The sequence below is a fragment of the Lactuca sativa genome, chromosome 5 (genome assembly GCF_002870075.4).
Source record: "Lactuca sativa cultivar Salinas chromosome 5, Lsat_Salinas_v11, whole genome shotgun sequence".
NCBI lineage: Eukaryota > Viridiplantae > Streptophyta > Magnoliopsida > Asterales > Asteraceae > Lactuca > Lactuca sativa.
In genome coordinates, this window is record NC_056627.2 from 235,332,330 (window position 1) to 235,404,418 (window position 72,089).

General features: G+C 34.2%; 1 protein-coding gene and 1 long non-coding RNA gene across 2 annotated transcripts; one reads left to right on the forward strand and one right to left on the reverse strand.

The window, feature by feature from the left end:
* The first annotated feature begins 22,447 nt into the window (after window positions 1-22,447).
* Window positions 22,448-37,513, forward strand: LOC111887184 (phospholipase D alpha 1). The gene is made up of 3 exons (XM_023883339.3): window positions 22,448-22,730; window positions 34,824-36,717; window positions 36,797-37,513. The coding sequence occupies exons 1-3, from the start codon at window positions 22,650-22,652 to the stop codon at window positions 37,228-37,230; spliced, it is 2,409 nt and encodes an 802-aa protein (XP_023739107.1). The 5' UTR covers window positions 22,448-22,649; the 3' UTR covers window positions 37,231-37,513.
* LOC111887185 (uncharacterized) lies at window positions 29,255-31,127 on the reverse strand. The gene is made up of 2 exons (XR_002848694.3): window positions 30,528-31,127; window positions 29,255-29,718 (listed from the first exon to the last, which is right to left on the reverse strand). It is a non-coding gene; the product is annotated as an uncharacterized LOC111887185 (long non-coding RNA).
* Window positions 37,514-72,089: the final 34,576 nt, after the last annotated feature.

The following is a 72,089-nucleotide window of genomic DNA, read 5'->3' on the forward strand; positions in this document are numbered from 1 at the left end:
TGTACATGCAACCCTAATAACCTTGGATCTATGTTTGTCTAATTATCATGCAAAGTTGAATTCCAAGGTTATAATCCTATCTAGCATACATGGGGAACATTTTTATCTTGAATGAAAGATAGAATAACATACCTTGTTGTTGATTATGGCCCTTGAAACCTTGTGAGCCTAGCACCCCAAGTGTGATGCCTCAAATGCTTCACACAACACCAAATGCAAAGAAGTAAACTTTGAGAGAATCTTACACTTGCTAAATCGGCTCTAGCCCTCTTGTTTCTTAGTGTAGCCGATTTTGGGGAGAACACCTTTGTTTATATAGTGTGTTGCATTAGGTAAACCCTAATGTAACATGACTCTTCATTTCATGATCCATGGGTTAACTCCATGGAGCATCCACGGAGCATCCTATGGGTGGAACCCAACTTGATAATCCATGGAGCCTCTTAGCCCACTATATAAGATATGGAAGATTTACATAATCTACCCATATATTTAATTAGGTATCTTTTGATCACTTAATTAATTCTAAATTAATTCTTGATCAAACTAATTAAATAATATTATTAATATATTAGAACTTATAATATATTAATAAACCATAAGTGTTATTTCTCTCATTTTAGTTTATCCAATTGCATGGTGCCATGCAACCCAAATGGACCATGCCGGGTCGGGTCAAGTACATACCAGAAATATTTATGAACTCAGACACCTTATCCAACAGATATTCAGAAGACGACCTTTAGAACTCGTTATGGGCATTACGAGTTTGTGGTGATGCCTTTCGGGCTCACCAACGCACCGACAACGTTCATGGATCTCATGAACTGGGTGTGCAGTCCTATGTTGTATCAGTCGGTGATCATGTTCATTGATGACATCTTTGTATATTCGAGGTTGAAAGATCATCATGAGGAGCATCTGCAAGATGTTCTTGGGGTATTGAGGTAGGAGAGGATGTATGCCAAATTCTCCAAGTGTGATTTCTGGTTACGAGAGGTCCAGTTCTCGGGACACCTCATTAATCAGAATAGGATATTGGTCGATCCGGCCAAGATTGAGGCAGTTATGCGATGTGAGGTGTCGAGATCCCCATCCGAGATCAGGAGTTTTCTAGGATTGGCCGGCTACTATCAGAGATTTATCAATGATTTCTCTAAGATTGCGGTTCCTCTCACCAGATTGACCCGAAAGGACGTTACTTTGGTTTGGGGGCCTAAGCCGCAGTCATCATTCGAGACTCTTCGCCAGAGGTTGTGCAAATCTCCTATGTTAGCCCTTCCGAAGGGAGTGGAGGACTTCATAGTCTATTATGATGCGTCTATTTCAAGGATGGGTGTAGTGTTGATGCAGACGGTTCACATGATAGCATATGTGTCAAGGCAGCTGAAGCCTCATGAGACGAGGTATCCCACCCATGATTTGGAGTTGGGGGCGGTGGTGTTCGCCCTCAAGATTTGGCGCCACTATCTTTATGGTGTCTGGTGTACCATATACACGGACCATAAGAGTCTGAAGTACCTCCTGGATCAGCCCAACCTAAATATGAGGCATAGGAGATGTTTGGATCTAGTGAAGGACTACGACTGTGAGATCTTATATCACCCCGACAAAGCTAATGTGGTAGTCGATGCCTTGAGTCGTAGAGCGGAGAGCGCTTCGATCCGAGATGTGTGTATGAGAATGATGGTGATGACTCCAGTCTTAGATACCATCCGAGAGGCTCAGGTAGAGGCTATGAGACCGAAGAACCGCAAGAGAGAGCGTGTGGTCGGTCAGGTTTCCGAGTTTCAGTCAGATAGTCGGGGACTTATGACTTTCCGAGGTCGGATTTGGGTGCCATATACAGGTGGAGCTCGGCGTATATTGATGGAGGAGGCGCATAGATCGATATTTTTGATCCATCCTGGGGCCTATAAGATGTGTTTGGGTCTGAAGAGGGATTATTGGTGGCCCTGTATGAAGAGGGATGTCGCTTGGGTAGTCGAGAGAGGCTTGACCTATCGTCGGGTCAAGGCAGAACACTAACAATCCCATGGTTAGCTGCAGCCTTTAGAGATTCCCTGGTGGAAGTGGGAATAGATCAGCATGGATTTCATCACCAAGCTACCGAGGACCGCGCATGGGGTAGACGCGATATGGGTGATTGTAGATCGGTTAATGAAGAGTGCTCACTTCCTCGCTATCAGTGAGAGCTCTTCTACAGAGAAATTGGCTGAGATCTACGTTCGAGAGGTAGTGGCACGACATGGGGTGCCAACATTGATAGTGTCAGATCGGTATGTGCTTTTAACTTCCAGGTTCTGGAAGAAGTTTCGTGAGGAGTTGGGTACCCAACTGCACTTCAGTACAGCTTACCACCCACAGACAGAGGGGCAGAGTGAGCAGACGATTCAGACACTTAAGGATATGTTGTATGCATGTGTTATGAACTTCGGAGGAAGTTGGGACATCTATTTGCCCTTGGCTGAATTTTCATACGACAACATCCACCATTCCAGAATTGGCATGCCTCCCTTTGAGCTTCTATACGGGAGGAGGTGTCGGACTCCCATCTGTTGAGGAGAGGTAGGGCAGCGAGTGATGGGTGGCACTGAGATAGTGCTGAAGACGAGCGAGAAGATTCAGCAGGTCAGATAGAGGTTGCTGATAGCCCAGAGTCTCCGGAAGAGTTATGCAGACCGGAGACGATCCGAGCTAGAGTTCAAGGTTGGAGATTTTGTCCTCCTGAAGGTATCCCCATGGAAGGGATAATCCGATTTAGGAAACAGGGCAAGCTGGGCCCTAGATACATCAATCCTTTCAGAGTGACCACCAGAGTGGGTAAGGTAGCTTATTGGTTGGAGCTACCTGTAGAGTTGATCCAGATTCATAACACTTTCAATGTGTCTCGGTTGAGGAAGTGTGTAGCCGATAAGATGGCGGTGGTACCATTAGAGGACATTCAGGTTGATGCGAGCTTGAATTACATCGAGAGACCAGTTGCAATCTTGGATCAAAAAGTGAAGATTCTGAGGAACAAACAGGTGTCGCTGCTTCAGGTCCAGTGGCATCATCGAAAAGGGTCCGAATGGACTTGGGAGTCGGAGTCCGAGATGCGAGATCAGTATCCAGAGTTGTTTTCGTGGCATGAATTCAAGGGCAAAGTCTGATTCTAGTGGGGGAGAATTGTAACATCCCAAATCCCAGGTATTACATTTATTTATTTATTTTTGAGAATTAATGAGTGACTCGGCAAGTTGTGTGTTCGACTCGCCAAGTAGAGTTGGATTTGAGCACGCGGGTTAAATAACCGACTCGACGAGTCAGAGATGCCAACTCGCTGAGTTGGCGTTGTGTGAGGAAACCTGAAATCCTCAGGTTTGGGGCCTATTTAAGGAAACTTATGTCCTCATTTCTTCCTCAACAGCTACCCTACTCCCCTGAGTGAAACCCTAATCGGCCATTGAGCTAAGAGAGAGTAATAGAGCTAATATTTGAGTGTTTTGGTAAAGCATATGAAGAAGAGGATGTGAGATTCGAGCAAGGAATGAGGAAAGGTCGTGAGATCTAGTATTTATTCACGTAGAGCTTCTGTTGGAAGGTAAAAGTCATCACCTTGCTCATCATGTTGTTTAGATCTTGTTAATGAGAAACTTATGGGGGGGGGGGTTTCCATATTTCCTTGAGATTTGGTATGACTTGTGCTTGCCAAGCATTGAGACATAAGATCTGGACCTTGTCAGGTCCATAGAGTCCAAAGGTCCTAACTTTATCCAGCTATAAAGAGTTACTGTGCTTAAACACCTTGGTTAGAGCTTTTATTTGGCATTATGGAGCAAACATGCCATGCATGAATGTAAAGATCGAAGCCTTACGTGAAATTCGACCCTTGGGAGGCTAGATCTAGATTTTGGAGTGATAGATCTGCCTTAAAATGTCTGAATGAGAATTTGACTATAGGGGCTCGACAAGTCAAAGAGCTGACTCGACGAGTCGACTAGGGTTTTCCCCGATGAGTCTGGACATGGGTAACTCAATGAGTTGATGGGACAACTCGACGAGTTGAGTTGGGTTTTCGCGAGGTTCTGAAGGAACAAGGGGAACTCGACGAGTCACATAGATGCACTCGGCAAGTCGAGTCAACAATGACAGTTGACTCGAGTATTGACTTTTGTTGACTTTAGGGTTTGGCCAAGGCAGGGAGTATGGGGACCGTGGAGGGGTAAAATGGTCTTTTACCCATTCCATGAGTTTGAGAGAGAGAGAGAGAGATTAACCTAGTTTATTTCGAGTCGTGATTTAAGTGTTGATTAGAGATTATTATCTTATGTGTTAGGCGGAGGCTAGTTCGAGATTCGTGTACGAGATTATTACTTACTTGATTACAAGGTGAGTCTTTTCACTATACTTACCATGAGTGGTATCTATGTGTGACCGGAGGGTCTTATATGTTATATTGAGTATTTTGATATCCTGCATTATGTTTTTGTGCTTTATGCTGAGTATTATTATTATAAGCTTATTGAGTTAGGACCGGAGGGTCGACCCGAGCTGTGGGACTGGAGGGTCTCCACCGAGACACATTGACCGGAGGGTCGTATTGAGTAGCCTCGAGTGGCTAATGTGACATGTGTGGTATTTTGGGGAACTCACTAAGCTTCATGTTTACCGTATTATGTGTTATGTGTTTCAGGTACCTCTTAGGATCACGGAAAGGCACGAGCTTGATTGTACACACATATGAGTTGGAGATATGTTTTTGGAGTATCCTGGATTTGTGTTATAAACAGTTTTGGGACATGTGTTTTGATAACTTGATGTTTGTGGGATTTTTGTGATTTGGAAATGAGATAATTGTTTTTTTTAAATGAAAATTTTGCTTGAAAATTTACAGTGCTACAAAACAAGTCTTTACGCTTTCGAACTTGTGAGATGTATTTGACTTTAGTGAGAATTTTACACTATGTCTAATGCTACTTTTCTTAATTAATTAATTAAGAGACTGTTTAGTTAATTCAGTAAAAAGTAAGGTTTAATTCAAAGAGCTTGTTTTGGTTAAACATTTTAGTGAAAGAAATTTGTTAGAGCTTATTAATGATTTTCAGTACCAGTTTAAACAATACACAATTCAATAATGGTGTTGAAACTTATTTGCATGATTGGGAGAGTCACCGCGAAACTGAAATTTCTTTTACCTTCTGAATTTTATTAAAGTATTTTAATAGCTATCTTCATAAATTTCTGTCGAAATTAGTTTTTATAATCATCGAATCCCCCCATTTTAATTTTTGTTAAGTTAGTATGTGCTTTACGCAAGAGAGGCATAGACCTTAGGATATGTCCCTATGGATTCGACCATGCTTTCCTATACTACCCCTAGTGCATTTGAGCAGTATTTTATTTACATTATTTATTTGTTTAGGCGTTGTCACACACTTTTAACAAATCACAACTCTTTTGCTCCTATCAGAATTCTTAAGAGATCATTGACTGTTACTACATCTGACACACCAGACTCTATCTCAGACACAACATCTTTGGAATCCAATTGTTCTCCTTGCAAATCTACAAGTACTCCTAAATGCAACAATTCTAATCTAACAAAAATATTGTTAACAATGTGGATAAAGGAAACCATCATGTTTCATCAGAAAAATCCATATTGAAATTTGAATAAAGAATAAAGAAATCATTTACTCTAGTCAAAAGTATTTGTCAATCGACAAAAGTTGAATAAGATTACTGGATAAATGAAAAGACCATGACTTTTTGCATTTTTCCAAAAGCACCACGGAAAATGCATTCTGAAAGTCCCTTTGTATCGACATCCAATATTAAGTCAAAATCTCATGTTACGGTCCCTGTTCCTAACAAGGAGCTTAGGAACTCCAAATCTCTATAATTTTATAGGCTTTTGTGTAGAAGAAAAAGAAAAATATGGTATATTGATAGTGGTTGTTCTATGCACATGACTGGTAAGCTGGAATTTTTACTTGAATACAAGTTAACTCCAAAAGGTGTTTTTTTACATTTGGTAACAACACAAACAGTGCCATTCGAGGTTATGGCATTCTCACCAATGGAAACTTCACCATTCATAATGTTGCTTATCTTACCGATCTCAAACACAATTTGATCAGTGTAGCCCGACTCCCAAATGCTAATTAGCAAGTTGAATTCATTAACAAGCACAACTACATCATGACTGAAGATTGATCAAAATGTCTCATTCAACCTAGTCAAAACAAGAGCATGTATCCTCTGAATATAAACGTCATTATCAGAAAACCTCATATATGCTTTGTGGTAAAGGTAGTACCCGAGTTAGTTGGCTATGGCATCGAAGACTCGAACACTTAAATTTGTGATATATTAATGAACTTGTCTCAGGTGAAATGGCTAAATATTTCGCAAAGCTGGTGATTAACAAGTTCCAGATGAGTATGAACAGATAATTAAGCTTCTTTCTCGGTTTGCAAGTCAAGAAACGAATTGAGGCATTTTCATCCATCATTAGAAATATGTTTCCGAGATTCCAACGAATACTCAATCAACACTTGTGCCTCTGCTAAAGTTCCAATGGGTTTCAGACATAAGATATTTTCCGAGCCAACTAGTAAACCTGTTGGCCAAAATAAATACTAAGGCATGATATAATAATTTCTCTATCATACTTCAAGTCGACCAAGCATCATGTTTTCAGCATGTTTTTATGCTCGACTTCAAGCTAAATTGAAGATTTCACACATGCTAGATATGAAACTAATATTCTGATATCTTCATGGAACAAAGAGCCTTGGAATCTGGTACCCTGCCGACGATGGTTTCTCACTTCAAGCATATTCAGATTCAAACTCTGATGGCTTACAACTTGATAGAAAAGGTACCTCTAAGGATTTCCTCGGTGGTAGGTTGGTTAGATGGTCATCTAAGAAGCAGAATTGCATTGCTCTTTGCACATCCAAATCTGAATACATTGTTGATGTAAGTTTCACCTCACAAGTTCTCTGCATGAAGTCACAACTGTTGGACTATGGTTTTCAATTTAAGAAAATTCCCATCTATTGTGATTCAACAAGTGCAATCGCCATTTTACATAATCCGATTCAACACTCGATAACGAAACACATAGACCTTCGGTACCATTTCATTAAAGACCATATTCAGGATGGAAACACATAGAACTCATCTTTGTTTCATCTAACGATGAAATTGTCTATACCTTTACTAAGGCTTTAGACGAAATCAAATTTAATGGTTTCTTGAACAAAATGAGAATGATGCTTCTTGATCCCAAATTCTTCAAAGAAATTTGTACTCTCTAATGATTTCATCAAAGAGTCAAATAATTATGAGTTAGGATCATTTTTCACAATAGAAATGTTCAATCTCAGAAAAATAAGGATCATTTTCATGTCTTTTTAGTCTAACATTTCATCTCAAGTTTAAGTATCTTTTAGAAAATCCATGTTTTTAGTCTTCCTCATTTCGAGCTTATGCATCCGAAGAACTCAGGAGTACATGTCAACCAAATTTTTTTTCATAAATATCATTTTCTAAACAAAATTTTTACCACAATCAATCTCGAAATTCCAATATGAAGTAGTAAAGTTATCTAGCTTCCTTATCTCGTCCGAAGTTTGTTTCATCAAATCTTATATAATCTTATGTTTCTTTGTTTTCAAAATCTGACCTCTAAGATCTTCTTGCTTCATTTTACATTTGATTTACATTAAAGAAACTTCATTGTTTTTCTGCTTAATATCAGGTATATGAGAATGTTTTATCTCTTCAAAGTATCTTATGTCTTGGCTGCAATTGTTTTTCGAAATCTAGAAACCGAAGTTGTGTTTCAAAAATAAATGATAGTAGGATTTCTTTTGTTTTTTCCCCGTGATATTAAATAATAAAGTTATTTAAAACGGTTAAATGTTTTATCATTTTAAATTTTAATAAAAAGAGTGTGTTTTGACACACATAATAAGACACATTTACTTTTCTCTATAACTAAAACATCTAAAACATCATGGTCTTTATTTTTAGCTAAAATGTCGAATCAATTTTCTTTTAAATCAATTAGGACATGTAATTAATTACTCATTATTTAATGCAAGCCATTTTTGAGTTGAGTGGCATCATTGACTCTTCAACATGACCCAAAAATAAAATCCTTATAAATTGATTTTGAAATCAGTCTTTCCCTCTTTACACTCTAATATATCTCAACCCTAGAATTTTGGCAAAAAATTATCTCTTGTAAAACCCCTATAAATCTTTCATCAAATTATACTAATGTAATTATCTATGATTTTGAAGATACTCATATATGACGAAGATTGTCATTCAATTAATAAAACAAAAAAAATATTGTCTACAAAGAGGTCATTCAACGATTATAAATATTTATCAATTTCAATATATCTTCTACACATTTCAATAATATCAATAACTATAATTTTTTTTAATAATTATTAGGAAATATCTGTGGATATTTGTATGTTTTTTTTATGTGTTCCCCGCATTTAACGCGAGTTATAATCTAGTATTACAGTAAAATAGCCATTGATTTCAGTAAATAGGCTTTGAAAATTTTAACGAAAAAAAAAATCAAAATGTTTTTTTTTTGGTAAACTCTATATTTTTATATATGGCAACTATAATTTTTTTTTTCTTACAGGTCATTTTGTTTTTATCAGACCATTCAGTGATTTGGTAGATTCATCTACACCAAATCAATGATTATTTTGGATATTTACTTTACTATTTCTTAGAAGTGATAAATGAAATTAACCTGTTTAAGCCTTTGTTCTATATTATATTAGTCATGTGGGAATTATAATATGAGCGATTGTATTCCTCGATCTATCTATTTCTCACTCTTATCCTATAAACTTTTTTTTTTAATTATATGATGGGAGTAATTGTAGAATAATGAATATAATAAAACGTAAAGCCAATATAAATGTTATATAAAAACTAAGAGGATAAATATGAACCTTATAACTAGTGCTCTCAAATATGTATAAAAAATCAATGTAATCAATCGAACCAAAATAATTCCTATCTTTGTTAACATGATTGTTTGATACTATCATACTAATTAACTAACTTCGGACACAATGACAATATAAATATTAAATACCATGATATTATAATACTAACCAATTAATATAGGATTTTATATAGAAAAATCTCATTATTTTGGGAAAAAATTTGATAAAATCTTAAAAGTTTTTTTTTTTAAAATAAAATCTCAATTATTTAACATTTTGTCCAAATTAACGAAAAAAATCATTTCTTTTATTTTAACAGCAAATAATAGATTATGTGATTTTACCAAAATAATAAAACTTTTCTGATAAAAAAAACATTTAGAACTTTATTAATTTTTTTTTCAAAATAATGAGATTTTTCTACATAAAACTCATATATATATATATATATATATATATATATATATATATATATATATATATATATATATATATATATATATATATTAATTGACAATTGTATTTAATGATTACATGTTTAAGTGTAACACCTCATTTTCACCTTTTAGTAGGATTCAATATAAACTGTTGTTTATAACATTTGAAGTAGAAATATATTAGTTTATAGCCAAAATAATCGTCATAAACGTATAGAAAGTATCAATAAGATTTTCATAGATATATAAAGGGTAATTGTCACTGTAGCCCAACAATGTTTCATATATTAGTTTAAATGGTCACTCGTGATTTTTTTTTGCCTTTTAGGGGGTACGTACGTGTGTTCTACCGTTTTAAAAGGTTATTATCAAAAATAGGAAGGGTCATCCGGTGAACCCCTTCCTAATCATCAATTTTGATATGTCACTTTGTATTCGGTCAACTAAAATAGTCAACAAACCCTAACAAGTGTTACATATTCGAACCTAGTAGACCCGTTCTTCATTGTGGCATCTTCTCTAATGCACAATGAGTGCAGCGTATAACGGCGCTGGTTTTCGACGTCGTGTCGTAGGATGAAGAAGTAGTCAACGTGTAATTCTCTCTCTTTGTTTTGGATGTTTCAGAGGGTCGGAGTGGTAGGAGTGGTAGGTACCGGTGGTGTTGATGTCCAGTTGTTATTTGACGGTGCTCTAGTTCTCTTACTTCTTGATCTGCTGTGAAACAACGTGTTCTGTGGTTGAAAGTTTATAGTTCCGGCTATGAGATTAAGCTTTATAACGATGCACATGAACAACATCCCCAAAATAAAACTCAAGATAAATGCACGAAGTTTAAGCTGGTTCTGCCATGTCAGAACCTTCCTGCTCTCGAATAACCTCGCAACCGACTCCAACTCCGTCTCCTCTATGCTTCTATTCTCATCATGTCCGTTCTGTAAGTCATCTTCCAGTGAAATGTTTGAAGAAGTTCATTCCATCTTCGTAACCGATTGTTGAGCTTTGATTTTGAAATTGATGACTTTATAGATGAAATTGAAGTCCTAAAGTGTGAAGTTTAGGTCTAATTAATAGTTTTGTGGATTTGAATCTATGTTTTGTTACAAGTGGCATTTGAATCAATGGGAAGGGGACGAGATTGTTTGTTATATTGCCAGTGATTTGCAGACAATAGGAAAGAGGTAGGAGACATGGGTCATTAACACGAAAGAAGCTAGAGAACTAGAGTCGACTCAAGGATTTTGAGATTGTGTTTTTGAAGGAGAAATTAGAGGAAGCTGAAAGGGACAAAAAATTGATAGAGAGGTGATTGAATTCGAGTGGCTCTTTATCGCATCATGAAAACCTTCATTTCTCAAAATTGATTCTAACCGATTTCGTATTAGCTCTCAAGCACACCATGAAAACGATTCAGAGTCTGGTGAAGTTCATGATTACTAAAATGGAATATTCGAATTGGGATCTGGATGCAACGGATGAATTGTTCATGGCTTTGGATACTGTCCGAGAACAGTTTCTCAGTGAGATCTTTGGTCTCGAGTGATGGGTACATGGTTGGAGCTAAAGGATTTGATGATGAAAATAAGGAATATGAAGTTGGGTTTGATTGATCGACTTGTGGGTATAGATTTTTAAAGGAGTATGAAACCATGATTGATTGTAGTTGTTGTAGGTTTTCAAGATTCTGTGGATATTGTTGACTCACATGCTTATTTGGCACTTGACAAAGCAGTGTTACCTTCTAATGTGCGTAAAAGTACCAAAATGACCGATAAAATACAATTTGATACCCTTTAAAGCAAAAAAGTCACAAGGGACCATTTAAACCATTATACTAAAGATTGTTGGGCTATAGTGACAATAACCCATATATAAAGCGCCTAAATCCGACTTCATATGAAGAAATTATTCTTCTTTGAAGTTTCGCAATTAAACTGACACTACTCTGTATATTGTAAAAAGTGAATTTTTGATAAATTGTTGTTTAGCCTAAGTGACCTAAATGAAAGTCGTAGTAATCGTTAAACCGAGAGCATGCATATAGAGAACGTCCAAATCTGACTTCTTGAGAAGAAGTTAATATTTTTCGAAGTTCCAGCGTGATAGTACAGACAAAAAAAATTGAATTTCTACTCGGTAGATATTTAGCTGAAACAATCTAAACCAGCGTGCATAGGAGTTCGTCAATATAAAGATAGTCGAGAACAAATGTCGTATGAAAAATATATGAATTTTAAACGAAGTTTAGCAATCCAAGCCTTCTAAAAAGATAGCTTTAAAAGTAAACTGAGAATTAGTCAGCAAAGTCTAAGTAAACGTTGTAGATCTCGTTGATAGTTACGTGTGGATATAAAGAACTTCGAAAACGGAGCTCATACGAAGAAAATATGATGTTTTGAAAAACAAAACTAAAAATACACATGTACGCGTCGTGCCCCGACAAGAAGCATGATGCGCTCTGACGGGCCACCTGAAACTCGTCACGTGTCTCTGAGAAGAGCCACGTAACACCCTCTAGTACTACCCAAGTGCGCGGCATGCCTGGTAGGTAAGCGCAACTCGCACCCCCGAAAATGGATATAAATACCTTTCCAAGCCCCATTTGTTCCTCACTCCTTTCCAAAGCCCTCCCTCTGATTTTTCTGAGTTATAATATCAAAAATTCTTAAGAGTTAGGGTATTTTAATGAAGATTAGAAGTCTTATAATCTTGAAAACTCTTAATAGTTATGGTTTTTTAACGAAGCCTGGAGGTCCCTGATTGCCTTGCATTAGTAGCTATCAGGTCGGAGTTTTGCCAACGTAATTTCCCGGTTTTTGCTAGAAACTATCTATAAGTTAGGATACACTTACTACACTAAAGTATAATTTATGTGTCTCTCTCTCTCTCTCTCTCTCTCTCTCTCTCTATATATATATATATATATATATATATATATATATATATATATATTCATAGTTGTTGTTATGGACATATAAATAAGATTTATCAATAACTCCAGTTATAATACTAATTGATCTACTTATGGGAGAGGTGTCTAGAATGGTTACATTGGCTTGGTTGTTGGATTTCAGAAAGGCTATACGCTGAAATGGTCCTGTCTCCCAACTGTCCGGCTTGGCTGATCCTTATTTGGTAGAACTCTCAATACACATTGGGATTTATGAAAGATTTAGTTTTCACTACCAGATCATCATAGAGATTAATAAGTTACAGTATTATAGGTTAGTATTTGCTAGACATGCTACCCGCCAGTTGGCGGGGACGCATCTTTCTTAGGGCCAGGAGGGGTCTTTGGCCCCCCCCCTGAATTTTGGGTTAGAAGTAGTCCAACTATGTATAATTTTTCGAGATATAGGCCCTGTTGTATGGAAAATGGGCTTTGGTCCCTCCTGCCCAAATCGGAATAACGTGAACTCGTGAAGGACTTACGACGAATTGAAGTATCGAACCCCAAATCTCAATCCTCATCTTCCGTCAATCCGTTGAATACTTGAATCCGTTCTTCATTAGTTCATTGGTCACTGTTCTAGTTGTCGGACGCCTCAGTGCCTCACGCCCACTCCGCCTCCGGCGGCCTCCACAGACCACAGTAGTCTGCACGCCAGCACAGTAGGCGATAGCAGCTAGCAGAAAAATCAAGAAGAAAAATCTTCAGTCTCCATTTGTAAATTTTTGTTCTTCCTTTGTGTTCTTCCTTCTGTAAGTTCTGTTCTTCCTTTGTAAATTTGTGTTATTGTGTAATTTGGAAGAAAAATCAATAAGTTAAGAAATTAGAATCTCAAACAATGTTATGTTTTCCTTCATGTAATCTTGTTCACTGTTCAGTCTCCATTTGTAAATTTGCTTAATTTCTTGTTTTGGTCTTGTGGGAATTTCACAGTTCAGTGTTCACATAGTCAAATGATTTCACACACTTTGTTCCTCCAATTGCTTCTTGTTTGTCCAACAGTCCAAATGACCTAAGATTGTTGATTTGTTCCTCCAATTGCTTGTTGTTTGTCTTAATAAGCTGAGATTGTTAATTAATTTGAATTGTTCCTCCATTTTATTGTTGTTGGAATTTGGAATCAAGAAATTAGAATCTTAAACAATGTTATATGTTTTCTTTTGCAGAAACTAAAGTTAATTGGTAGATTTTGAATGAATTGTTCATACATTTTACTTTTTTTTATAGATACAATGGGCAAGATGAAAACCATTCATTCTTTTTTCAAAAGAATGGGTGATGATGAAGAAACACTTAATGAAAATCATGAGAGTAAACGTCAAAAAGCTTCAACAAGTGAGCCACAACCACAACAACATAGAAATCAACAAGAGAATGACATTTCTGAAGCCACACAATTAAATCCTAATGAGGTGGATCTTAAGCAACTAGAAAGAGATCCTGTTATACGAAAACAAACTTGTAAGAACGTTTATTTTAGATATCTTTACTTTCGGCCCCCCTAACTATATGTTCAAGCTCCGTCACTGCCAGTTGGATCGCCAATAGGATCACCCAGTAGCAGTCAATCGTTTGAGTAATTTTCCAGGTGAGTTTTCTTACTATATTATGTGCTCCAGTATATATCCCCTGTATGTTAGGATATAATTACCATGTAGTATGTCACTAGGCTAGTTTTCTTAATTGTCGGTAGTATTGGATTATTGTTGTAAAATTTATATGTATTGATATATTATGTGGGGAGTTGAGGGCAGACCAGCCTCATGCTGATGGCCAATAGACTCAGGCAAATAAGCATTATGCTAAAGGCCAAAGTGCGAACCAACTATATGATGTAGGCAAAAAGGGCGGACCAACTTCGTGCTGAAGGCTAAGGGCAAACCAGCTTTATATTAAAGGTCATTATATGTATGCATTATATATATATATATATATATATATATATATATATATATATATATATATATATATATATATATATATATATATATATATATATTGTAGTATATGGTATTTTAAGGAACTCACTAAGCCTAGCGCTTACCCAGTTGTCATAAATGTTTTTCGGGTACTTCGTGAGAAGGGCAATATTCGGCTGTACACACGTGCATTCACCACATGTTTCTGCACATTGTAATTACACTCTGATATATATATATATATATATATATATATATATATATATATATATATATATATATATATATATATATATATATATATATATATATGAAAAATTTTGGGTTGAAAATCGGGAAATGACAAGTTGGTATCAGAGCATTAGTTTGAGCGAATTAGATGAACACTCATTTAAGTCCAGACTCAAACTAAGGAATAAGGATATGAGTTATTAATAAATCTTTACATAAAAAGTGTAATACAAAAAGGAAATAATGTTTCGCGTATAGTCGGCCAAAGCTCAGAAAGGAAAGTGATTCCCAAAAAATTAATAATTGTTATGCTGACTGATATATGAAATGTCAGAAATGCATGTTAGTATGTAGGTTATGGATCTTTTTAGTAATTGCTAAATAGAATTTCCTGATAAAGTAGATGCCTTATGCCTCGGGAATTGCTTGTTATTTGCTACTCAGAATCTATATTGATATTAATTTGTTATTTGACAAATACATTAGATTGCATGATCACATAATTGAAGACTATTAGATTGCCAATTTGGCACTATGCGCATGAAACATCCCAAAAATGCAAGCCAAAAAAATTCCGTTTTTAAATCATTAATAAAACCATAAATCATCCATCATCATAATAAAAATCAAGAATTATGTATCTCAAAAACATCATGTCAAAAATTATATCAAAATCATAAAAGTAATCATCAGAGTCTAAAACAATCCCAGGCTGAAACTGTGGTGTGTGCCATGCGATCATCCCGAGCTCTTCCCTTTGCTAGTGGAAGTACCTGAAACCAAAATTGAAAGATGTAAGCTCAAAGCTTAGCGAGTCTCCCCAAGTTACAACATACCATACACATAATCACATACTGGGCCTAGCCCACTGCAGAGGGCCTTACCCGACATCGGACGAATCCAACATCGGGCCCCGCCTGGCATCGGACCGAGGTTCGGCATAACTTTGGCCTAGCACCTGCATCGGGCCCCGCCCGACATCAGACCAAAGTCTGATATACACATCATGAGCATAACATATCATACACATAAACATAAACATAACAAGCAAGCTAACATTCCTCGGGCTTGCCCCGACATCAGACCAAAGTCCGAAAAACATAATCATAAACATGCAAGAATCACGAAGACATCAAGCATAATAACTACATCGGGCCCCCCCAGCATCAGACCAAAGTTCAAAACATAGAACCTACTTCGGGCTAACCCCGACACATACATTCACACATAAACGGGTCGGCCTTGGTGCCTTAGACCTGTTCCTATAGGAGAAGAATCACCTCTCAAACTGAATGTTGAACTCGAGTGTGAGGAATCTCTGCTAGCTGCTCCCACGACTCCCAGCTAACTCTGTACAACAATACTTAGTCAAACAAACTAAGAATCTTTCTAAGGTTAAAATGACCATTTTACCCCTGCTCTGATTTTGGACCATAAATAAGGCCCAATCCCATCTAAACTTTCTAAGTCCACTAATGGTACATTAAAGGCCCACTAATGGTCCAATTTTCTAAATTGGGCCCAACTTCTTAAATGGGCGTTTCCTAAGCCCAAACATATTCTTAGTCCTAACTTATCTGACTTGATGGCCCACTAAGGCCCAAAGACCTAAACTCCATTGCTTGGCCCAACCCGAGGTCCAAAACACGTTAAGCCCATGTCTGATGAGTATGTGGGGCGTACTCATTTGTACGCTAAGTGTACTGGCCGAAAGGTGTGTATGTTACGCGTACCTCCATGTACGCCCAACGTACTCCCCTGTTAAGTCACTTTTCCCATCAAGTGCTTAATATTTTAATCTAAAGGCTAAAAACACATATCTAAGTCCTTAATAACGTCTTAATCCATAAATTCGACTACTTGGTGGCTTGCAACCCACCAAATGAACCCAACTTGGAAAAATAGCAATAAACTTTCATGGAGATGGCTAGATCTCATGCATGGGTACCTAAAAGCCTTAAAGGTTGAAACTTTACTGCTAAAGGGATGCTTTGAGCTCCAAGGGTGGCAACCCCCTAAGCTCTAAAATGAAGTTGCATGAAAATGATCCAACCTTTGGACCTAAAAGGTCCAAAGCTCCAAAACCCTAGATCTAAACTTCTATGAGGAAAGTTAGGAGCTTTATACCTCCTTTGAGTGCCAAAAGATGAAATAGTTCAAGATCCTTGAGCTCAAGATACTCAAGTTCTTCTTCTTCAACTCCTCTTCTCTTCTTCCAAGCGTCTCTTCATCAAAATGAGCTCAAAAAGGTCAAACACACACAACAATGGAGTATGAGACGAAATAGTGTTTTTCTGAGAGTGAGAGATTTGTAAGGAGGCTAGGGTTTGAGCCATAATGGGGTATTTATATGGATTAAACCCTAAAATTAGGGTTTTCGGCTAGCTCACGTACGCTACGCGTACGCCTTGGTACACTGCGCATACGTGCATGCGGCCACTGAATCCTAAGCGTCTCTACGCCCAGCGTACGCCTGGTTACGCCCAACGTACGACCTAAAACATAACCCAAAATTGTAAGCCCAAAGCTTAGTGAGTTACCCCAAAGTACCAAAACACAAACAAGTAACATATATACAATAAAAACAAACCAAGGGTCCAATCAACCATCGGGTTGGAATACCCCAGGCCCTTCAACCAATGGGTTGGAATGCCAACATACTATGGGTCCAATCAACCATCAGGTGGGAATACCCCAAGCCCCTCAACCATTGGGTTGTAATGCCAAAATACTATGGGTCCAATCATCCTCGGGATGGAATACCCTCGGGCCTCAACCATTAGGTTGGTATGCCACGTCCTGTTGGCTTACGCACAAAGCAGTGAAGCCTCAGCCACCGACCAAACATGTATACATATAACATATAATCATATAACAGTCTACAGGTAGTCAAACAGATCTACAGATCACTAAGCATAACGTCATCCTATGTACCAAGATACCGATCTAACAGATCACTACAATACAATAGCATACATAACATGATATCAATCCAATGGGTCGACATTGGTGCCTTCGACCTGCAAGTACAGTGAGGAAAACTCACCTCACAAACTGAACAAAACTGATAAGGCTCAAATCTGAATCTCAGCTCTTTAAACGATACTTATTTCCACCAAATGACCGATTCCATTAAAATCCCAAAATACCCTCAAGATCAAACTTGGTCAATGTCAATTGGTCAAACCCACTAAGTCAACCGAGTCAACCCAGTCGGGTCAACTCAACAAGGCTAACCCATACGAGTACGCAGGGAGTATTCCAGAAGTACGCTTAACATAGGTGAAGGCTCGTAGAAGACCACCATCAGGGTGGTTGACCGAGTATGCCAGGCGTACTCCCATGTACGCGGGGCGTACCCTCGCAACCCCAAAACTCCATTAAGTGCTTAATGACTTAAGCACTCAAGCCCATACTTCAGATCTAAGGTCCAAATGCACCCTAGAGTCATAAAGTTTCCAAATTTACGACCTTACAAGTCCACAAAGTACTTAACACGAGGTCTTAATCCATTAAGACCTTCTACAAGATGCATGAAACAATTCTAGGAATTGTGACCTCATTTTTATGGCTTAGGACCCTTCCTAGGGTTTGGAAGGACAACTCAAAACGACAATAACAATCCATGCACAAGATGGGACCTTTGGGACAAGAAAAGCAACAAAAAACACCCAAAAATGGGATCTAACAATGAAGACATCAAGGTATATACTTTATGCCTTCTGGAGCTTCTCAAGAAGGCAAAGATATCAAATCCACAAGCTTGCTTCCACTTCAAGGCTCCTTAATGCAACTTCTTCATCCTTTCAACACACCAAGAGCACACTATTGAGCTCAAAACACACACTAAGAGGGATAGGGTTTGCAAAAACGACTAAAAGGATGTGGAGGCTGAAAAGATAGGGAGAAATGAGACATAATGTTGCTTAAATACCACCCAAACCCTAAAAATTAGGGTTTCCTCCTAAAGCTAGTACGCCCCGCGTACATAAGTGTATGCTCAGCATACACACATGTACACATCGCGTACTCCTCCTGCCATATTTACGAAATTGCCACTAGGGTTTCAAAGCATAACTTCTTGGACTTAGGACCAAAATGACATGAAATAGAATTATATGGATGAATTTAGAAGCACCTGAACATCAGGATGTTACAATAATGGTCAAAGATGACATAAAAATAAAAATACTTTTTTTTTATAAAAATTGAAAAACAAAAGTCCATTTTTATAAAAAGTGAATGATTGTGTATTTGTAAGTTGAATTGATAGAAGATTGCATATCCTATCTAATTCCAAATAATTACCTTTAAAATTTTCAATTGCTAATATAGTTGCATACCATATATTTAATATTATATTATATAAAAAACATTTATAAATATTATTGGTTCAGTTTGGTTTATAGTGGTTCGGGTTTAGATGAAAACCATTACTGAACCATATATATCTGGTTAATAAAAATTAAAAACTACACCATATCTTTTAGTAATGGTTTTGTTAAAATGATTCAGTTATATCAGTTAATTTGGTTATGATTGGATTTTTCGGTTAACATGTTCACCTCTAATTATTTTGAAGAAACCCATAACAAAAAATAAACCAAAGTTACAAAAAAGTATAATAAAATCTTTTAAAAACCATTTTCGTAAGAAAATCCATAACACAAGGACCAAATTGGTAGTTTTCTTATTAATTATAAATAAAAGAGTATTAATAAAAGTGACCATTATAAATAGAAGTTTTAATTAAAATAACGATTTTTTTTTTTGTTTTGGAAAATGACAACTTTGTCATGAAGGAGTTATTTCATATATTTAAAATGGGTTAATGTCATAAAAGTCCTTAAATTTGCAGAAAATTGTCGGTTTTATCTAAAGTTGAATTTTAGGTTTGTTAATGCCTCAAACTTGGATAATTTTTTTTTTTTCATTTTTGTCATTCTAGCAGGTTTTCCAATGACCACATAATGTCAGGTAGAGATTTTCCGGTAACTGCTGACGTGACATTCCATGTCAGCTTGGTTGTTGGACAAGAAAAATTATTAGCAGCAAATTTAAGGACTTATGTAACATTAAACCTTCAGAAATTTCAATAATAAATCCGAAATTTGATATACTTCATATTTGTTAATAAATCCAAAATCTATATACTTATTTGTTATGTTTATTTATATTTTCATTATTTCTGTAAAATAAGGAAATGCTTTTCTTAAAATTTCAGAATTGTTCATCGGATTTCTAACGTTTTCTTGAATTTCCAAAATAGTTTTTTATGTCCGGAATCCAGAATGCCAGTTCGAACCGTACTCTTTCGTTAGAAAAACACTTTTAATATAACATACACATAATGCAAAATAACACATTCCGCACAATGATCATTTTCCAAAAATTAAAAAAAGTTGGTCATTTCGGTTAAATCTTTCTGCTCCAAAATATCACTAAAATAATTATTAATAAGGCAATGGTTAGAGGTGTCAACTTATGACACGAAACGAAATAAAATTGGGACAAAATTGAAACTTGAATTTGTGTTCATGTCGTGTTCGTGTCAAGTATAAAAAAACACGACTTCGTGTCGTGTCGCATTCGTGTGTAAAATTCTAAACAAAATTGACACGATTTAGCATGTGTTTTGTCGTGTAATATATATATATATATATATATATATATATATATATATATATATATATATATATATATATATATATATATATATATATTAAATAAACCAATAATTAAATTATTTTATGTTTGATGTGTCTTGTCGTGTTTTAATTGACTCATGTTCGTGTTATTGAAACTAAACATGACATTGTGTTGCGTTGTATTTTTGTTTGTGTTACATAAACATTGTTGTGTCGTGTCAGATAAAAATACGACATAAATGCTCAATTTGACACCCCTAACAATGATTAACACTTCTAATTAAAACAAGCTATCTAATTACATTCAAATCCAAAGTATTTATAAAATTAATTTGTTATCAATTTGATTATATATCAAAGGGCTTTTGGCAAAGTGATTCGGAGTGACTTTCTCAAATGAGAGATAATAGGTTCAAGTCTCACTAGAACACATAAGATGTTTAGGATTAGATTAGTAGTAGGATAGTTTTCCGTTTCAAAAAAATCAATTTGAATATATTTATGCATATGTCGTTATCCTTAGATTTTTCGTTAAACATTAAAACATAATATCCAGTAGGGGTGAGCATCGGCGGATACCCGCGTCATTTGGCAAGAATCGGAACCGGAATCGAAACCAACGGTTCTTATAAAGTTAGAATTGAAACCGAAACCAGTTTAAGTCGTTCTTAAATTTTAGAAACCATTCCCGGAACCGGCGGTTTCGGTTTCGGGAGTAGGTAACCCGGTTACATCAATTTAGATAACTTATGTCGATAAAACCGCAATTTAATTCGGTCCAAATCAAATAAATTCAAATAAAAAACGAACAAAATCGGACCAACATATTCTGAACATATCTAAATAACACACACACACACACACACACACACACACACACACACATATATATATATATATATATATATATATATATATATATATATATATATATATATCATAAAGCATATTAGTCGTATTTTAAATTTTAAGATGTATAAGTTACAAAGATTTTTATACGAATCAAATATGTATAAATAATTCATTAATACTTGCCAAAAGTTTGAATACTTGAATTATGGAAAGTACTTAAGAAATTTAATTTGGAACAAAATGAAAATTTTATAATATTAAATTCATGTATATAAATTTATTTATATTTCTTAACCTAGACATCAATACTAATTAATTTACATCAATAGTAAACATGCAATATAAATATAAGGCATAAACATAAATATTTTATTTAAAAGTAATACTTTTTATTAAATCATAGCTAATCATAAATCTAATAATCATTTATTTGTAAGAAACTGTTTGCAAAAATAATATTTATCGTCAGCACTTTGTACGGGGAGACATCTAGTTGAGTCTCTCTCTCTCTCTCTCTCTCTCTCTATATATATATATATATATATATATATATATATATATATATATATATATATATATATATATATATATAAAGGTTGCGGTGGGTACCCGGCGGGTACCGGTTTCGAATAAATAAGAATTGGAATTGGAACCGCTTAAGGCGGTTCCATTACTTTAGAAATTGGAACTGGAACCGTGTAAGGTGGTTCTAGTTCAAGAACCGACAGTTCCGATGCGGTTCCAGTTCCAAAAACGGTTCTTAGTTTCGATGCTTATCCCTAATATCTAGATATAAGAAGCTTACATATATATATATATATATATATATATATATATATATATATATATATATATAGAGAGAGAGAGAGAGAGAGAGAGAGAGAGAGAGAGAAAAAAGTGAATATACCCTTAAGGGTATATAAGCTTAGGTACCCAAACACATCATAATACATCGTTTTGTTTGATATATTCATTATAATGTTCTTAAACTTCAACCCTTTAACTTGATTTACTTTCAAAATTTTCCAAATTTCACTATTATCTTTCTCTTATATCACCTCTATTTGCCAAACATCTACTAGGCTATACATATTGTACTTGAAAATGAAAATTATGTAAGAGGAAGATAAATGTGTAATTTATAAAAATCATGAAAGTAAATCAAGTTAGAAGTTAAATTATAAGAACATTGGACAATTAAAATGTATTATATGATACAAAATGACGTAGTATAATGAGTATGAGTACCTAAGCTTATATACCCTTAAGGGTATATTCACTTTTCCCATATATATATATATATATATATATATATATATATATATATATATATATATATATATATATATATATATATATATATATATATATATATATATATATATATATATATATATATATATATATATATATATATATATATATAAGTGGAGAGTGAGTGAGATATAGTTGAATGACAAATATATGGGGCTTGTTTCTTGATCTCTCACCCAATACACTTCCATAATTGCTTTCATGTTTTCTGGTTTCTGAGTCTTCTTCTTCTTCGTTGGCTTAAACTTAGCACTTGTTGGTAAATACCGATCTCTCTCTCTCCCGAAGAGATTGGACGCTAAGGTGTTTGAAGGTGGGGATAGATGGCCCAAATATTGTTACATGGAACACTTCACGCCACAATCTTTGAAGTAGACAATCTCAAGTCCAATTTGCTTGACAAGGTCTCTCTCTCTCTCTCTCTCTCTCTCTCTCTCTCTCTCTCTCTCTCTCTCTCTCTCTCTCTCTCTCTCTCTCTCTCATACATTTGGAAGTTTAATTGGTTCATGCATGTTCAAGGATACGATTTTTTGCCGCATTAATTCCACTCATTCAGGATTTGTTAATCATGTGATGAAATCTTGATAAAACACAGTAAAGTGTTATATATAATCTTTGAAAATAATAGATGGTCCGGATTTACTAGGTTTTTGGCTTGTCTTTAAAACGAAACACACCCATCTATCGTTATTCAGAACGTTGGGTTTTAATTAAGTAGTGTAATATTGAATTGGGATAGGTTGATTTATGTTGTATTCTAATATGAATCAATTAACTCATTGGTTTCTCGTTTGGCCTAACCTTGATTAAAATATACTTATTATTTTGATGAAATTACAAAAATGGTCCTTGGGATTTCACGAAAACCATAGTGTAGGCTCTTTTAGGCGATTTTTCTCACCAGGGTTCGAGCTAAAAGATTCCACCATGGTCCTCTGATAGGTTTAATTTTCCTTCTTCAATGGCAAAAACATGCCCACGACGTTAGTTCATAACTTTCCAAATTTACATTTGAAACCCTCCCACTATAAGAATGCATTATTATTATTGTCTTTTTTTTATATTTCATTTTTATCAATATTTTATTATTTTATTCATGAAATTATTTCATTAAAATATGTATTTTATTACTTATTATACTATAAAACATTTCATTAATATCTTCAATTCACTACCGTTATTTTATATTATTGTAAATATATAAATCATAATAAGTAAATGATTTTTGGGATAATCTCATTTAAACAACAAACTATTTCGTATGTGCTAAATTAACATTTTGTCAGTTTAATATCTAACGTCTAAAAAAGTACGAAAAGATAAACAACTACAAAAGTTATTTGACAATTTAACCAAATATTTTTTACAATTTGTCATTTAAATTGTATCTTTATTACGACATTAACCGTTGTATTTTTTTTTTTTTTTTTACAGTTTATTTTGTTTTAACTTTTTTATGAACCTTTTTTTAGTTTTTAAACAAAATGGTTTTGTTTTAGTTTTTATAACTTTACTTTTACATATTTTTTAAGAATTTTTTTTCTAAATTTGATTTTTACAATATTTTAAAATCATAATAATGTAAGAAAGTGTAAGAAAAACATGTTCAATTTACAAATTACATACAAACTGAATTGAATATCTATGATTTAAAAAGTTGTTTTTGAAAGTAATAAAACGGAAAATTAAAACAAAAAAGAAAAGAAAATAATGTGTTTTGTTAAATGATGATGGGATTATAATATTTAGTTTTATTATTTTTAAAGATATTTGAAACCGACTTCTTAAATAAATGCTATTTAATTTCATGTTATCATAAATTTTATTTTCTGCAACCTTTTTACATTATTATGTTTTTAGTAAAAATTTTACATTATTATGTTTTTAGTAAAAATTTATGACGATAAATGTTGTAAAAAAACGTTTTGTAGATATAAATATATTTAAAAATATGTAAAACCAAGTTGTGAAATAATTAAAAAGAAATTTTTTAATAGAATAATATATATATATAAGTAATATATATATATATATATATATATATATATATATATATATATATATATATATATATATATATATTCTATTGTATTAATTTTAAGTATAACTAATATTTTTATTAATAAAAAGATAAAAGACGAATAAAGATGAAAAAGGTTAGGAATATAATGTATTATAATAGTTTGAAGGGCTTCAAATGTAAATTTGGAAGTCATTAGGAATAGTAATAGGGCATTTCCAACCCACCCCATATTCCATTTCTTTCCTCGTTCTTTTCCAATTCTATCCCATTCTCACCTTCATTTTTGGAGAAAAATGAAGGTGAAGTTTGGTTGTCAATTTTAGTCCCTCTCATTTTTAGTTTATTTTATCTACTAATTATAATTTAAATGCAATATTTAATATTTATAATATCATGTTATATACTAATTTATATTAATTAATCATAAATATAGAGTTTAATTAGTAAAGGAGTGTATTTGACAATATATATAAGTTATAAAAATAGAATATTCTAGGAATATAATTTTTGGGGTAAAAAATGGGATAGAAAATGGAGTAGGGTTAGAGATGAATCACTATTTCTTCCATTTTCTACCCTATTTATGGGGGAAAATTGGAGATGGGTTGGAGATGGTCTTAGGTTTTTGCCACAAATGTTTGGTGAATTTGACATTTTTCGTCCTCGAAGTGAAAACTTTTAAATTTTTAAGTTTTGATTATGTTTTTGTGCCTTTAGGTTTTTGCCACAAATCTTTAATGGCTTTGACACTTTTCGTCCTTACCGTTACAACTTTTATATTTTGATGTTTTTGCCAAAAAAAATTAGTGGCTTTGACACTTTTCAACCTTGCAGTCAAATAGGAATAGTAATTTTTTTAGCTTTAGGTTTTTGCCACAAATATTAGTGAATTTGACATTTTTCGTCCTCGAAGTGTAAACTTTTACATTTTTAAGTTTTGATTAACTTTTTGTGCCTGTAGGTTTTTGCCACAAATCTTTAGAGGTTTTGACACTTTTTCGTCCTTGCAGTAAAAAATTTTATATTTTGATGTTTTTGCCACAAATTTTTAGTGGCATTGACACGTTTCAACCTTGCAGTCAAAACTTTTATATTTTGACATAAAAAAACACAAAAAACCTCCTTTAAAATTTTGCCACCATATTTTCCCAACTTTGGCAACTTTCACACAATGGCCACAACATTTTTGGTTTTTCTCCATCAATGTTCTTTCTTTCGGTTGTACACTTTTGACATCTAATTTTAGGGTTGTCGGCTTTCCCCTCTATTTGTGGCGATTTACACTTTCATCACATATTTTAAAGTTTGTCGATTTTTAACTTGTATGACATATTCCAAAAGTGGCGGAGCCGCGTGTCCTTTTCTAGTTAAAATAAAGTTGAAGGTACTACCGACGAAGGAAAGTTAAAACTGTACCTGAAATTAAACTAAAGTGGATTCTTTTAGTTAAAAAAAGGACCTCAATAAGTGGTCTCGGTGAAGGACTCGAATGGCCCAGCGAACATCGAGTCGAGGACTCGGTATATCGAGCTCGGTTCGACAACTCCGTGGAAAAATGCCAGTGATAGAGAGTAAAGTGGTTCGGGATTTTAATTTAATTTTAGCGCTAACTTGGTCAAAACGACCTTTAAAAAAAATCAAAAAATAACATTTTTATCCTATATAAATACAAGTATATACCATATTTCATCCCATTTCATTTTTTTATTTTTTCACAAAAACAATATAATTTTTGTGAAAAAATGGTTTCTCCTTCAAACCAAAAAATCTAAAAAAAAAATCACCAAAAGAAAATGAATTCAACCTATTTGATAATCTTCCTGACACCCTAATAAATTTCTAAACCCAATTCCACTAGCCTTTTCACTTGACGTGTAAAAGAAATGACGATAAAAGCAAAAGACGAGGTTGCAAAAAAAAATACAACATCTACGTTTCGTTATTTTAGGGTCGTGATTTCATTATAAATTTCTAAGTTCGTAATTTGAAATTCTATGTTTTTTTTGTTGTGTTGTAATTTTCTTTTGAAGTTTAATGAAAATTTAATTTAAAAAATAATATGTTTGAAATATTTATTATTTATATTAATTAACTTTAGAAAAAAATAACATGGAAAGTATAGTAACTCACTCATGTAAATGACAAAAACCTGTCACAAATCCTTAGTGACATATACGTGGACAATGACAAATTTGATACCATTCTCTTCGGTCGGAAAAAATACACCAAAAAGGACATACACAATGAGTTTTAGAAACCCCAACGATCATTTATGTAATTTTGTTTATAACTTTTAATAAAGTTAAGAATTTTATTCTCATGACTATCTTAAATATTTTAAATAGTTTTTAAGAAAAAAATACAAGATGTTTTTAGGAAAATATTAAATTATAATTTCTAGAAACCATAATTATTTGTGTCGTTTCACTTAAAACACAAGGTTTTTTTAATAGCATGGTCTATGTGCTTAAAGGTTATGGACTATTTTTTATTATTCTTTTTTCCAATTTACCTCATTGTATCCATATTTTTTTAGAGATATGATTAATCTTCTTCAAAAAACGAAGGCACTCTATTTATTTAAATTTAATTTATCAATTTTAGTCTCTGAATATATATATATATATATATATATATATATATATATATATATATATATATATATATATATATATATATATATATATATATATATATTATTTCTATCTAATAGTTATAATTTAAATGTAATATTTATTGTTTATATCTGCTTATATATTAAATTATATTAGTTAATCATAAATATAAAGTTTAATATTTATCTATTAAATACATATTAAAAAATTAAAACACACTAACATATTTATTAAAAGCTTGTAATTGAATATATCTTACAAATACGATAATATATTCTAATAAAACATAAAATCATGAATTATTTTACATACTATGATAACTAAGGATGAACGTGATTTTTATGTACCAATTGATGTTACAAAAGAAGTGTCACCGGTAATGGTAGTGGTCGAAACAATAATCGATAAAACAACCAATTCTAATAATCTTGCTTGATATAAATGTCTTAAAGATAAATAAACTCATTTTAGTCTACGAAATGCATTAGTTGATCATAGATGAGAAATTTATTCCAACGCATAAATATGTATTAGTTTTTTTCAAATGTATGTGTAATATTTCTATAAAATGTATGTAAATTTTTTTTTTAAAAATGTGTTATAAATATAATTTAATTTCTTTATTATTTAAAAAAAATTAAATATGAATTAAAATTCATTATATATGAACAATTTATTTTGTTATAATTTTATGATAACATAATTTATAATATTATGTAATAAAAAAGTTAGAATATATATTTGTTAAAAGTTAATTATTAGAATGTTGTGTTGAGAATCTATACAAGGTACAAAAATAAATTATACTATGAATATATATTTTTAGAGTAAAATATTTGATAAAAAATAAAATAGAATTAGAGACAAAGTATGAAATACTACTTCTCTAAGTTTTTACTATATTTATAGAGGAAAAATAAAAATGAGTTGGAGATGGTCTAAGTATATTAATAATTACTTATTAATAATAAGATGAATATATATATATATATATATATATATATATATATATATATATATATATATATATAAGGGTATAAGGGTATAATGGACATAAACATTTCTTTTATTAACTATTCTAGTTAAATAAAAGGTTAATAAGGGTATAATGGACAATCTGATTAATACACATTAAATTTAAGAGAATTTAAGAGTCAACAATTATGAGTATTCCAGAACACAAATCAATCACCAATAATAAACCAAAGTCTCAATCAAAACTCTTTTAAACCTTTTTATACGAAGAATATGGATTTGAAGATTTGAAGAATTTCTTTGAACATATGAAATTCTTTGCGAATTTATTACATTTTTTTTAAAATCACATACATTTTTTTTGTAACAATTGATTTAAAAAATAATAGTTTTCAAATATACAGTTAAAACATGGTTTAAAAAGTAGTGAATAAAGGAAATTCTTTAAGAATTTATCTAAATTTTAGTTAAATATTAGAAGATATCCAAGTATATGGAAAACCTTTAATCACAATTCTTTGAAAATGGTTGTTAATTGCAAGAATTTATCTGAAAGAATGTTCTTATGATAATCAAATATGTTATAAATATAATTGTAGCACATTCTTGAAGAATCATAATTCATTTTTCAGTGTTGCAGAACTCGGCCTACTCGGCCGGGTACTCGACCGATCACTCGGAATCGGCCCTCCACCGAGGCGAGTAATGTGAACTCGGCTAAAAAACTCGGATTCAGTCAAACTCGGTCAAAAATCGATCTAACTCGGTCAAACTCAGGCCTACTCGGTCAAACTCGGCCAACTCGGTCAAAATCGGTCAAACTCGGTCAAAGGGTCAAAATTGTCATAAAAAGAGAAAAAATCAAGAATTTTAAAGATTAATATGTATAACGCACTTAATGATTTATTATTTAACACACACATGCGATTATTACTACATATATATCTTAAATTTTCAGTAATTATTCACATAGTGAGACAATTGTGTGTATTTCAGTTTTTATGTATTCACATGCATCTAATTTTGGTTATATATTTCAATCAACTTATGATTTTAACTTATGATTTTGGCATATATAATTTTCCAAAAAATATTTCTACACGAATTACCGAATCCGAGTACTCCCCGAGTACTCCCGAGTACTTCCGAGTACTCGCTACTCCCTAGTCGGCCAAGCAGGTATCGAGTAGCGAGTTCTACAACCTTGTCATTTTTACATAATCTAACATGAATTATTAGTGTATAACTGACATTCTTTAAGAATAAAACATGAATTACAAATGTACAACTAACGTGTCTTGAAGAATAAGACATAAATTACAAAAGTATATATGACATTCTTTAAGAACAGTTTTACTTTGTTCAAAAAATAAAAGACATTCTTTAAGAAAAATACATCAAAATAAAAGAAGAATGTAAATTACAAGTACAAAATCTGACTAACTACAAATCAAACCTGTGCTGTTACAAGTACAAAATCTGACAATCTATAACTTCAGTCTAAAAGAGTAAACTCGATATCAGAAAATATGGAAATCAAACTTGTGAAACGATTAAAAATGATTATAAGGTTTGTGATTTGTAATCACGAAACCAATGGAAATTACGTCTATAATTTGTAACAATTGTGTAAAAGATCATTGATTTTTTGGCATACAAGGATAGCGATCATGGTAGATCTTTTTTATTTTTTTTGTCAATCAAGGTGTGTAGTTGTTCTTTGTAGATGTTGCAGAAGATGATGATGGTGACATCGTTGTTGATTCTTTATATCACAAACTACACAAATAAAATCAATTAAATTATGATTAACCAATAAACCTAACTGGAAAACATAATCCATAAAAGTCAATGATTCTTATTATACAAACAAATATTCAAGTCAATGATTCTTATTATGCAAGAATGTAAATATTTATATCATAAGATACAAAAAAAATTGAGAGAAAAAAGAAAAATCAAATAAGAACCATGACTATATACATAAAAACCATGGTTTGTGCACGCAACAAAACAACCATAATCTTGGTCACAAGAGAGTGATTGTAAATCTAATTCACTTTCATTAATATATGGATTTCAATTGTCATAGTAGCGGATATAAGCAACAAACCCCGCAAAATTAAACTATAAATACTTTAAAAATCTCTCATACAACATTATATAGGACCAAATCAGACTCCAAGATAAGATTTTAGTCTTTATGGGTTGTTTTTTTGATAACTTTTAAAGGATCATGCTTCTTGCAGTAAACCATGTTCATAAATCCTTTTAGAATACTAGATTGATAAGTGCAATTGTAATTCAGTGTAAACAAAAATGCCCACAAAAAAGGTATATCAGTGACAATATACTTATCTTGATGTTTTTCACAAACAGTTGGAGTGCATTCAGATAAAAGCTCACATGTTAAATCTTGTTATCATGTTCCTTTGTTGTTATGTTAGTGGTGCAGAAAAAAAAAAGCAAGAAAAACACTATAACATATTAAAGTATTGAACCCAATAAATTTGACATAAAAATTAAATCATTTTGGATTGTACATTTGTAAGAAACAAAGAAACTAAAATGGGTTAAAGACAGTTTACCTGGTAGGATAAGATTCTAAACATATATTTCTTTATTGAAAGTGATCTTTTTTTTCTCTCATCTTCATTAGGCATGATATATTCTTTTTTTTTTCTTTTTTCTCCTTTGCCGCGCTCGATCCGTCCCTTCTACTTCCGAATACAAATACATAATTGATGGACTTCCAAATAAAAACTCTAAATAATCAATGAATCTTGATTTCTCATGAAACCGAGAGAAGAAAACACAGGAAGAAGCAAAAAAAATAACAATTTGAGCCAAAAGAAAAAAGAAAATAATAAATAAGCGTACTTGCTACTATCTTGATCGGCGGCGACAAAAGAGAAGAAGCAGATGGTGGTGGTCAGTGTGCGAAGGGGAAGAAGCAACCGGCCGGTGTGAGGAGGGGTAAGGAAATAAAGCCGATGATGTTTGTTGTGGATAAAGAAGACGATGTCTTCAAGAAATAAGTAAAAATGGGTATTTAGGCTAAAAAGATAATTGTCCCATGATTTAAGTAACATAAATGCTATTTATTTTTAACTATTAAAATAGTTATATATAAAATTCCACAATTACCCTTAATATATTGATTGGTCTAAAGTTAATCATACGTTCATACAATATTTAAAATTCATATATGAATCTAACTCACTCTCTCTTTATATATATATTTATATATATATATATATATATATATATATATATATATATATATATATATATATATATATATATATATAAAAGTCGTTCTTTTCAGTTTTTAATACCGTTAAAAACAAAACATTTATCATTTCTTATATTAATTTGAAATCAACACATTATCATCAACTTCCTTATAAATCAATAAACTTCAGTAGAATTTTTCATTCACTGATAAAAACTAAATACAATGTTAGACATTAAGTATAATCCAAATCATGTTTAAATTCATTACAACTTTACATACTAGAACTTAATAAACATAAACAAGAAAGAGTACTAAATAAATGTTTTTACTTAGAGGTTAATAAACACAAAAAGTATTAAATTGATATGGTAAATTAGAGAGGTGTGTATTAGCAACGGTGTTATTGGGTGTTATTGCATGTTATAACATGTGAACACCGTCCCCCTTCCCCGTTACCACCATAACATGTTATAACGTGTGTGTTTTTTTTTTTTTTTTTTTTTTTTTTTCATTTTCCTAATAACATGGTGTGGGTGTTGCCCACACCTACCAGTCTTATAAATGGTTTTAACTTTAATATAAATATAAATATAAAGATAAGTATAGGTTTGATTAAAAATGACTATGTTGTCATTATGTATAATATATAAAGTTTTATGTTGCTTTGATAAAAAAAAATTATATAATATTTTAAACTATATAATAAAATAAAATTAGTTAAAAATAATTTAACAGCCTTTAAGCGCTTTATATATATATATATATATATATATATATATATATATATATATATATATATATATATATATATATATATATATATATATATATATATATATATATATATATATTAATAATTGCTATTTTTTAGTATTCATAATTAAATTGTATTATTAATTAAAGACCATGTTGGTTTTTTATCCATAAATAAATATATATTGTTAATAAAGTCATTTTCATTAAAAATCTAGAAACTTAAAATATATAATTAACGGATAGTTAATGGTATCAATTCCAAAATAAAGTATTTTATATAAGATGGACCATCGAGCTTTATATATCGTTCGATTAAATTTAATTTAAATTTTAGTTGATTTTGAAAATTATCTTTATTCGAGTATTGGGTGAACAAATTGATAGTTTTTTTTTTCTTATTTAACTTTTAAAAGCAAAATGATTATATATTACAATTTTTGAAAATAAAAATAATATTGTTTATTTAAATTTTATCAAACAACATCAGTTCTTATTTAAAATGTTATAAAATCATCAAATATTTTGTTCTCTAAAATGTGTATGTATATTATTTTAACATTTATATAAGATGTTGTATTTTCAAATTAAATAAATGACATTAAAGTCATATCATATATACAATGGTTACAACGAAGGTAAATAAATGATATAGTTGTGTGTGATTACAAAATCCATCGACATATATAAAAATCTTCTAAAAATGTCATATTCTTTCTATAAACTAATATATATATATATATATATATATATATATATATATATATATATATATATATATATATATATATATATATATATATATATATATATATATATATAGGTGAAATATAATAACAAATTCATGAGGTGGTGATTTATTTCTATATATCCACCCAAATGAGTTTTTACACATGGTTAATTATGCATAAAAGTTTCTTAGATAAAAAAAGAAATGATCATTTTAAATGTTTATGAATATATGATTAAGAAATTTAAAAAACATTGTTGACAAAAAAACTATTTTTTAGCTATGTAAGTATAACATACACAACGTGTGGGTATATATATATATATATATATATATATATATATATATATATATATATATATATATATATATAAAGAGAGAGAGAGAGAGAGGCTCCGGTCACTGTGATGATTCATTTTAATGTGAGGACTCGTAAGAACACTTTAAAAAAAACCTAAAAAAAATACAAATCATAAAATCGAGCATAGATCTATGTCCTGGAGAAAAAATTGATTTTTTTTTGCATTCTTAAAATTGATCCATGATTCAATTTTAAAATTTTATTTTGCATCATTATGATCTATGATTCAATTTTAATGATCCATTTTTTTTCAACTTTTTTTCCTGGAGATAGATCTATGCTTAGTTTTATGATTTGTATTTTTTTAGATTTTTTTTTCAATTTTTTTAAAGTGTACTCACTTTAAAATGAGTCATCACCCGATCTCTCTCTCTCTCTCTCTCTCTCTCTCTCTCTCTATATATATATATATATATATATATATATATATATATATATATATATATATATATATATATATGAGTACTTTCAAATACATATCCTTTCCCAAAATTAAAGTTGGTAATACAAACGTATTACTCATTTCTTCATTTATTGTTTCAATATGGTATCCATTTTTGCTGGTATCCTTAAAGAAGAGAAAAGAAAAGAAAAAAAGTAAATAAAGAAAAGAAAAAAAGAAGAAATTTGTATTTTGTGCTCCTGAGTTGAAGATAAATAGAAGGAGAGTTAAACATTTTGTTCTTTCTTTCCAAATCCTTCCAAATCGGAATGAAAATTAGGAGAGAAAGTGATCATTTCATTTCCTTCCACTTCTTCCTTTAATGAAACTCGGGAGTAACAATTTGTTTTATTTTCCCTCACTTCCAACTATTTCTTTTCTTTTCTCTCCTTAAGTTGAATTCGGGAGCGGGGTATAAATTTTGATGAGTTTTCTTAGATTTGCGAGAAAATAATGCATCATTAATCTGAAACTTTATTCCTCCGGAAACTAATTGAGAAATATATCTCTTATTTAGTATGGTGTGTGCAGTTGCAATATCCACCAGACATATATCGTCATGGTTGTCCGTTATGTGAGACATATATGTTTATGGTTGTCCATCATGTGAACGAAAAAATCCATTTTCTACAATTTGTATTTTCGTGATTGTGAATTTCTTATAGCTAATTAAAAACCATCATATAATCATATAAAAAACACATAATTGTATGATATTTTGCAAAAATAAATGATGTAATTCAAACTAATACATCTTATTTATAAATTTATAAATTTATCTTGAGGTTATTTCATTGGTAACACCGATAAATTGCCATCTTAAGAAACAAAACTTGTTTCTATCTTTTTCCCTTTGTTCTTGGGAGATTTTTGTTAAAGCTCCATGCATGATGAGGTGTTTCTTCATACGACAGGTATGGGACCATTTATTCTTGCCTCCAAACTATAGCAAATACTTGTCATAGCTCCTTTAGCTTTTCCATTTTTTTTTCAATGTCATTCATATCTCACTTATCATGTCAGTCTGGTGTTCTTTTGTGTTTTTAAAATAAAATCACCGTGATATTTTCCTCAACCACATCCATAAATATATCCACATCCACCACTATATCCATGACCTCCACGACAATCGCGAACACGATCACACTTATTAGGATTATGAGCTATCAAAAAGAAAATAAAGTTGAACCATTTAGACGGGCTTTTTGATACCAAAAAGCTCGTTTAAATGGTTCAAATTTATTGTATTACCACTCAACTATTAAAAAACCCTACAAAATCTATAAAACTATATTTTCTATCTTTTACTTATCAAATAATTAAGCAACATTTGTTTTTGTTTGTTTTTTGCTTTTGATAGCTTGTAGGTGGACTACAAAGTGTGGCTGGGTTAAGCAACAATGAGGGGAGCCTTTACGCAACGGTTGACCTAGAAAAAGCTAGAGTGGGCCGAACCCGGATGCTGGAACACGACTCAAACCCACGATGGTACGAGTCATTCCACATCTACTGTTCCCACATGGCTTCCAATGTCATCTTTACAGTCAAAGAAGATGACCCAATAAGCGCAACTTTAATTGGCCGTGCCTACATCCCAGTTATCAAAGTCCTTAAAGAAGACGTAATTGATGAATGGCTCGAAATTTTGGATGAGGATGGCAAACCGATCCGCGGGGATTCGAAAATCCACGTAAAGGTACAATTCTTTGCAGTCGAACGGGAATACCAATGGTGTCGAGGGATACAAAGCGTAAAATTCCCTGGGGTACCCTTCACGTACTTTCCACAAAGAAACGGATGTAGGGTTACACTTTATCAAGACGCACACTTACCCGATAATTTTACCCCAAAAATTCCGTTAAGTGGAGACAAGTACTACGAACCACACCGATGTTGGGAAGACGTTTTTGATGCGATTACGAATGCGAAACACTTGATTTATATAGCGGGGTGGTCCGTTTACACGGAAATCACTTTAGTTAGGGATTTAAGAAGGCCGAGGCCCGACATGGATATGACACTTGGTGAATTGCTAAAGAAAAAGGCGAGTGAGGGTGTTCGGGTGTTGATGCTTGTTTGGGATGACCGAACTTCCGAAGGGCTGATTGAAAATGGGCTCATGGCAACCCACGACGAGGACACAGGGAAATACTTTCGTGACTCCGAAGTAAATTGTGTATTGTGTCCTCGAAACCCGGATGATGGACATAGTCTTGTTGAAAACATCGAGATTTCCTTGATATTCACTCATCATCAAAAGATTGTGGTTGTCGATGCTCCGTTGCCTAATGTCGACAATGAGAAGCGGCGCATAGTGAGTTATATAGGCGGAATCGATCTCTGCGATGGACGTTACGATACACCATACCATTCCCTTTTCCGAACACTTGATTCCGCCCACCATGATGATTTCCACCAACCTAATTTCCCTAATTCATCGGTGGAGAAAGGTGGACCTCGGGAACCCTGGCATGACATCCATTGCAAGCTTGAAGGTCCAATCGCGTGGGATGTGTTATTTAATTTTGAGCAGCGGTGGCTCAAGCAAGGAGGAGAGGATTTACTGAACGATGTAAATGATCTTAGTCAAGTCATAATCCCTCCGTCGCCTGTCGTGTTACCAGATGACCAGGAGAGATGGAACGTTCAGTTGTTCCGGTCAATTGATGGTGGTGCTGCCTTTGGGTTCCCTGATAAACCCGAAGATGCTGCACGTGTTGGGTTGATAAGCGGAAAAGATAGCATTATTGACCGGAGCATTCAAGACGCATACATCAACGCCATCCGCCGAGCAAAAAACTTCATCTACATGGAAAACCAGTACTTTCTGGGAAGCTCATTCGACTGGAACTCAAAGGACATTAAAGATGAAGACATCAACGCCTTACATCTAATCCCGAAAGAACTGTCACGTAAAATCGTGAGCAAAATCGAAGCTGGAGAGGACTTCCGGGTGTACGTCGTCCTGCCAATGTGGCCGGAGGGTGAGCCAGAGAGTGCATCGGTACAAGCCATACTAGACTGGCAAAGAAGAACGATGCAGTTGATGTATTGTGATATCGTTCTGGCTCTGAAAGTGAAACACATCGTGGCAAACCCCAGGGATTATTTGACATTCTTTTGCCTCGGCAACCGGGAAATCAAGAAACCTGACGAATATATACCACCGGAGAAGCCTGACAAGGATAGTAATTACCAGAGAGCTCAAGATGCACGGCGGTACATGATCTACGTACATGCCAAGATGATGATCGGTAAGTGATACTAATCTTCTCACTCAATCTCATACTCTTTTTTCACTGTTTAATGCGAGAATTATTGGTGATTTTGCAGTTGATGACGAGTACATAATCGTCGGATCAGCGAATATCAACCAGAGATCGCTGGACGGAGCTCGAGATACTGAGATAGCAATGGGGGCGTTTCAGCCGTGTCATCTATCAAAAACACAGCCGGCGAGGGGTCAGATTCATGGGTTCAGGATGTCATTGTGGTACGAGCATATGGGGCTTCTTGACGACTCTTTTTCATATCCGGAGCGCTTGGATTGCATCCGAAAGGTGAACCAGATATCGGTGAATTACTGGGATCTTTTTAGTTCCGAGACGTTCGACCATGATCTGCCGGGGCACCTACTAAGTTACCCTATCCGAGTCATGGACGAGGGAGAGGTGACGGAGCTGCCGGGGTTTGAGTACTTCCCGGACACAAATGCGAGGGTTCTGGGTACCTATGTGGGTTACTTGCCTCCGATTCTAACTACTTGAGAAAAATGGAGTATAGGATTGGGGTGTTGTTGCGAACAGGTATAAATGGAATAAAATACCCTTTCATTAAACAGAGAAAGTGCGACGATTGTCATGTGTCTATTCCTGTTTGTGGTTTGTTTTTCCATGTGTCTATTCCTGTTTATGGTTTGTTTTTTCTTTGTAATTTTTACTTTTCATGTTTTACGTTATTACGAGTGTGATGAGTTCCAAGTATTGTTTTATGTAATATGTATCTTTGAAATTGAAATAAAACAAATAATGAATATGAGTTTGAGTTTAAGTGTTCTTCCTTAATTATTTTTTTAAACATTCCAGTTTCTTTCAAGATTTACTAATTTTTAAAAATTTACTATTTTTTTTTATAATTATAGCATTTTAAAATATATATATATATATATATATATATATATATATATATATATATATATATATATATATATATATATATATTAAAATTCATGTTTTCTAATTTTTTTTTAAAAAATGTTGTTTTTTTTTTTAAATTGAAAATTATTATTTTTATAAGAAAGAACAAATAAGAAAATTTAATATATTATGTTAATTTTTAGATATTTTTAATACTATTTTCAATAACACAAAAAATTAAACATTAAATTAGATTGATAAGATAACGATCATATCATTTAATGAATTAAAATTGATTTAACACTTAACCTTTAATTCTCAGGTTCTAATGAATATATGTGTTCTCAATGGATCGAACCTTAATGCATATGTTATCTTATATATATATATATATATATATATATATATATATATATATATATATATATATATATATATATATATATATATATATAGAGAGAGAGAGAGAGAGAGAGAGAGAGAGAGAGAGTTGAGATCGGTTGAGAACTCATAGGTTCCCGAGAACCTGAGAACTAAATATGGAGCGTTAGATCAAAATTAACTCATTAAGGACATGATCGTAATCTTACCGATCTCATTTAATGTTTATTTTTTGTGTTAATGGACAAAATTAACATAATAAATCAAATTTCGGATTTTAATATTTTTTTTAAATGGAGTTTTTTTTTCAGCAAACAATAATTTTTTTTTAAAATGAAAAAATGTAATTTTTTAAAAAAATTGCAAAATTTTTCAAAAAAAAACAACAATTTTTTATAAAAACTGCTTTTTTAAAAAAATTTAAAAAAACTGCATTTTTTTTCAAAAAATAACTACAATTTTTTCTTATACTATAATATTCGTAAGTAAATTATAAAAGATCTTATTTTTATTAATCAATCTATAAACATAAGGGTACAATTATTTTGTTCGATACAAAATAATATATAAAAAATTAAAAAAGTTTCAAAGATTCACAATGTTATCATTTCTTTGTATCAAAATTTTCATATTTTCTTCAATTTATCACTTTTTGTATCTTCAAAATTTTCCACAAATTCTTTCAAATCTACAAGAAAAAAAATGATTAATGCAAGAACACTCACAAAAATGCATATGTATATATCATGTAAGATTCACATTCGATTATATAATGTAATATTCACATGTGATTGTATATTTTAAAATTTAAATATGAAATTCATAAGAAAATAAAAACAAAGAACACTCACACAAAATTACATGTGATTCATATGTGAATTACATGTGATTTATATGTGAATCATATGTGATTTATATGTGAATCACATGTAATTAATATTTGATTAACTTGTGGATTACATGTGATTCATATGTGAATTACATGTGATTTGTATGTGAATCACATGTAATTCATCTTTCATATGTGATTCGCTTGTGAATTACATGTGATTCATATGTGAATTACATGTTATTTATACGTGAATCGGATGTGATTTATATGTAAATCACAGGTAATTCATATGTGATTCACTTGTGAATTACATGTGATTTTTATCAATCAGATATGTAATGTAACTAACTGTCTAGGTTACTGTAAAGGAATTACATATGATTCAAGAACAATAATTAATCAATAAAAAAGGAACGATTTTTAATAACTTTTTTAATTCTTTTTTAAGAAATGAAATTTTTTTAGTCAACTTGAAAATTACCTGCATTTTGGCTTTGAATCATAAATAGCTAATAGTTAAAGACGTAAAGATACTTTAGACATACATATTTGGTCTGTAATTTGCAATCACAAAATAAATAAAGTGTAGCTAGTTGTACATGTTCCTTCTGGGATGGTGTAATCCAACATCATATAGTTGTTTGTGATAGTATTTCCAACTATGTGAATGTTTTCTGATAATAATTGAGTGCAATTTCAAGAGCCCATCCATCAATCACAAAAGCCACATCTTGCAACAAAATACATACATACCTTCTAATTAAATTTAAATCAAACAAAAAAAACAAGTAATTGCATCAATAATAAATGTAAGTCATTTGTTACCTTAGGTTCTTTTTTTGTTATCTTCATTGTAAGAAAAATTCTTTCCATATTTCTATAAACTTCATCTTCTGTTTTTCCATTAACTAATAAAAGTTGGCCTTTGGGTTCTGTAGATGATTGAAACATAATGAAATTTGAAAACTACAAACAAATCATAAATTCTAAAATTTATTCAAACATGGAAAACTATCATCCTACTCAAGATACGGGTAAACTCAAGAAATAACAACATAATTTTGTTCATTTGTTTACTTTATAATTGAAAAACAAATTGAAATGGTAAAATCCTAAGAAAATATCCTGGGTTATTAGAATTGAACAAAGGAATGCAAAGTTGTATACTTGTATTAAGCCAATCTACCTTAAAATTAAAGCAAAGGAACTAAATCTGGTTCAGGACTTTCATCGAGCAACTTGTGTGCACTTCAGAAAACCTGACACTTTGAATACAAATTGACTATATTTTCACCAGAAAGGTCCATGTGAAAGAGAACAACAATATTCATAAGGCAACACATGAAGGAAAAGAGCACTAGAGTTTTATATTTTCACGAAAATGTTCTTCTTAATAAGAAAACTTCTAAACTCTAAGTAATTTCAATATCGCATACTGTATTGAATCTGATAACTAATTTAGAATACGAACAAGCATATAGATTGTCAACTTGATTTTGGTAATGCAGAAAAGCAAAAGTGACATCTGATCTAAAAAACCGAAGAAATGCAGAAAAATAAAAACATATGTTTAGGCAACTTCTAGTAGATGAAAATTGAGACCGATATCGAGAGTTAGGGATAGTCTGATAGGCTAAGGTCAAGTGCTTTAGGCGTAAGTATAGCGATCGAGACCATATGCACTTTTCATATTGTTTGCACTTTGAATTCTTGATCGACAAAGGATCTTCTTCTCCGTTTAGGTCTTCAATCCACAGAGGAGGCTGAGATGAAGTCGGCGATTATGGTGTACTCCGGGGAACAAATTGATGGATGATAAAATGATTCAAAATCAAAGCATCTTCATTGTAATTTTTTCTATGAAGAACGTGAGATCAAGGAGTGTGGTGGTCGACAGAGGTAGAGGTGGTCGGTGAAGGTAGGAGGGAGGCGATCGACGACGGATGATGGAGGAGGCAGTCTTCTTTATCGTCAATGAAGAACGTTAGAGGGAGAGAGATTTGATGACGAACATAGAGAAATAGTATAAGGAAAGGGTTTGACAGGATCAGGTATAAGTTTTCTATCCCTAAAATGCCCTCCAACAAATTGAAATAAGATACCCCCGTGTTTTTTATTTCCAAGTTTTTTTACAGAAATGCCACAAATCATCTTGACCCTCTGTTATCTAACGGTCCTTGTTTGGTTTTCGGGTTCTCGGAAAAGTATAGGTTCTCAAATGATCATTCCTATATATATATATATATATATATATATATATATATATATATATATATATATATATATATATATATATATAGGCTTAGGTTATTCTATTCAAAACTAAGTATTGGGTTAGTGTGTGCATAATTGTGGGCCAATCATTTTACTTAATTTTGGAAAGTGAATAATACATATTATTAAATTAAATATAATTAAAAAATACCAACTAATTTCATTCTAAGGTATTTTAGTCAGTTAACATAAATTTAAAAAAATGAAAATTCCATATTCTAAGGAAAATAGATTCTATTAATTTTAAAAATCTGATTGTGTGGATGATAATTCTCCTAATTCGAAAATTCTGCTGACGGAATATATTTATCAATAAATTGAAAAGTAACAAATATGATTGAACCATACAAGAATTACACATTCTGACATAATATATATTTTGATTTAATGAACTTCTTGAAGAATGACAAAACCTTGGATACAAGTTAAAAAAAAATTCATTACATTCTTAGAAAAGAAAAAACATTATATACTATTCTATACGAATGTTATACTTATTAATAACAAAAAAAACGCAATATATGAATCATTCTAGCAGAATATACTATTACATATATATTTTTTCATTACATTGTGTATTATTATGGTAGAATAATCCATTCTTTTTGGAAGATTGGTGGTCATTGTTCATCTTCATCCCATACAATGTTCATCTTCAAGATTCTATTCTCACAGAATCAGAATTCAAGATTCCATTCTAGTAGAATGTTGTAAGTTTCATATGTACCATATTTTGCTTTGATATCTCTCATTTCTTACCTACAAAAATAATGGTATTCAACACGTGATCATTATAAACCTACAATATAAGATAAAATTCAAGCATAAAGAAGCAAACCAAAATAAAGTCACGCAAAACCCATTAAAGAGAAATGGATTCATGATTCCATTCCAACAGAATTAGAATTCATGATTCCATTCCAACATAATTGAATTCGTGATTCCATTCAAATGATCGAGAAAATTGAAAACCAAATGTAACGCAATCTTATAGTCTGAATTCGTGATTTTTGTCTAATGAAGTTTTGTGCTTTAATGATTCAAAAAAATACAAGAAACAGGAAAATCACCTTAGCAAGGGATATATCTTCGTCCTTGGACCGAAAAGATATTTCTTGCTTAAATCTTTCCCTTGCAACATTCTTTCTTCAAGAACAATTGAAAAGATTGGACGGAATCCCTAAAATAAACAGCAACAGACTGTTGTTTATTTCCAGAACCAGGGGGTCTACCCCTTGGTCTCTTCCCTGAAGACGGTGCCGGAGATGAGAAGTCATTGGATTGTCTCTGAAGCAGCAGGTTGTTGTTTATTCCCTCTTACACATTTCATTGAACACCTGTTAGGCATAGCCAAACATCCAATTTAAAACTTCAATTGAAGCGTAAAGGACATCTAAACAAATAACATTATAAGACTGAAAACGAAGCGAGAGCGGACACGTGCAATGCAGGTGTACTGTTTCCCTCTCAAAGTCGTCCAATCTCTCTGCGTGGGTCATTCTTTTCAAGTGGTTGTGTGTAATTTCTTCCTTGAATATACCTGTTGTTTTACTTGATTTCGTAGGACAACCTTGCGGTGGAAGGAGTAAATCCAGACTCATATGGAATCAAGATTGGAACAAATGGTCTCACTTGCGAATTTAATCAGGATTCGAAGGCTGTATCGGAATTACTTTGAATACTTATTCGCAATGGGTATTTAAAATCATCGAGTAGTCAGAACTCAATCTTGGAATTGAACTCAGTTTTCTGATCGAAAATGGCTTTGTATTTGGAATCTTGTAGCCAAGTGGTATCACAATCGATGCTTAAGAAATCGGAACATATGAAATCTGAATTCATAATATGATTGTGTACCCGTTCGCAATTGGATGTCAAAGTTGAAAGTCAAAATTGAGTCTCTGAGAATGTCTCACATGCGAACGATCGCACCACCATTTTCGGCTCGGACTACAACCGAACATCTTCCAGGGGTTGCAGTCACTTCGATCGAATCAACTCTCGCACCCATCACTTTTTCTTACATGGAAATCTCAATCGACAAAAGAAATGAGGGATGAAGACGACGACCTGCTATATATAAGAAAAGAAATTAGGTTAAAAGTGAAAGATAGCGTGATTTCAGGCACTATTTGTGGAAGCTATTTATCAAATTACTAAAATACCCCTGTTTATTTATTTAATTAATTGAATTTTTATTTAATTTTGATTGGCCCATATTTATACATACACTAACACAATAAATACTTTAAGCACTTGAACTTATCTCTCTCTCTCTCTCTCTCTCTCTCTATATATATATATATATATATATATATATATATATATATATATATATATATATATATATATATATATATATATAGGGGAAGGGTTATATGGAAAATAAAAAAACCATAAAAATACATAAAAAATGTCTATACATCACAAACTTTTTTTTTTACTTTACACATCAAAAAATCGCATTTTACTAATTTTTTTCAGCGATTTTGTGTTAAAAGGTACGATTTTGTCAAAAAAAAATTCAAAAAAAAGTTTTGTGAGCTCTAAGTATTTTTTAATGTATTTTTAGGGTTTTTTGTTTTCCATAGAACCTAAACCTATATATATATATATATATATATATATATATATATATATATATATATATATATATATATATATATATATATATATAAAAGATAACATATGCATTACGATTCGATTTTGAGACAACAAACAATGAAGTTGAGTACGAAACATTGCTAGCAGGATTAAAATTGGCAAACAAAGTTGGAGCAAAAAGTTTGAAAGTTAGGACTGATTCGATATTGGTCACGAACCAAATAAACAGGGTATACGACACCAAGAATGAAGAAATACATGGCAGTAGTCAATGAAATGATCGTATCTTTTGGCACCTTGAAAATTGAGCAAGTCAAAAGAAGTGAGAACAAACGGGTAGATGCACTCAGATAATTGGCAGCTACAACATACAACCACTTATCCAAAGAAGAGTTGGTTGAAATATTGAAAACAAGAAGTATAGACGAAACGAAGGTAGATGCCATCGCGACAGAAGACAAGGGCTAGATGACTCACTTATACGACTACCTACTACACAACTTGCTGTCGGGTGACCCGAATGAAGCACGAAAGGTACAAATAAAAGCTCCCCAACTCATCGTAAAGAACAAACACCTATACAAAACAAGATGCCTCATGTCATGGTTACGCTGCGTAACGGCGTTAAAAAGAGCAAACATCATGAAAGAAACACACAAAGGTGAAACAGGAGCACATGAAGCGGAATGGTCCCTAACTGGAAAGGTGCTACGCATGGGCCTCTATTGGCTAACCATGCATAAAGAGGTAGAAGAACTAACGGAAAGATGCATAGAATGTCAAACCTTCTTTCCAACACAACGGTTACCATCCACACCACTCACAAGTATTTTTAGCCCTTGGTCGTTCCATCAGTGGGGCATCGACATTGTAGGGTCATTCCCAGAAGCTCCAAGAAGGATCAAATTCCTAGTAGTCGTTGTGGACTGCTTTACAAAATGGATCGAGGCGGAGCTCGTCACAAATATCATAGGGAGGGCCATGATTAAGTTCATGTGGAAAACTATCTTGACATGTTTCGGAACCCCTAGAACCCTAATCAGCGACAACGGGTTACAATTCACCGAAAACATATTTTGAGGATGGTGTCTAGACAAACACATAGAGCATCATTTTACCTCAGTGTCTCACCCACATACAAATGGGCAGATATAAATATAAAACAAAACGCTAGTGTATGGGATAAAGAAGCGCTTGGGAAAAGCTAAAGGAAATTAGGTTCGGGAGATCCCTGGTGTCCTATGGTCCTATAGAACAACGCCATGCTCTAGCACAAAAGAAACGCCTTTCAGCCTTGTTTTTGGCACAACAACAGTGTTACCTATAGAACTACTCATAGGATCAATACGAACAATGGGGTTCAGACAGGAAGCATTAGATAAATATTTGCACCACAACTTGGACTTGCTTGACGAAAAATGCGAAAGAGCCCAACTAAACCAGGTTTCATACAAATCTCAAGTGGAAAGCTATTACAACAAATGAATGCAAGTGCGAGACATGAAAGTTGGAGACTTGGTGCTAAGGGCAAAAGAATTCAGTCATAGCGAGCCAAGGGCAAAGCTAGACCTAACATGGGAAGGCCCATACAGGATAAAAAACGCTCACCGCAATGGATCTTATAAATTGGAAACAATAGAGGGGTGACCCATACCAAGAACTTGGCACATCCAGCACTTAAGGAATTTTTTTGTGTAAAAAAAGATAAAGGAAGGAGAAGAGATGGGGCATAGCCAAAGAAACAGTAATGTCGTCTTTTTTTTTTCTTTTTATAATAAGTCAAGTAGTAATGAATTAAAAACCTAGGACTGATCACCCTAGGTAATTATCTTGCTCATATCATAATTCTCTTTTCCTTTTCCCATCATTATTTTGGCTTAAAGGATTGTAACCTTTGTCAAGAAAGAGTTGCATGGTTCAAATACCCAACTCGACATAATGCAAAGCAGTTCAACATTGCCTTGGCTTAAAGGATTGCAACCTTTGCCAAGAAAGAGTTGTATGGTTCAAATAACCAACTCGACATAGTGGCAATCAGTATAGACTTTCCTTGGCTCAAAGGATTGCAACATTTTCCAAAAAAGAGTTGTATGGTTCAAATACCCGATTCGATCTATTGGCAAGCAGTTTAGCCTTTCCTTGGTTAAAGGATTGCAACCTTTCTCAAGAAAGAGTTGCATGGTTCAAATACCCAACTCAACGTAGCGACAAACAATTCAGCCTTGCCTTGGATCAAAGGATTGCAACCTTTTCCAAGAAAGAGTTGCATGGTTCAAATACCCAACTTGACATAGCGGCAAGCTGTCCAGACTTGCCTTGGCTCAAAGGATTACAACCTTTGCTAAGAAAAATTTGAATGGTTCAAATACCCAACTCGACACCGCGACAAGCGATTCAGCCTTGCCTTGGCTCAAAGGATTGCAACCTTCTCTTAGAAAGAGTTGTATGGTTCAGATACCCAACTCAATGCAGCAGCAGACAATTTAACCTGCCTCGACTCAAAGGAATTGCAAATTTTGCTAAAGAAAGAAGTTATATGAATCAAACACAATAAGCACGCAAAAGAGTGAGCAAACAAAATACATAGCAAGAAAAAATAGAAATTAATTGTTCTAGTATACACCAAAACCTAGCAAACCTAAGCCACATAGGGCTAACAAAAAAAGCAAATATCCAATAACACCCATTTCAGGGCAGCACTAAGTCTCAAAAGCAAGAAAGGTCATTCATTTACCAGCTCCTCCATTCAAACTTGTGATCTTGGCATTGTTGCTAGGACTTACTCCTCTATGATCATCATACACACATAACTGGCGAAGTCCGTCAATATTAAGTGTGCCCAACTTCATCATGGAAGCATAGTTACAAGAAATAAACATGTCAATCACATCAACCATCTCCCATGAGTGGCTAGAGGTGGAACTGGCAGCACTAGGATCAAACATTCCAACGACCACCACTTTACGCAACGCTTCTCTGCCAGACTCCTCACCAGCAACGAAGCACATGTTCTTGATGCGTCCCATACCCTGCAAAAAATCTGGAAGTTCAATAATTTAATCAACAATTCTCACCATTCCAACCTTGACCAACCAAACTAAATCACTCCCAAGGCGAGACAACTCTACCTCACGATCAAGTAGCAACTTCTCCTTATCCAACAGATCTCTCTCCAGACTCTCCACACGAATGTTCAAGTCCTCATTCTGCTGGAGGGTACCATCAAGCTTTAAATCCACTTGAGCACAATGTTCCACAAGGGACATTTTCTCGCCATCCAGCAACTCCAATTGTTGGCGAGAAGACTCCACTGAGGATTCCAGAGAAGCGACGTGCTGGTGGAGACCCCTCTCATTTGCACAAAGCTTGACAACCACACTTTTGAGATGAGGAATACGGTGAGCCCCTACAGTAAGGAAGAAGGTGCTTTGAGTGAAAGCAAATTCCATAAAGTTAATTGTTTGGTCGTCGGTAAAAGATTCCATCTCGGAGATGGTCCCCTTAGGGAAGATGTGGCGCGAAAACTCAACAACGACCTCTTATTGGGAGAGGCGAGACTCATCGGTGAGATTTCATTTAGGAATGAAGAGATTGTTGGAAGGAAGATTCTTGCATTGAAAATTAGTAGTAAGGTCATCATAGTCAGATGTCTTTGAAACAACAAGAGACTTACTTCTATGGACTGGTGTTGGCTCTGCTGGGCCAGTCCCAATGGAACCTTTGTTTATGATGGGTTGGTTAGGCGTCCCTGGTATCCCTTTGGATTAGTACGTATCATCATCAAGGATATTTATTTCCTTTTCACTAGAGGGCATCATAGTTGCAATAAAGTTGGTGGCAAGCTTGCATCGGCTACATCGGTCGGCAACAGTTCTCCCTTTGGCCACATCAGAAAGAGTTGCAAGGATCATAAGTCCTCTTTTCCTAGTCACGTAGGATGTCTCACCTGCCAAAATTCCTTCTTTGTTATCCTACACACTCTCCGAACGCTCAGAAAGGACGAGAGTAGGAAGCAGGACAAAAGGGCACAACATACGGGTTGCCAGGCGAAGGCATCTTGCCAGTAGGGGTTGAGTGCGAAGGCACCGAGACAACATGAGTATTGAACCCTTGAGCATATTTCCGACTTGGATGAGGAATGCTGTCTTGAAGAGCTACTGGCCTAAACTACAAATCCCTTTGGAACTTCCACCCAAGCAGATCAGGGAAAGACAACACATGTTTCTCCCTGAAAGACAATCATTCCCAGTTTTATGTTCCTTTTCAAAAAGAAGAAGAAGAAGAAGAAGAAGAAGAAGAAGAAGAAGAAGATAGGGACGGAGGAAGAGAATAGGAACGGAAATGAAAATGGAAAGTTAAAAACAAAAAATCTTACCTCCATTAACAACGAAAATTCAGATTGCTCTTGACGCCGCCGCCACACGGTGCTCATCCCCGCACCGACACTAATGCATTCAGGAAACTCCTTGGGAACAACGATGAAGCTCTACATAAGGTGAACAGTTTCTTGGTCCCGACTAAGTAGTTTGGGGGCGCTATTAGAAGTCACTTCAGTTCGAATGTAGGGACCTCCAACACGAGAATTGTTCACTCATAACCAATGATTTTTCCAGTTCTTCGGGCTGATCTTCTCGTCAGGAACAAGGACGTGAGCATTTTTCCAGGTGTAGAAAGTAAATATGTCACCGACAATAAAAAAGCGGAAGAAGTTCTTGAACACTGGGAGGCTTGGAAGAAAGTCTTGAGATCGACACATCATCTCGAAAGCAACGACCTTGTTTAAAGCATTAGGAGTAAGGTCATAAATATTGATCCCGTTCTTACGAAGCACCTCGTCGAGAAAATAAGTGATCGGAAGTCGATAGCCAGCATCAAAGGTCCTGACATAGACACCGACCTTTCCTGGAGGAGGTTCCAAAAAGGAGGCTTCGTCCAAAGGAATAAGTATTTCGTCCTCCAGCAGAAAGTTGTATTTCTCCCGAAGAATCTCAACATACTCAAAGGTCGGGATAACACCATGGGAAGAAATCATGCTAACAGGGAGAGTCATCATCTTTGAAAGGTAAAGAACGAAGAAAGAAGAAGAAAACTGAGTAGGAAAGAAGAAAGTGTATAAAGAGGAAGGCGGGTATTTATGGATAGAGATCATGGCAAATCAAACGCCTAGAAAAAGCAGGACAGTATTCATAGGCAATAACTGCTCGACGAGTAAGAAATCAACACGTACGTCTATGAGTCTAGCACATGATGACTCGCTATGCCACCTCATCACTACTACTAGACTAGGGGGCTTGGTGACGTACCCCATAATGGTCCGTCGTATTGCGATTAAACACAATGACATCCAGTCGTGGTGAAGCGACCATTATCTTGAATGCCTCAAAGGAGAAATAACTAGACGACATTAACCGACTAGACCGGGACCCAGTAGAAACCAACATCGAGGCTAAATCTTGATGAGACATGCGAGAGCGTTGGCTACCCCCGACAGCCAGCGACATACAGAAGAAGAATCCTTAATCTCCACACAAGATCGTGAGGTAGCGTACGGAAGCAGGGGTCAATATGGTCGTGCACACGCCACTACCATTGATTCCATCTTCACCAATCATATGAGAGGTCAGGGGTTCAAGTCTCGGTGGAGACATGGGTGGTTATTTAGGACTAGATTATTTAGCTTGTCGTTTCAAAAAAAAAAAAGAACAACGGACTATTCAGATAGGGACATGTTGACCAATGGTAGCCCAGTATGCCAAAAACCGTTGCTATGGCCCCCCTTCGACCAAAAAGCGCTAACTATATAAGAAACGTTGAGGATCGCTAGAGGAGATATGTTCTTTCTAGACTCTATCACTAAGATACCACCAAAAAGCTTTAATAAATATGTTGGCTAGAGCATTCGAGTGTCCTCCCGGAGAACATCTAATGTATTTTTCGATTGTGACTACAGGTTCCATTTGGGAGATTGCTTAGCCAGCCGGTATCACGCCTGTGGAATGACATCACAACATATATATATATATATATATATATATATATATATATATATATATATATATATATATATATATGAACCTAGCTCCCTATATGGGCTAGGTTATAATGTGGATATACAACTATTAAGCGGACGTGTGGACAATGCTATTCTATGAGAATTACTAAGAGAATAAGTTGTTTAGTAATGTGAATCTGTTAAACCTCACACTTATTATTAATTTCATGCATTCTTACTAATTCTTATTCATTTTTGTTCTCACACATCGTTTTTCCATCATTTTCATTCTTACAGAATACGACTCAATAAACATTCTGACAGAATGAGAATAATAAAAAAAAATCTGTAATAACCTTATAGACGATTTAATTAGTGAGAATGTGTGATAATGAAAATAGTTATGTAAGATTGAATGTATTCATATTATTAAACAACATATTTTCTTTGTCATTCTCACAGAATAAAATGGTCCACACTTCCCCGCACAATAGATGTCAATTCATATTTGACCTAACTCCATATATATATATATATATATATATATATATATATATATATATATATATATATAGAGAGAGAGAGAGAGAGAGAGAGAGAGAGAGAGTTAGGTTCAAATGTTTCTATTATCTATTGTGTGGATGCATGATTGATTCTGGACCAATCATTTTAATTATTTTAAGAAAATAATTAATACATATTAAATGCTGGAGATTTAATTAATATTCATTATATTTTCAGCATGTAATATGCATTAATTGCTTTATTAAAATAACTAAAATGATTGAATCTTATATCCACACAATAGGTAGTTAGAACATAATAACCTAACATTATATATATATATATATATATATATATATATATATATATATATATATATATATATATATATATATATATATATAAAAGAGCTGGAACCATAAAAATACTATAAATATAATTACAAATATAGTTTTGGCATATTTGAATCCACTTGTTGTGGTGGTTAGTTACAACTCGTTTGTATTTATATTATTATTATTATCATTGAATATTTATATAGAAATATTTAGAGAATCATAAAGGTCAAGTTTTGCACATGTTATTTGTAAATAAACAAATAACATTGTCTTACTGTCTTTAGAAACGAAAGGTTAAGACGGCTAACATAAAGTTATATTAGGTTTTTGTTTGAACGGAAGAAATGGAGTATATAGAAACCAAAATTAGAAAAGTGCGTACGGAAATTAAAAAAATACACGAATTATGGGAAGGAGATGGTTTTTTTAATTCATTTCGTCAACCTTTTTATTGATGTGATCGTTGTTTTCTTAATGAAGAGAACGATTTCTTGCCTTACAAATGAATTAAAACAATAATCGGACTGTCATGTGTGATAATTTTGATTTCAAAATCATACATACTTATAAAGCTAACATTTTTTTTTTTTAAATCTCATGCATTTGAAACCCCCATTCTTTTTTCCTTTCATCATATTCATTTGAAACTTCCATGACTTTTCAATTTCTTTATAATAATAATTATAAATTGATAATTAGGTTAAATAAATATCAAATCTAAAGTGTATTCATATATAAATTAAATTACAATATTAAAATAATATCTTTAATTCTACTTATAAAATTATGATTTTTAACTTTTAACATATTATACTTAATTTATTAGTTTTAATATATTGTTGGATGTAAACCATTATCATTTTAAAGGTATAATTTTTGAACAATTTGTATAAAATACTTAAATTATTAATTAAAATATAACATTATAGGCTCAACTTAAATATAAATTTTATTTAACTTAAACAACCCAAAGATTATTTTATAAATAGTTAAAAGTGATAAATTATAGTGTCTTTCTAATAATGATTGTAAGTTGGTTAATAAGGTTAAATAAATATCAAACCTAAAGTGTAATAAAAAATAGACTAAATTTCAATTTTAAAATAATATATTTACTTCTATTTATAAAGTAATGTCTTTAAATTTTAACATATTATACTTAATTTATTAGATTTAAAATGTTGTTGCGTGTAAACCATTATCCGTTTAAAACTATAATTTTTGAACAGTTTGGACAAAATACTTAAATTGTTAATTTAAATATAACATTACAGTGTCATCTTAAATATAAATTTTAGTTCCACTAAAAAAACCAAGTAATATTTTGTAAATAGTTAAAAGTGATAAATTATAGTGATAAATGCAAAAACTAAATTGTTATATCAGTTTAACTAAAATATTTCCTAAATATATTTATATAATCGTTAAAAAATTTCAAATAAGTAGCTTAAAATAACTTATAATAACAATAGTTAAAAATAACTCTATATAAATGATTATATTGTTACCTTTAAAATAAAAAAATAATGTTTGATGTTTTAAATAATTATAATGATAGAAATTAAAACATTAAGCAAATAAAGTTTAAAAAATTAGTTAAAAGTAACAACTATAAATAATATTAGACCATATATAATATTTAATTTTATTGATGTGTAACTCGCGAGTAGAAGTCATTCAAACAATTGAGATTATGACGTTATAATAGATTTATATATTATCATATAATTTAAAATAATCAATATATTATATCAAATTAATATACGAATTATTATATCAAATTTAACAACAACGCAGTGTTATATTTGAAAAAATATATATTTGTAAAGACTTCAACTATATAGGTGTTTCTGCGCATTACAATGTCAACTCAAATATAAATTTCAGTTACATTTAAAAAAACAAAAGAGTATTTTGTAAATAGTTAAAAGTGATAAATTGTAGTGATAAAAGCAAAAACTAAATTTTAATCTCAATTTAACTAAAATATTGCTTAAATATATTTTTATAATCGTTTAAATTTTCCAAATAAGTAGCTTAAAATAACTTACAATAACAATAGTTAAAAACAACTCTATATAAATGATTATATTGTTAGCTTTAAAATTAAAAAAAAACAATGTTTGATGTTTTAAATAATTATAATGATAAAAATTAAAACATTAAGCAAATAAATTTAAAAAAATTAATTAACAATAAAAGCAACTATAAATAACATCAAATCATATATTATATTTAATTTTATTCATATGTAACTCGCGGGTAGAAGTCATTCGAACGATTAAGATTATGAAGGTATGATATATGTATATATTATCATATAATTCAAAATAATCAATATATTATATCAATTTGGTATATACAAATTATTATATCAAATTTAACAACGACGTTATTGTTATATTTAAAAAAAATCATATATTTGTAAAGACTTCAACTATATAGGTGTTTCTGCACAACGCGCGGGCATTCGCCTAGTTAGAAATGATATTTGGCTGTAACTAAAAGATATTTCATGGTTGTTTGATGCGGATTCATAGGTCTATAAGTAACTAAGTAAGAAAGAATTAATATATTGAAATGTAAAAAAAAATCATTTTTTTTAGTACACAAAATATCATTAAAGTACATTTTTTATACATAAAATACCAACGAAATACACATTGTTCAAATAAAACCTTGTGGGTAATTAGTTACCGCATGTAACGAAAAAATCTCTTAAAAAGGTAACAAAGTTACAAAAATGTTCAAAAAATACCATTATTTTTTTAGTATACAAAATATCATTGAAATTTCCAAAATATTCAAAAAAAAAAAAACCATTGTTTTTTCAGAGTAGCTTTTGTTAAGTTCGTTGTTTCCAAATTATATAGAACACAGTCATCGGAGATTAGTCACCATTGTACCAGTTCAACACCAGTTGTGTACTCTCTTTCATTCCATCATTCGATCAGTTTGTATCTAAATCCATATTTAGGAATTCTCATGACATAATGTCACACTCGTTTCTCCTTTGTGTCTCTTTTGTGCCGCAACACTAATAAATGGCTAAACTTGATGTATAACATATGCATCTATATAACGTATATATGTTTTAGGTTTGAGGCATATAATGTGATCGGGAAGCAAGAATGTTTAACTAATGTTACTACCCACTTACTTCTTTTGTTACCACAAGAACGATCGAGTGAAGGAATGAAAGAGATTTACTCAATTGTTGTGAATTGATCTGACGGTTCATGATATCCGGTGATTGTGTTCTCATAATTCGACAACAACACAGTTAACAAAAAGTGTGGTATTTTTTAAACATTTTGGAAACTTCATTAGACTTTTAAATCATTTTTCCGTTTACCTGAAGTACCTGGTTACCATAATGTTTTAGTTGAACACATGTGTACTTCGTTGGTATTCTGTGTACAAATAGTAACATTAATGGTATTTTGTGTACTAAAAAACGACATTGATATTTTTTGAACATTTGGAAACCGGGTAACCTACAATAGCCGGTAAAATGGTATTTTGTGTACTAAAAAAACAATGGTCTTTTTGTATATTTTTTAAACTTCGTTACATTTTTAAGTCATTTTCCCTATTAAAAACTTCATAATTAAGTCAATAAAGACTTACAAAATCTTTTTCTCTCTAAATGTAATAAATAAATAAATAAAAATAAAAATAAAAAATGAAACCGGTATACCAAACTAATAAACTGAAAGAAATAAAAAAAACCTTCAAATAAACAATCTTAAACAATCCGATTATTACATATCCAATTTTGTAAGAATTTACCTAATTAAAATCCTCTCAAAGTATCTCAGATATATTTAATATGTAAGAAGTAGGGGCGGTTTGGTGCGGTTTAGAGCCAAAACCGCAAACCGCACTGCATATGCGGTTTGAGTTATTTAGAAACCACCAACTGCACGACGGACCTTCTAAACCGCATTATGCGGTGCGGTTTATGCGGTTTGAATAATTATTTACATTAAATTTAATGACTATAATATCATTGTCGTCACTAACGGCTCACTAAGTGGTAATTAAAAATTTTCGTGGTCATAGAAATATGGTCTTTTTGGCCACCGCATGAATTTTTGGATTAATTAAATTTAAAGAAATATTGATTACATTTCAAAAACTTAATATAATGCCATTAATTTAGGATGAATTGAATTAATAAACGTTATCACTATCAAAATATTTGTGTGTGTGTGTGTGTGTGTGTGTATATATATATATGTATATATATATAATCATTAACTGATTTAATCAACGCGGTGCGGTTTGAATCGTAATTTTGTAATCATAAACCGCAAACCGCACCGCATAATGCGGGTTAACAAAAATACAAACCGCAAACCGCACCACAAGTGTTTTAAACTGCGTTATGCGGTGCGGGCGGTTTATGCGGTTTGTGCGGTTTATTGTACACCCCTAGAAGAAGACAGACAAATAGATTGGTATGAATTTAATAAAAATGCATTTTTTTTTTCAAGTTATATAAACCTTTTTATTCATATTTTCATCATTTATAATATAAAAAGCAATAGGGAACAATAACTACACATTGTTTTCCAATTGTAGATCCTCTCCATTTTCGGATCGATAAGCAACGAGAGAATTGTCCTGAAATACAGGTGTAAATACAAAGATCGTAATAGCTTGTAAAGAAAACACGTTAAAATGGTAAAGTAGAACTAAGAGAAATCTAAAAATCTTTATGTTTATGTTTGGGCCTTGTCTATTTAGTTCTTATCAAATTTTTTTTGTCGACTAAGTTCCAAAAACCATAAATTGTATTCATTTTGACCTTTTTACATAATCCAACTTTTAAAAATTATATTTCTAGCTTAGATTTTAAATTTTATTACAAATTACGTTAAAAAATTACACGTTCGGCCTATATTTTAAATTTTATTACGAATTTGGTCCACAATTTATATTTTTACTATAGATTTCAAATTTTTTTTACACATTTATCCTACATTTAGTTTTTTTTACATCTTTTTTTTTTAAATTTTGTTTTGAATACGATATTTTTCCTTTATAAAATCATATTTACACAAAAAGCATATTTTCACATAAAAAACTTCTTTTTTCTTTATAATTTAAAAAAAAACATTTTTGTATATATGTATTTATAAAATTAAGTATTTATTAAGTGCATGTGTGTGTGTGTGTATATATATATATATATATATATATATATATATATATATATATATATATATATATATATATATATATATATATATATATATATATATATATATATATAGTCAAGATCAAATAAGAAGTAAAATTTTGGTAGAAAGGTAAACAGTTTTTTTTCTACATATTTTTTTAGCGAAGATACAAAATGAATCATTAGATGATTCAAAGGTAAGATGATTCACAAGAAAAAATTCCCAAAAAAAACAGCTTCATGATTCAATTTTAAGTAAATTAAGAAAAAATTATCTTTTATTACAATTTTAGTGAATAACAACGAAATGTTGTGTAAATGATTCATCGGTGTGTTTTTTTTAGATATTTTTGGTGAATCATATTATTTTTGATTCATCTAGTGATTCATTTCTTTTGTTCGTTAGAAAAGTATGTAGAAAAAAAAACTTCTTACCTTCCTACCAAAAAAAAATTCTTACCGGATATATATATATATATATATATATATATATATATATATATATATATATATATATATATATATATATATATATATATATATAGGGAAAAGTGAATATATCATTAAGGGTATATAAGATTAGGAACCCAATATTTAAAACTACGTAGTTTTAATCAGTGGTTTATTTTTTGAAAAAAAAAAATTACCTAAAACAAAATTATTACGTTTCCTTATTCACATTGAGTGACAACATCGAACACAATGTATCCTTGATTTTCGAATGATTCATGGAAATCAAAATTCAATATAAATCGGCACAATTTATGAATAACGTCAACCGATCGTCTTCTGCAACAAATTTATTTTTTGTGACGCTATTCATCGGTCGAAACACATACACAAAATTGATTGAACTGGAGTTTTTGTTTATTTTATGCTCGTATTATTAATTTAGTGAATCCAAAACACAAACAGAAAACTTAAATCCTAGTGGGTGTGGATGTAGTCATTTAATCACTTTTTCAAGATTGAATTTGGATTTTCGTTGTTTATGCGAATATTACTAATTCCATCAATCCAACACATATACATTAGCATGAAACCTTACGCGTAGCTATAGAAAGAAAATATATGAACATGAATTAGAAGCCACAGTAATTGATAGTGGATTGAATAACATCGTTAGGTTTGGATGAAGGTATAAAAGAAAACGAACCGATACACTTTACATATTGTTTTTGGGATATTGTTTTGGTTAAAAATTAAACCACAAATTAAAACTATGTAGTTTTAAGTATTAGGTTCCTAATCTTATATACCTTTAAGGGTATATTCACTTTTCCCATATATATATATATATATATATATATATATATATATATATATATATATATATATATATATATATATATATATATATATATATATATATATATATATATATATATATATATTGAAACATCCCAAAAATACAGTCTAAAACTTTCATTTTAAATCTGTAAGACCCAAAAATTTCAAACAATTTAAACTTTTGAAACATGTCAAGTTCATCAAAAGATTACAACTTTGTTTTCAAAATATTATTTATCAAAGTATTCCCCGGAAACATAAACATAATATGAGGAGCTGTACGATCATGCCTTCGCCTTGCCACGATCCCCTGATGTACCCGAAACAATAAACTGAAACTGTAAGCCCGCAAACTTAGTGAGTTACCCCCAAAATACCGACACACATACAGTCCACATAACCATGTCAGAAATATCATATCACAACCAACTGAACATAACATCACATAACGGATCCACAGCCCTACAGATTGTAATACCCACGAGCCCACAGTACAAGTCTCCCTCGGCCCGTAACTGGAATGCTCCAGAGCCCACAGTACGAGTCTCCCTTAGCCTGTAACTGGAATGCTCCTAGGGTTTGTTGTCTACCGCACAAAGTAGTACAACCTCAACCCATCCCATATGACAAGCACATAAATCATAAGAATCGAGCATGCAATAACCATATAACATCATAGGTAGTCCTACAGACCCACGTAACAGGCATAACCACTAGCATGCAACACTAAGTCATACTCATCATCTAACACGGATCAAGATAACATATCAAATGGGCCGGCCTTGGTGCCTTAGACCCCTTAGTATAGTGAGGATAACTCACCTTGCAACTGTCGTATGAACTAGAAAGCTCAACTCCCGGATCACCAACACGAACTTCACCACCTATAATTACCATAAAACACTTTTTCATAAATCTCCAAATTACTAGAATACCCTTAGAAGTCAGCTGGTCAACCCTTGCTCCAAGTCAAGGTCCACAATCAAAGTCAACAGTCCATGTTGACTCGACTCGTCGAGTCCTTCCTGAACTCGAGAAGTCGGGAAATCCTTGATTGGCTCGTCGAATTCCCCTTTAACTCGCCGAGTTCACACGTGTCCAAGAATTTGGGAGAAACCCTAGCCGACTTGCCGAATTCAAGGCAACCTTGTCGAGTTGTTCATCAACTCATCGAGTCCATGACCATCTTCAAAGGTCTCGCCGAGTTGTTTATCCAATTCATTGAGTCCTTGCAGACCTTTATCCATGCAGACGCTTTTTAAGCCATGGCAAGGTTCCAGATTACAGAGCGAAGCTTCTAAGGCATGTTTATCACGTAAAGTTGCAAACTTTACGCACATGTAAGGCTCTAAAGGCCCTAAATGACTAATCTAAGCTTCCAATGGAGCTTTACACCTTCGGAGAGTCTCATCCTTGCACAAGCTGGAAACTTTATGGACTAAGAAGCCCAAGGGAGCTCAGTCCTGAAGTTACAACTTCAGATCTTAGCTTGCACACAAGAATAGCTTCCAATTATACCATGAAAACCCTAAGATTTGTCCAAAGAGGGAATCTAGAATGAAATGAGGTCAGGGTAACGATTTATACCTTCCGGAAGATGCCCAAACAGGTAGATTTCAGATCCCACAACTCCTTGCTTCTGAATACTTGCTCTCCAAGCTCCTTTCTCCACAAAATCCTCTTCCAAGCTCAAAAGTGCACAAATGGAACACACACACTCGATTAGGGTTTGAGAAGGACAAGAAGCAGTAAAGGGGAGGCTGGGGGAGGCCAATGACTCTTTAAATAGGGTGCAAAACCCCAAGATCTAGGATTTCATCTGCCAGCTCCTACTCGTCGAGTCCCTTCCTGGACTCAACGAGTAGGTCATTAAAATATGTGGACCAACCCGCTGCTACTCGATGAGTAGGGCAATCAACTCATCAAGTAGCCCCTTGAAATCGAGAAACTCACACATTAAATCAATACCTGAGAAACGAGGTGTTACAATTTTCCCCCACTTGAACTAGACTTCGTCCTCGAAGTCTGCTGCAGCCAATAACTCCGGGTAATGCTCCCGCATTTCAGCCTCTGTCTCCCACGTCCACTCGGACCCCCTCCGATGCTCCCACCGTACCTTCACCAAGGGTATCTCCTTATTTCTCAGAATCTTCATCTTTTTCTCGAGTATGGCCACAGGCCTCTCTACGTAATTCAGGCGTTCATCCACCTGAATATCATCCAGCAGCACCACCTCCTCGTGATCCGTAATGCACTTTCGTAGCTGCGAAACGTGGAAAGTGCTGTGTATCCGACTAAGCTCCTCCGGCAGCTCTAGCTAGTAAGTTACCTTGCCAACCCTGGCAATGATCCTGAACGACCCAATATAATAGGGACCCAATTTTCCCCTCTTCCTGAAGCGGATCACACCCTTCCAGGGCGAGACCTTCAGGAGTACCATGTCACCGACCTGAAACTCTAACTCAGAGCGGCGCCGGTCGGCGTAACTCTTCTGCCGACTCTGAGCAGTCTGCGGTCACTGCCTGATCTGCTGAATCTTCTCGATAGTATGCAACCACCTCCGTCCGACCCATTACCCTGTGACCAACCTCACCCCAACAAACCAGGGTGCGACACCTCTGCCCGTACAACAACTAGAATGGCGGGGTGCCAAGGCTAGAATGATAGCTATTGTTGTAGGCGAACTCCGCAAGCGGTAGGTGAGAATCCCAACTCCCACCAAAATCAATGACGCAGGCCCTCAACATGTCCTCGAGGGTATCAATAGTCCGCTCGCTCTGGCCGTCTGTCTGCGGGTGGAATATATGTGCTGAAGTGCAACCGCGTGCCTAGCTCCTCATGAAACTTTTTCCAGAAGTGGGAGGTAAACTTGACATGCCGATCAGAGACAATGGGAACTGGAACCCCATGGCGAGACATGATCTCGCGAACGTACACTTTGGCTAATTTCTTGGCCGATGAGCTCTCCCGTGTAGCCAAGAAATGGACCACTCTTGGTCAATCGATCTACGATGACCCATATAGCATCAAACCCCTTCGCCGTCCTCGACAATTTGGTAATAAAATCCATTGTGATTTGTTCCCATTTCCACATGGGAATCTCTAGAGGCTGCAGCTTCCCATGCGGCCTCTGATGCTCGACCTTGACCATCCTACAAGTCAAGCACCTCTCAACATACCAAGCGATCTCTCGCTTCATGCACGGCCACCAATAGCTCAAAATCAAATCCCGATACATATTGGTGGCCCTCGGGTGAATAGAGAAATGAGACTTATGAGCCTCCTCCATAATCGTCTGCCTGACCCCACCAGGCATCAAAACCCAAACCCGACCGCATCGTGTCAATAGTCCCCGACTATCCTGCTCAATCCGGGTATTCTCACCCTTGATCCTTTCCAGCTTCCAGTTCACCAGTCGCATGCCCCCAACCTGGGCATCTCTGATCAAACTCACAAGCAGAGAGTCCACTGATATTCTTATACATACTGCTGGGGTGGAAGACCCAGCTGACTTGCGGCTCAAGGCATCCACAACCACATTCGCTTTACCAGGATGGTAAAGGATCTCGCAGTCGTAGTAATTGACTAAGTCCAGCCACCTACGCTGCCTCATGTTCAAATTTGGGTGATCCATGATGTGTCTTAAAATCTTGTGATTCGTGTAAATGGTACAACGGACCCCATAAATGTAATGTCTCCATATCTTGAGGGCGAACACCACTGCCCCCACCTCCAAGTCATGCGTAGGGTATCTTGTCTCATGCGGTTTTAATTGCCGCGACACATAAGCTATCACTTGTCCTCTCTGCATGAGGACCGCCCCTAACCATGTGATGGATCCATCACAAAACACCACAAAATCCTCAACTCCCTCCGGGAGTGTCAAGACTGGGGCCCTACACAACCGCTGCCGGAGGGTCTCAAATGTCCTCTGCTGCTCAGGGCCCCACCAAAAATCCACCCCCTTCCTCGTCAGACGAGTGATGGGTACCGCAATCTTGGAGAAGTCCTGTATGAACCTACGGTAGTACCCTGCGAATCCCAAAAAGCTCCTGATGTCCGAGGGAGATTTCGGAACCTCCCACTACATAACCGCCTCGATTTTGGCCGGATCGACCAAAATCCTCTCCTGGTTAACAAGATGTTCGAGGAACTGGACCTCTCATAGCCAAAAATCACACTTTGAGAACTTGGCGTACAACCATTGTTGTCTCAAAACTCCCAACAACTCACACAGATGCTCACCATGCTGCTCTCGAGTCTTGGAATACACCAAGATATCATCTATAACCACTATGACCAAGCGATCGAGCATCGGTCTACAGACCCGATTTATCAGGTCCATGAACACTGCTGGCGCGTTGGTGAGCCCAAACGGCATCACCACGAACTTGTAATGTCCATAACGAGTTCGAAACGCGGTCTTCTCCACATCCTCCTCTCTGACCCTGACCTGATGATACCCGAATCTCAAGTCTATCTTGGAAAACTAAGATGCACCCTACAATTGATCGAAGAGATCATTTATCCTCGGGAGTGGGTAACGGTTCTTCATCGTTAACTTATTCAACTCTCGGTAATCAATGCACATCCAGTGCGAACCGTCCTTCTTTCGGACAAAAAGAATCGGCGCTCCCCATGGAGAACTGCTAGGTCGAATGAACTGCTTGCCCAACAGTTCTTATAGTTGCGACGACAGCTCCTGCATCTCTGGCGGTGCCAATCGGTACGACGCCTTAGCAATAGGGCCGCACCTGGCACCAGGTCGATCCTGAACTCGACCTGCCTATCCGGAGGTATCCCTGGCAACTCCTTCGGAAACACATCCGCAAACTCCCTGACCAATGATACATCGGAAGCCGAAATCTAATCCCTGACTCGCGTGTCTACCACATACGCTAGATAACCCGCACACCGTGCTGAATGTACTGCCGAGCCCTGGCAGCTGAACAAAACCCTAATCCTACTCTGGTGCCCTCACCATATACAATTAGTTCTCCCCCACTTGGGGTTCGAACTACCACTCGCTGGCCCTCACAATCAATCATAGCACCGAACCGACTGAGCCAATCCATGCCCACAATCGCGCACACCTCCCCCATGGGGATCAGAATCAAATCTATCGGAAAGGACACCACGAAAATCTCCAAGTCACACCCTCGATAAACTAAAGAAGCGGAAACCCCATGGATGACACTCGCAACGGACACTCTAACTCACCCACTGGCGCACTGAAACTCCCTACTAAATGACTGAGATACGAAGGACCGACTCGCTCCTAAGTCAAATAAGACCAAAGCAGGCAAAGAGTTCACCAAAAACGTACCTAATTACAGGTACAACAGATAAGCATACAACAGATATAGAAAACGAGATAAAGGATAGAAACATACCAGCAACCACATCTGGAGCTGTCTTGGCCTCCTCGGCTGTAAGCTGGAAAACACGACCCTGAGCCTTCGGAGGCTCTGCCCTGACTGGTCTCCCATCCGTGATCCTCAAAGTAGCCGGCATTGGAGCCTGCATGGTTTGGCGGCGAGTAATGGGAAGTTTCCCTTGAAATGGCCAACCTGATCAAAATGGTAACATAACTTCATACTCGGTATCGGAGCGGCCTGGCGACAATTCTTCGCATAGTGCCCCTCCTTGCCACACCTGTGGTACCCACTACTAGCTCGACAAACCCCAGAATGAACCCTGCCTCACTTCCCACAAGAGTGTCTATGCTGACTCCCAGACCTCAAATCAGCGGTCTAAGACCGCTTTGGCGCCGGTTGCGACTGTGCCGGGGTGGCCACTGCTCCCTCAGTTGCAGCTCAATCTCTAACTCACGCCGTCTGGCGGCCTCTTTCAACTCTAGAAGAGTATCACATCGCTGAGTAGATACAAACTGACGGATATCAGTCTTAAGCATACTCAGATAACGGGTTATCTAAGACTGATCGGAAGCAAACTCTAGGCAGAACATCGCCCACTCAGTGAATATATGGGTGATCTCCGTCACCGACTCCCCATCCTGTCTCAAACTCAGAAACTCCTGTGCCAACCGCTCCCGCTCAACCCGTGGAATGTAACGGGCGCGGAACATGTCTCAATAAAATTCCCGGTTTTATTAGAAACGATCGTTTTAGGAAACGAAGTGCTGCCCGATTATCATTAAATCAAGTGAGTGTATAGTCACTTTCATCTTACACATAGATATAAAGTATTTTATATAAAATACGTGCTATGTGAATATATATTGTTTGTTTATTTGAGATGGATGTTGAAGGAATGATTTATACATGTTTTTAAATAATTTAAACTGTATATGTATTCTTTTTTTTATCTACAAAAATGTTGGGTAAACATTGGTAGATGAAATAGTTGGTATGTGACGAAAGATGAGTTGGATAAATGAAATCATCGGTGATATAGATCATGAGATGAGGGTGAGTGGTGAAATATGAGATAATCACTTACCCAAAGGTTGGCCCCCGTCATTCAACAAAGTACGGATGACAACCATGGACTATTCTATATGATCTGTGGAACACTAGCAGGCTCGCAGCCTATAAGTGTGCGAACTATATGTTCATCAATTGTAGTCTAAAAACCCATTTACATGTATTGCAAGGAGATTCTTGTGAATAATACTATTGATAAATAAGAGCTATGGACTGAGCACATGTTGTATAAACCCTGACAGCTATGGACTTAGTGCATGCTGTATAAACCCCGACGACGATGTGACTTCGTGCCTATTCCTTAGGATGAATCCTTAGGAATGAGTGATAGTTGATTCTTAGGGTAAATCCTTAAGAAATAAATAAGATAATGGGGTTGGGGTAATTTGGTTGATTGTTTGATGTTTAAGCATAATAAGTTTATTTATTGTGGGTTGAAAATCCTATATGCTCACCAGGCTCCCAAGTCTGACCGACTCAGCTTTTTATATTACAAGTAGTGGACCCCGAGCATAGTCGAATGATGATGAGTGATTTTTGGATTATAGGCCAGTAGTTGTAAATAACTGTTGTAAGGCTTATACTGTCTTGTTTATGCTTTTGATCTGTATCGGAACATGACATCTTGAGGTTTTGATATAAAATGAAAATATATATTTCTTAAAGAAAGGTTTTGATAAAATTTTATCATGTTTTGTTTTGGGAACAAATTCCGCAACATCTTTGAAAAGGATTACTCTGATTTTATTTTAAAAAGTATAAATTAAATTGGTCTTTTCTGGCCGAGAAATTTGGGGATGTCACAGTTGGTATCAGAGCATTAGTTTAAGCGAACTAGGAATTTGTAGGATTCTAGACTTAAACTTAGAATGTTAACTGATGATTGTGAGATGGGTGTCTACCATATTTTAGACACGAGTACTAATCTATTTTAGGAAAGATGCCTAAAATGCTATATGTTTTCCATATATGCCATTATTTGTTCGGATCTATGGTCTGTTTCCGACCGGATCTAAAAACCTTATGTGTGTAGGATTCTAAGCGTACGATTACGATATTAGCACTAACATATAAACGTTTCGGAGTAATAACAAAGATTTAATGTCTATCAAAAATAAGGATCTAAATTCACCTACGATTGGTGTATAGATCGAAATGGCGAGTACTCAAAGAGGATTCGGAAACGATAATCCGCAGCCTGAGCCAGTCACGATGGTTGGGGTATAGGCAATGGTGCATACGATGTTGGATCAACATATGGAAGAGACAAAATGTTTACTTCAACAAAGTAAGGACGAACTTACTATGCCAGTACGTCAGGCATCTGCTCTTGAGGCAAATATCTGGGTTGCTAAGTCTATTGAAGAAATGATCAATGACAGGACCGCTAAAAAGGTTGAAGTTGGCAAGAAGAGGAAATTTGAGGGGTCTTCAAGGTCCAACAAGAGCAACATATTCTCAAAGTCTGGCAAAAAAGGAGGTAAAGGAAAATGGTGCGGGACGTGCAAAAATAAACACTCTGGGAATTATGGCAGGAAGGTGAATTGCTTCAAGTGTGGAGAAATTGGGCATTATGCCGATGAGTGTACGATTCCCAAGGGGTTGTGTTACAGATGTAAGGAAGAAGGCCATATTTCTAAGGACTGCCTGAAGAAAAATGAAATAACAAGGTCAAGCGCACCGCCAACGTCAAGGGAATTTTAGAATATCATCGACGAAGAAAATAACAATGCTAGGAATTAGAAGTAAAGACTTGATACCCGAAGATGAAGTTATGAAGTAGTAATGTGAATAGTAACAAGTGGTTTAGCCTATTAGAGGCATAGTATAGGGTAAACTTGAACCCCTGTGTAATCGTTTCAAGAAATAATATAAGCCCTGGTTTTGTCATCTGATGAATTGAATGACTATGTGAAATTCTTATACGGTGACTTGCAGAACTGCGACACAATACTTGGGACGGGTATGAGTAGGTGTGAACGGTAGTAGAGGCCTATACTAGCGGAAACACAAGAATCATACTTGGATCAGGGAAAGTCACAAGGTTACCAAGGAGCTAGTAATTGACTCTGTCTTGTTCTAGTCTGTTGTTACCATCGTTTCGGTGATAACTAAGAAGTTGATTGCTATTCTGACCTTAGAGGTCATGTCGAATCGAGTCCGACTAAGATGAGTATGTCACGTGGTTCAGAGAACGAAGTTCGATGTAGCATTTGACTTAAGCCAGAAGATTGAAGTGAAAGATGATTAAAGCGATCAATAGAAGTATCGCGCTCATTGTTAAAGAAGTTGGTACTTAGAAATGATACATGTTAAAATGTGATTGTATCACATTAGAACATGAAGGAAGGTATAGTCTGTTCCGGAATTTTTCTCTAACAGACCCGAGTCTAAGCATTGCATTATACGATGAGAGATGATTAGAACATGACCCATCGGTCTATTACAATAAATGAAGGAAAGTACTTATTCTAAGAAGAAGAAGGAGTCCTCAAAAAGGATTTATTTTGTAACTTGAAGGTTACAATTGAAAGTCCTATGGAGATCTGAAGCTTTTTAGGATTAGCTGGATATTACCGAAGGTTTATCCAAGGCTTTTTTTTCGATCGCTAATCCATTAACAACTTTGACCCACAAAGGAGCTATTTATACATGGAATGAGAAGTATAAGGAAGCTTTTGAGAAGTTAAAGAAGTTGTGTGAAGCACCGATTCTTTCTTTACCTGAAGGAGTTAATGACTTCGCAACTTATAGCGATGCATCTGGAGTTGGGTTAGGTTGTGTTCTGACCCAAAGGGATAAAGTGATAGCGTATGCATCGAGGCAATTGAAAGATTATGAAAAGAACTACCCCACTCATGATCTGGAGTTGGCAGCGGTAGTATTCTCCTTAAAGACATGGAGACACTATCTTTATGGCACTAAATGTAAACTTTTCACTAATCATAAGAGTCTTCAATATCTCTTTAATCAGAAGGAATTGAACATGAGGCAACGACGCTGGCTAGAGTTACTAAAGGACTACGACTTTGAGATACTTAACAACCCTAGTAAAGCAAATGTTGTTGTTGATGCTCTCAGTAGGAAGGTAAACCTTGAAAACAAAAGGCCAAGAGCGTTGAGAATTGAAGTTGTCTCGACAATTGTGGAAAGTATAAAGAAAGCTCAAGAGGAAGCTTTAGAGAAAAATGACCGAAAGGAAGAACGTTGGGCAAAACGTTAGTGGTTGATACAAACGGTCAAGGATTGAAGGTATTCCAAGATAGGATTTGGGTACCTAATACGGGAGGAGTAAGAGACCTTCTGATGGAAGAAGCTCACTAGATCATGTACTCGATTCATCCTGACAGTACAAAAATGTATAAGGATATAAAACCCTATTACTGGTGGCCGACGATGAAGCTCGATGCTGCTAAGTATGTGGCCGAGTGTGTAAGATGTGCTAGGTTTAAGGCACAACATCAGAAACCGTATGGGAGTTTAGAACCTTTACCTATACCCATGGGTAAATGAGAAGACATCACCATGGATTTTGTGACTAAACTGCCCAGAACAAGGAACGGTCACGACATGATTTGGGTGTTCGTTGATCGCTTCACTAAGAGTGCGCATTTCATAGCAGCCAACGAGAAATGGTCTATGGATAATTTTACGAATTCTTACGTGAAGGAAATTGTGAGGCTTCACGGTGTTCCGTTAACGATTCTATCAGATCGTGACAGTCGTTTTACCTCAAGGTTTTGGAAGAGTCTACAAGAGGAATTGGGGACCAAGTTGTGTTTGAGTACAGCTTACCATCCGCAAACTGATGGTCAAAGCGAACAAACAATTCAAACATTGGAGGATATGCTGAGAGCATGTACCTTGGAATTCCAAGGTAAATGGGATTAACACTTACCTCTAGTAGAATTTTCGTATAATAATAGTTTCCACTCGAGCATCAAGATGGCACATTATCACGCTTTGTATGGAGAAAAGTGTCGAACGCCGTCACGTTGGCTGGAAGCTGGGGAAAAGCAGTTTATGGGACCTAAAATAGTCCATCAGACTGCTGAAAAGTTGAAAGTAATTAGGGAAAGGATGTTAGCTCAAGATCGACAAAAGAGCTATGCTGACAAGAAAAGACAACTGATATCATTCGAAGTTGGAGATTCGGTTTTACTTAAAAGTCTCGCCATGGAAGGGACTTATAAGAATTGGTAAGAGCGGAAAGTTGAGTCCAAGGTTTATTGGACCATTTAAAGTTCTTCAGAGAATCGGGAATCAAGCTTACAAGATAGAATTACCGGAAGAACTAGAGGGTATTCATAACACCTTTCATGTGTGTTATTTGAGAAAGTTCACGGGAGATGTGCCCGACATAATTCCAAATTTTGAATTAAGGTTGGATGAAAACAAGAGGTTAATTGAAGAGCATGAAGCAATCGTTGACTGTAAGACTAAGAAGTTGCGATGCAAGATGGTTGATTTAGTGCTTGTGCGTTGGAAATATACGAATGGGCCAAATCTCACCTAGGAAACGGAAAGTGATATGATGAGTCACTACCCGCAGTTGTTTGTTGATGTGTGATTGGAATGACAGAATCATCTTAAGGGGAGAGAATTGTAACTCCCGTGTTTCTAGGCTAGGCATTAATATTGACATAATAGTCTAGGTTAACCTTTGTAACTCATTTTGAAGAAATGAAAAGGAATTATGTGAATATTATGTGAATTATGTGTTTTATGCTTAATTATTAGGATTTAATTAATTAAGAATAAAAATGAGCATCAAAAATAAATATTAGATAAAGCCGATATCTATTAAGAAAGTTGTATTGGTCGTGACAAGGATTCTAGATATATAAAGAATACCGAAATACGAGTTATAACGAAGAAGTTATGACATGTCGAAGTTCTGCGACAAAACCGACACGGTGCCGAATGGCGTAAAAAGTGATTTTTTGATAAACTAATTTTTAGCCTTAGTGATCTAAATGAAAGTCGTAGTGTTCGTTAAACCGAGAGCATGTATAAAAAGAACGTCCAAATCTGACTTCGTATGAGGAAGTTATGATTTTTCTAAGTTTCAGCCTACGCGTGCATCTAAAGAACGTCAAAAACGGAGCCCGTATGCGAAAGTTATGGATTTAGAAGTTTTAGCACAAAAATCGAGAAAAAAATGCTAAAACTGAGGAATTTTGCATGGCTGGTGTTCGACCACGTCACCCGGAATCTTGCATACATGCCACGTACTCGTTGCTGATTCGACCGAAGGGGGGCCCAACCGAAGCAGGCCGCATGTCGCCTTGTGTCCGAAGGAGGTTAGTCACTGATGCGCTGTGCAGCCGAGAGTCCGACGCGTGCCCAGGTGACTCCTCGCATCTGAAGCCGCCTCACGTCGCACCGACGCGTGTTGCACCAGCTGTCTGAGCTTCGCAGGCGCCACATCCCACCCCTCGGACCCTAGACCCCGGTCCAATCAGAAGAAGACACATGGAGCCTCGCATGCGAGCCGCGTGTTCCTTTATCTGCCACCTCGGTCTGAAGTCTCCCTTATAAATAGAAGGGTGCGAGACCTCCCGGGGATAATTTAGAAAATTGGCATTTTACACCCCCCTAAACCCATATTTCTTCCACTCCAACTTCCCCCAAAACCCCGATATTATACCAAATACCCGAAACACGCCCCAAAATGCCCGAAGACCCAGAAAAATTTATCTTTTTGGTTTTGAAGCCCAACCCTCGTAGAGCCCAGTTTCTCAATAAAACTCCCGGTTTTATTAGAAACGATCTTTTTAGGAAACGAAGTGCTGTCTGATTATCATTAAATCAAGTGAGTGTATAGCCACTTTCATCTTACACATAGATATAAAGTATTTTATATAAAATATGTTGGATTAATGTCTAAGTCCATAACTATAATTGGTAAGACTTGACCCGACCCGGCATAGTCCATTTGGGTTGCATGGCATCATGCACTTGGATAGACTATAATGAGAGAAATAAGACACTTATAGTTATTAATATATTATAAGTTCTAGTATATTAATAATAAGAATAATAAGATTCTTTAATTAGTATTGATCGAGAATTAATCTAGGATTAATTAAGTGATCAAAAGAAGACTAATTAAATATATGGGTTGATTGTGTAAATCATCCATACTTGTATAGTGGGCTAATGCTCCATGGATTATCTAGTTGGGCCAAAACCCATATGATGCTCCATGGATGCTCCATGGATCCAAGGAAATGGAAAGTCATGACAATTAGGGTTTTCCCTAATTGTAACACTATATAAAGATATTATTCTTGGCAAAATCGGCACTAGTATTATTCTAGAGAGGGCTAGCCGATTTCATGAAGTGTAGAATTCTCTCTAAGTTATTCCAAGTGTATTTGGTGTTGTGTGAACCATTTGAGGTGTCACACTTGGGGCACTTGGCACTCAAGCTTCATGAAGACTTTCTACACCAAAGAGGTATGTATTCTATCTTGCTATAGTCATTGTTTTGTATGCTAGATTAGGATAATACCTTGGATGTTCATATTTGCATGTATAATAGAGAAAACATAGATCCAAGGTATTTAGGGTTGCATGTACACTTAGGAGTGTTAGAATGCTAAAAACCCAACAGTGGTATCAGAGCCTAGGCTTGTTTTCTTGTTATACTTGCAAAAGAAGCTGGAAAATCGAGTTTTGATGCTGTCTACCCAGCAGACTCGCCGAGTCCATGAATGGACTCGCCGAGTCCAAGGCAAAATGCATCCAACTCGCCGAGTTGGTTCGTGCACTCGACGAGTTGGAGCCCTAGACAGCATATATTCGACGTTTTTGGCTAGAATTGGACTAGGAACATTACCCAAAGATGTTTAGGACTTATAAACTTGTTTTTTATGTGGTAATGTTCATGCTAATCCATTTTCAAAGATAACTGTCAATAGATTCATGTTTTGTATTAGTTTAAGGTTTAGACTAATTACATGAAAAAGTTTGATTTGAATTATCTTGTACTTATGAGTTGCTTAGATTAATAGAAAAGTTAATTGAAAGAGTTGTTTTCAATCCATTTTAATCTAAGAGTTGAGTATAAAATGTGTTTGTGTAACTTGTCCTCAAGTTACATGAAGAGTCACATTAAAGACTCATAAAACTCATAATAGTTGGCAATGGTTACAAAATGAAGAGTCTTGTGTCATTGAATAATTTTTTATGACTCCATAACTTGTCCTCAAGTTATGGAAGTTCAAGAGTCACTTCATTAAAGGAAAATATGTAACCATAATTAAATCCATAAGTTATAAAATAAAGAAAAAGTTAGTTCTTTTATTAGTTTAAAGTCTTCCATAACTTGTCCTCAAGTTTTGGAACTTGAAGAGTTTTTGGATTAAAACTACTTTAAACACATAAGTTATGGAATTAATTAGTTTTGAATAGTTTCAAAACTTGCCCTCAAGTTTTGGAATTTGAAAAGTTTTCCTTATGAATACTTTAATTCCAAGTTAGCCCTTAGAATTTTAAAAGTTAGAATTCAACCCTTATACTTATAATATTATAAGTTAATAATGTATATATGTATAAGAGTAAAGTCAGTCTTACCGCTAGTACGCCTCATTCACGAAGCCGGTCTATAAGGTGGGTATAAGGTTGTTGCCTATAAAATGGCAACTTAATGAATGTCCACTCTCACCTACCGCTTGCTTGACCGGTGGAGGGTCGTTAGCCGAATGGGTTTGACAAGACTATAATTCTCCTTCATTAAAAGTATTAATGATAATAATAAGTAACTAAACTCTTAATAATACCCAATCTTAGTTACTTAGGAAAAATGTGAATAAGGTGCTAACCCATGAAATTACACTTTACACTTTGTCTAAGTCGTTAGTGGAGCGTGTGTGGTTAACCGGCACACTAACTTGGACTTAACAAGGTAGGTAAAGGGTGACTTAATATTTATCATAGTATCGATGGAGCGTGTGTGGTTAACCGGCACATCGATTGAGGGGTAATTTATTAAGGGTACCAAGTGATTTGCATGGTTACTTCACACCTTGTTTTGTGATCCTCGGCATCCCAGTCACAAAACCTGAAGGGCACACTCGAGATTGAAACATGCCTTTGAAAAGTTCAATGAATCTCAAAGATCTAGGAGTTTCAAAACCAATTAAAACCTAATAATATATTTCGTTTATCTTGGTGGAAATTGGTGAATCGTCATTCACCTACCTTCAAATATTTTATAGCTTGGATTACGGCATACCTCTTCTAAGTTATAAAATCGTTTGTTGGGTCCTAGCCTTAATATTTCATATTGGGTGTCATATTAAGGACTTTAAATCAACTATCTTGAATATCTCCCAAAAGATGTCTGGTTTAGACACCTATGATCTTCCCAAATCTTTTGAAACAAGGTTTCCTAAATGAAGATAATGTTCTTTGGAAATCATACTTCCTTCACCTCCTCCAATTATTCTCCCCAACCCACAAGTTCTTGAAAAGTTTAAGGTCACTCAAGCCCTATTGGCAAGGCAAGGTCTAGGTGTGATCACATCTTGGAGATGTAGTCACATATTGACAAGCCGAGAGAGTTGGGTGTCAAAGTCTTGAGAAAGTTGGTGGTTCAATCACTTTCTAAGTCACATAGTGAGTTCATTTGGGA

Bases quoted from the DNA above. Each gene is read 5' to 3' on its own strand.
- LOC111887184 (XM_023883339.3), top strand. From the start codon at position 22,650: ATGGCCCAAATATTGTTACATGGAACACTTCACGCCACAATCTTTGAA. The intron at 22,731-34,823 runs GTCTCTCTCTCT...TGCTTTTGATAG, and splicing joins AGTCCAATTTGCTTGACAAG to CTTGTAGGTGGACTACAAAG. The intron at 36,718-36,796 runs GTAAGTGATACT...GTGATTTTGCAG, and splicing joins ACATGCCAAGATGATGATCG to TTGATGACGAGTACATAATC.